Below are 68,016 nucleotides of genomic sequence, written 5' to 3'. Positions count from 1 at the left end.
CCGGGCATGGCGGTGGATACCTGTAGTCCCAGCTACTTGGGGGGCTGAGGCAGGAGAATCACCTGAACCCAGGAGGCGGAGGTTGCAGGGAGCCAAGATCACGCCACTGCACTCCAGCCTGGGCAATGGAGCGAGACTCCGTCTCAAAACAAACAAACAAACAAAATGGGACATGTGTACCCTCTTGTAGGACTGTAATTAGGAGTCAGTGACTAGGTGTCTAATGTAGACAGAAACTGGGCGCGGTGGCTCACTCCTATAATCCCAGCACTTTGGGAGGCCGAGGCTGGTGGATCACTTGAGACCAGGAGTTCAAGACCAGCCTGGCCAACATGGTGAAACCCTGTCTCTACTAAAAATACAAAAATTAACTGGGCGTGGTGGTGCACACTTGTAATCCCAGCTACTCGGTGGCTGAGGCACAAGGATTGCTTGATCCTGGGAGGTGGAGGTTGCAGTGAGTAGAGATTATGCCACTCCAGCCTGCACGGCAGAGTGAGACTCTGCCTCAAAAATAAAAATAAGGCCAGGCGCGGTGGCTCACGCCTGTAATCCCAGCACTGTGGGAGGCCGAGGCGGGCGGATCACAAGGTCAAGAGATTGAGACCATCCTGGTCAACATGGTGAAACCCTGTCTCAAAAAATAAAAATAAAAATTAGCTGGGCATGGTGGCAGGTGCCTGTAATCCCAGCTGCTCAGGAGGCTGAGGCAGGAGAATTGCTTGAACCTGAAAGGCAACGATTGCAGTGAGCCAAGGTCCCGCCACTGCACTCCAGCCTGGGCAACTTGACCAAAACTCCATCTCAAAAAAAAAAAAAAATCATCCCTTAAAAGACAAGGTCACCTGGAGGCCCAGGTGCCCTGCCTTCCCGGGGGCCATCCTCAACCCTGGCTCCACAGGGGGCCAGCACCCCTCCCACCTTCCCTCCCACTCCAGGGACATGGGTGGCTTTGCCATCTGGTGCAAGAAAGCGAAGGCCCCAAGGCCGGTGCCCAAGCCCCGAGGTCTCAGCCGGGACATGCAGAGCCTCTCTCTGGATGCACCCAGCCCGCCCAGGTGAGCCCTCAGGCACCACAGTGGGGGTGGCTGTGGCCCGAGGATGAGGTCTGACCTGGGTCGTCCCACCTTCAGCAAGGGCGGCCTCCTGGAGCGGACACTGTCAAGGCTGGGCCCTCGGGCATCCACTCTGCGGAGGAATGACTCCATCTATGAGGCCTCCAGCCTCTATGGCATCTCAGGTGAGCACAGAGTGGGGAAACGGAGGCACGGGGGTGGAGGGTGTGACTGGCTTGAGATTACACGGCCAGGAAGGGTCGATTCTGTAAAGACTGATAGCCGGGCTGTGTGGGGCGGGCCTCTCTGGGCAGAGTGGGCAGCTCCCTCCAGCGCACCTCCTCTCCGGGCATGTTTTTCAGCTATGGACGGGGTTCCCTTCACACTCCACCCCCGATTCGAGGGCAAGAGCTGCAGCCCCCTGGTGAGTCGGGTCTCCAGGAGCCAGGGTCTGTGCCTGCCATCACCACCCCGGGTGCCAGGGCATTCCTGTATCCAGCGCCTCAGCACTGAGGGCCATGTCCTGGGTTGAGGCTGGAGTGTGTCATCTCCAGGTGGCAGCTGGAAGGTCCTCAGTCTCAGAATGGGGAGGGATCCATCCGGAGAAGCAGGGGGACCCCAGTAGCTAGAGGCTGTGGCAGGAAGGGGGAGGGATGCTGGGCGAGCACCTGTGATCCCACCACTTTGGGAGGCCAAGGCAGGTGGATCACTTGAGGCCAGGAGTTTAAGATGAGCGTGGCCAACATGGTGAAACCCAGTCTCTACTAAAAATACAAAAATTAGCCGGGTGCGGTGGCTCATGCCTGTAATTCCAGCACTTTGGGAGGCGAGGTGGGCGGAACGACTGAGGTCGGGAGTTCAAGACCAGCCTGACCAACATGGAGGAATCCCATCCCTACTAAAAATATAAAAATAGCCGGGCATGGTGATACATGCCTGTAATCCCAGCTACTCGGGAAACTGAGGCAGGAGAATTACTTGAACCCGGGAGGCAGAGGTTGCAGGGAGCCGAGATCACACCATTGCACTCCAGCCTGGGCGACAAGAGTATTCGGCAGTTGGGGGGCCGGGGGGGACAGGACTCCTTGAATAGGAGGGAAAGAGGGTTTCAGGTTGGGATCGGGCCCAAGACTGACCCCCCTCTGCCCGCCAGACCTTCTCTGCATTTGGGGACCTGACCATCAAGTCTCTGGCGGACATTGAGGAGGAGGTGGGTGCAGGGCTAGGGAGGAGGTGCTGGAGGAGCTGGGACCCCCCATCCTGCCCCAGGCTGTCCCAGTCTTCCCCGTCTCCCCTTTCCCCCAGACACACCCATCTCTCCAGGACCGAAGACCACTTGAGTCCCTAAGTACCTCCCCCCCCATTCCTCAGTCACCCCCCATTTGGCCTTCCCTTCACTCTGGCCCCTGCTCACTCTTGCTCTCTCCTTCCCCAAGTATAACTACGGCTTCGTGGTGGAGAAGACCGCAGCTGCCCGACTGCCCCCCAGCGTCTCCTAGTCCCTCACCTGTCCGCAGAAAGCCCCTTTCCGCCACCCCCCTAGCCTGGAGGCCACCCCGCCTCATTACATCTTGGGAACCTCCGCCGTGCAAGGCATTTGCCATCTTCAGCCACTGGGCGGGGCTGCAGCCCTGGAGGAGGGGGCGGGTGGAGGCTTCGTGGTGATGGGGTCTCCACCCCCAGGCCCTGCCGGCGGGGCTGGAGCTGGACGGAAGCCAGTGCCTTTAAGTCATTCGTGTCAAAATCCTTTGGGGTCCGGAGGCCGCGCGGGGGTCCTGCCAATAAACACTACTGGTTCTTGCCCTCTGGAGTCCTGATCCTGCCGGGGGTCCACACCAGGCCGGTGGAACTGAGACTGCGGCTCTTGCATCGGGCAAGTGGGTGGAATCATGGTGGGGAGACGGTGCTGCTGGGTCTCGGTTTTTTTTGGTTTTTAGTTTAGTTTTTTTTTTTTCCCTGAAACGGTGTCTTCCTCTGTGGCCCAGGGTGGGGTACAGTGGCATGATCTTGGCTCACTGCAACCTCCGCCTCCAGGGTTCAGGTGATTCTCCTGCCTCGGCCTCCCGAGTGATTGGGATTACAGGCGCCCGCCACCACACTGGGCTAATTTTTTGTATTTTTCTATCGACAGAGTTTCACTGTGTTGGCCACCTCAGGTGATCTGCCTGCCTCGGCCTCCCAAAGTGCTGGGATTACAGGTGCCCGCCACCACATCTGGCTAATTTCGTATATATTTTTTTAGTAGAGATGGGGTTTTTGCCACATTGGTCAGGCTGGTCTTGAACCCCTGACCTCAGGTGATCCACCCTCCTTGGCCTCCCAAAGTGCTGGGATTACAGGCGTGAACCACTGTGCTTGGCTTGGGTCTCTCATTCTACAGAGCGGGAAACTGAGGCTCAGGGAGTGAGTAAGTCCAGATTCTAGATCATACAGAAGACCTCGTCGTCCTGGCCCTCCATCCTTGCGCATAATAATAAAACAAGCACTGCTCCAGTTGCAGTGGCCACACCCGCAACACACGACGCACCATTATTACCTCATTCAGTCTTCCCGCCAACCACTGGGAAACCCAGGTTTTGTCGCCATTTTCCAGATAGAAAAACTAAGATAGGAATCAAATCCAGAAATTTCTGTCTTTTTTTTTTTTTTTTTTTAATGGAGTCTCCCTCTGTCACCCACGATGGGTGCAGTGGCACAATCTCGGCTCACTGCAACCTCCACCTCCCAGATTCAAGCAGTTCTCCTGCCTCAGCCTCCCCTCCTGCCCCTTGCTGTCCAGTAGCTGGGACTACAGGCTTGGACCACCATAGCCAGCTATTTTTTTTTTTTTTTTTTTTTTTTTTTACTTTTAGTAGAGACGGGGTTTTACCATGTTGGCCAGGCTGGTCTCAAACTCCTGACCTCAGGCAATCTGCCCACCTTGGGCTCCCAAAGTGCTGGCATCATACGTGTGAGCCACTGTGCCCATCCCAGGCCACACCATTTTCATCCACCAATTCATACAACCTTGTTTTAGGTACTTTTTAAAAAGACACCTTATTTAATACCTATGGTGGATTCATTCACCTTGAACTCAGAGCCAACGTCACTGAAACTCATGTCTGCATGAAGCTTCTCTAAAACAGATTTTCTTCCTGAGGTGTATCACAGACTTTTTTTTTTTTTTTTTAGACAGAGTCTCACTCTGTGGCCCAGGCTGGAGTGCAGTGGCGCGATCTCGGCTCACGGCCACCTCTGCTTCTCCATCCCGGTTCAAGCCATTCTCCTGCCTCAGGTTCCGGAGTAGCTGGGATTACAGGCATGTGCCACCACGCCCAGCTAATTTTTGTATTTTTAGTAGAGACGGGGCTTCACCATGTTGGCCAGGCTGGTCTTGAGCTCCTGACCTCATGATCCGCCCGCCTCAGCCTCCCAAAGTGCTGGGATTACAGCTGAGAGCCAACCCTTTTTTTCTTTTTTTAATTATTTTATTTTTGGCGTGATTATAGCTCACTGCAGCCTTGACCTCCCAGGCTCAGGTGGATCCTCCAATCTCAGCCTCCTGAGTAGCTGAGACTACAGGCTACAATGGGCTAATTTAAACATTTTGTTAGTACTGATGGGGTCTCCCTGTATTGCCCAGGCTGGCCTTGAACTCCTGGCCTCGGGCCATCATCCTGCCTCAGCCTCCCAATGTGCTGGGATTACAGGCTTGAGCCACTGAGCGCAGCCATCATGGCCTTTGGCACTCAGGAACCCTGAACAGCATTTTGGTATCTGGGGCCATTTCAATAGCCAACAAAAACCACAAGAACGTGGCCGGGCACAGTGGCTCATGCTTGTAATTCTAGCACTTTGGGAGGCCAAAGCAGGTAGATCACCTGAGATCAGGAGTTCGAGACCAGCCTGACCAACATAGTAAAACCTCGTCTCTACCAAAAATACAGAATTAGCTAGGCGTGGTGGCGCGTGCCTGTAATCCTAGCTACTTGGGAGGCTGAAGCAGGGGAATTGCTTGAACCCAGGAGGTGGAGGTTGCAGTGAGCCGAGATCGTGCCATTGCACTCCAGCCTGGGCAACAAGAGTGAAACTCCGTTTAAAAAAAAAAAAAAAAATTCACCACCCTAAGCTCACGCCTTCTTTCTCCCGTGAGTGCACGCCCGTCGACGTGTACGGTGGCTGTTCTGCCGCTGTTTTTCCTCCTGGCTCTCGCAGCGTCGCAGTGGCCCATATTCTGCTGCAGCTGTCAACACCCACCCGATCTCTGCGGCTTAGAGAAGCTGGCCGGGCGTGGTGGCTCACGCCTGTAATCCCAGCAGTTTGGGAGGCCAAGGCGAGCAGATCACCTGAGGTCAGGTGTTAGAGATAGCCTGGCCAACATAGTGAAACCCCGTGTCACTAAAAATACTGGGCATGGTGGCACATGCCTATAATCTCAGCTGCTTGGGAGGCTGAGGCAGGAGAATCACTTGAACCGGGAGGTCAAGGTTGCAGTGAGCCAAGATGGCACCATTACACTCCAGCCTGGGCGACGAGTGCAATTCCTTCTTGGCGGGGGGAAGAGGGTCAGGCTTGGTGGCTCACACCTGTAATCCCAGCACTTTGGGAGGCCAAGGCGGGCGGATCACAAGGTCGAGAGATTGAGACCAGCCTGGCCAACATGGTGAAACCCCGTCTCTACTAAAAATACAAAAAAATTAGCCAGGCATGGTGGTGCATGCCTGTCGTCCCAGCTACTCAGGAGGCTGAGGCAGGAGAATTGCTTGAAACTGGAAAATGGAAGTTGCAGTGAGCCGGGATCGCACCATTGCACTCCAGCCTGGCGATACAGCGAGACTCCGTCTCAAAAAAAACAGAAAAGAAAAAAAGAAAACCTAAGGCTGTCACAGTTGGAGTCTCTCATCTGTAACCCTGACACTTTGGGGGCTGAGGCACGAGGATCACTTGAGGCCAGGAGATCGAGGCAGCAGTCTGCTGTGATTGCACCACTGCACTCCAGCCTGGGCCCAGAGTGAGGCCGTCTCTAAATAATTAAATAAGTCAGCTCCTGGGTGCAGAGCAGAGCCCCATCTCTAAGTAAATGAATAAATAAATAAATAGCAAAGCTAAGGCTTATTTCCCAGCAACAATAGACTTTGTTAGTTGTAGTGGTGCAGAATCCCGCCTAAGGGAAGGCCGTTATTTCATCTCACAGTGAGCGCAGTGTCGTCTAAAGAAACATCCTAGCTTTTAAATAAAGTTGGCCACCATGGTGGCTCCTGCCTGGAATGCCAGCACTGCCAGAGGCTGAGGTGAGAGGATCACTTGAGACCCTGGGAGTTTGAGACCAGCCTGGGCAACACAGCAAGGCCCTGTCTATACAGATTAAAAATTAGCCGGGCAAGGTGATGCATGCCTGTAGTCCCTGCTGCTCGAGAGGTTGAGGGGTGCAGTGGCTCCCACCTGTAGTTGCCTGAGTCTAGGAGGTAAGGACTGCAATTGTAGAGAACCAGAGTAGCCCACTCTCTCTGGGGGAGTCAGCAGCAAGGCTGCTGTGAACTTCGGGTGAACTCCAGAGAAGCCGACCCTTACTAGGGGAATGTGTATGTCTCGGAGAAGAGCAGAGAGGCCTAGAAAAAGATAACCAGCTCTCACTGACCTCGCTGCAAGATAGTTATTGGCTGAAGCATGTTAACTAAAGTGTGAGAATTTTAACCACAGGCTGTTCTAAGTAAGTGCACCCTCCCTCTGCAGTGTGCCTTGTAAACATATAAAATAAAGTACTCCGAGGCAGGTCGGGGCCGAAGAGACTGACATCATCAGCTTTTCGGACCGCCTGGCCCAGCTTTATATATGTCTGTCTGTATGTCTTTCTTTATGCCCCACTGTTTCCTCTTAGGTCTTTGAACCCTTGTGCAGCGTGGGACGCAGCGCACGCTGGAGCAGTGAGCTGTGACTGCATAACTGCACTCCAGCAAGACCCTGTCTCAAAAAAAGAAAAAAAAGAAAACCTAGGTCTGGATGCAGCAGTGGCTCACACCTGTAATCCCAGCACTTTGGGAGGCCAAGCTGGGAGGACCTCTTGAGCTCAGGAGATCAAGGATCGCCTGGGCAGCAGTGGAACACCATCTCTGTGAAAAACACACACACATATAATTCTGATTTTTTTTTTTTTTTTTTTTTTTTTTTTTTTTTTTGGAGACAGAGTTTCACTCCTGTTGCCCGGGCTGGAGTGCAGTGGTGTGATCTCGGCTCACCACAACCTCCGCCTCCTGGGTTCAAGTGATTCTCCTGCCTCAGCCTCCGGAGTAGCTGGGATTACAGGCGTGCACCACCATGCTTGGCTAATTTTTGTATTTTTAGTAGAGACGGGTTTCCCCATGTTGGTCAGGCTGGTCTCGAACTCCTAACCTCAGGTGATCCTCCTGCCTCAGCCTCCCAAAGTGCTGGGATTACAGGTGTGAGCCACGGCGCCTGGCCGCCTGATGATTGTTAAAAGTAAAGAAGACTTTATTCAAGACGACTACATGCCAGATTGAGCTCAACTCTGAATCCACAAAGTTGTTGACAAGTGGGGATTTACAGCCACGGAGCAGGGCGAGTGGGGTCAGTGGCTAGAAAATTAGAAAGGCTTGGGGAGTCATCTTAAACCCACTTAATAGGATCCTTGCTGCAGGCAGGCCAGGGCGATCAGATATCAAGAAACTGACTTAGCAGGATTCTTGCTAAGACTGGGTGAATCAGATCAAAGACAGGATGGGAGCCAAGGTCAAGGTCCAATAAAGGAGCGATTTCAGAGGACTCTGACTCAGGTTTGTCAAGAAGAGAGTCTTTGTCAGGGAGGAGACCTGGCCTGGCCTTGGGAATCTGAGAGGAGGGACAGTGAGCTCACCTGGAAGGGGAGGTGAGCGGGGATGATGCAAAATGTACCCCCTCTCCCCAAACTTTTCAGCTGCCTTGGAAAAACTAGGTCTCTGGTGCTAAGGCACCTGCCTGCCTTTCCCGGCTCCCAGCGCATGGGGCGTCTGCCAGGTCCCGCCCAGGCTCCTCTGGCGCCGGCCAGGGAATCCGATCCAGCCAGAAAGTAAATGACATTTATCCTCTCTGCCATCCTTCCCCGCTGCCCCGAAAGCAGCCCCAGATCTCATTTCAGGGCGTCTGTGTGTGACCGGGGGCCTGAGGATGATCCATCCTGGCCTTGGATCCGACTAGACCAATTGTCACTGATGACAGGGCCACTCACCCTGCAAAATCCCAGCCCTCTGAGCCCAGGCAGGCTTGGGGACTGCATCACACACGGGTTGGAGGGGCCCGATGGAGCTCTCCCCACCTGCTCCTGACTTGGGTCTCATCGATCCTAAAGTTTCTAGGCTGAGCTTACACTGTCTTGGGCTACAGAGGAGGAGTGAGCTGAGGCCCCCAGGAACCACAGCACTTGGTCCAGGATGCGGACCTATGCTTCTCTCCTTTTATTTTTTCTTTGAGATGGGGTCTCATTCTGTGGCCCAGGCTGGAGCACAGTGGTGCGATCTCAGCTCAGTGCCACCTCTGCCTCTTGGGTTCAAGCAATTCTCCTGCCTCAGCCTCCCGAGTAGCGGTGGTTCCAGACACCTGCCACCACACCTGGCTAATTTTGTATTTTTAGTAGAGATGGGGTTTCTCCATGTTGGTCAGGCTGGTCTCGAACTCCTGACCTCAGGTGATCCACTTGCCTCGGCCTTCCAAAGTGCTGGGATTGTAGGCGTGAGCCACTATGCCGGCCTTGTTTTATGTTTGTGTGTGTGGGAGGGAGCATGATGGCATGCCCATCTAATCCCAGCTTCTTTGGAAGCCGAGGTAAGAGAATTGCTTTAGCTAGGGAGTCCCATCTCTATGAAATAAAAAATACAAAAATTAGCCAGGTGTAGTGGCGTGCACCTATAGTCCCGGCTACTCTGGATGCTGAGTTAGGAGGATCGCTTGAGCCCAGGAAGTCGAGGCTGCAGTGAGCTATGATCACAACACATCATTCCAGTCTGGGTGAAAGCCAAACCCCTCTTTTTAAAAATGTTGAAGTGAAAATCACATTAACATAGAATTAACCATTTAAAAGTATACAATTCAGGCCAGGCGTGGTGGCTTATGACTGCAATCCCAGCACTTTGAGGGACCAAGGTGGGTGGATCACTTGAAGTTAGGAGTTCAAGACCAGCTTGGCCAACATGGTGAAATGCCATCTCTATTAAAAAGGTAAAAAGTAGCCAGGCATGGTGGCCCGTGCCTATAATCCCAGCTACTCAGGAGGCTGAGGCAGGGGAATCTCTTGAATCTGAGAGGTGGAGGTTGCAGTGAGCCGAGATCATGCCACTGCACTCCTGCCTGGGCAACAGAAGAAGACTATTTCAAAAAAAACCACAAAAACCAAAAATTAACTGGGTGTGGTGGCCCAAGCCTGTAATCCCAGCTACTCGGAAGTCTGAGGCAGAATTGCTTGAACCCGGGAGGCGGAGGTTATCTGAGGTGAGATGATGCCTGGGTCACAGAGCAAGACTCCATCTCAAAACCAAACCAAAACCAAACGAAAAAAATGGGTGGAACACGGGTCCCAGACTGGGGCCTACCAGGGCCATGCCCTGGGCCTCACTCCTGCCCTCCCCACACCCCACCCAAGTCTCACCCATGGGCCTGGGCTTCGTCACCCAGCACAATTGAATATTGATTAACACACAGATAGTGACTATCAGAGTTTATTTGTGGGTTATGCGAGACAGGAGACCTTTGGAGACCCCTCTGTCATTTCCTGGAGCCCCAGAAACTACGCATGTCTATACCCCAAGCAGCAGCAGCATGAGAACGATTAATACCCTTGAGGACCTATCGTGTCAGGGCCCCCCCAGAATGGCTCACATGAAGTCACGTGTCTTGTGGGAACCCTTGGAGGCGGGGCCCCTTCTTGTCTCCATATTACAGATGAGGAAACTGAGGCACAAAGCGGCTAAGCCCTCAGCCATGAGTCCACAGCCAGGAACCTGGGTCCAGCCCTCCAGCCACGCGCCTGGCCCTGGGCTGCTCTGAGCTTGGCACAGGGGGGTTTGAAATGGTCCCAACCTGAGGGGTGCAGCGGGGATTTGCAGAGTCTGAGACTTTCACATCAGCAGCTTGGAGATTACGGGGTTCAGGTGAGAATCCTGGCTCTGGCGCTCAGTCCTGGCCGTGGGCCCCCTGGTGAGTCACTGCCTCTCTTGGGGCCTCGGTTTCCTCATCTGTAAAATGGATGGAGACACTTAGAGAATCCTGCCTAAGCCCCCTGCTCCCCTTCTGCCAATAAGAGAGTCCCGTTCATCTGGGCAGCCACGTTCCCAGCCGCCCCTGCGGCAAGGTGTGGTCATTTCGCCCTGTTCTTGCCAGTGCGATATAAAAAGAAGGGTTACAGCTGGGTGCCGTGTGGTGGCTACCGCCTGTAATCCCAGCACTTTGGGAGGCCGAGGCAGGCAGATCGCCTGAGGTCAAGAGTTTGAGACCAGCCTGACCAAGATGGAGAAACCCCATCTCCACTAAAAATACAAAATTAGCCAGGCATGGTGGCACATGTCTGTAATCCCAACTACTCAGGAGGCTGAGGCAGAAGAATCTCTTGAACCCAGGAGGTGGAGACTGTGGTGAGCTGAGATCTCGCCATTGCACTCCAGCCTGGGCAACAGGAGCAAAACTCCGTCTCAAAGGAAAAAAAAAAAAAGTTTCAAGGCTTCCTGGGAAGACTTCTTCCAGGAGACCTCCAGCCAGCACTGGCCTCTGGCTTTCCCTCATAAGGAGGAGGTGAAGGCTGGAGCTCTGGCAACTATTTTGTGCCAGGAGGCAACCTTGAGGACAAAAGCCAAGGATGCAATGAGATGAGAGAAAAATCAAGTCCTTCTGCTACTGCAGCTGAACCTTAACCTATCTCTATGGTATCCTTTTCTTACACCAGGTCTCTATTCTTCATCCCTGGGCTCATACCAGTGTGGAGTCCTTCCCCTTGCTCCCCATGCTCCCCAGCCTGTGGCTCAGCATTCGATGCATCTCGTGGGTGACTCCGTCCCAGTGCCCCAGTCCGGCCGACAGTGTCCGGTGCATTCGGGGTGCAGGCAGGCCACTCTCCCAGCCTCCCCCCAGGGCTGCAGGTGCTGTGGCAGTGGCCATGGACCCAAGGGGATCCCCAGGTTCTGGATGGGTTGAATAGGGGGTCCGACGATGGGTACCCTGCTGAGGCTGAGCTCTGGGGCTGGCCTTGGAGACTTCGGCAGGGCGGGTGAGGTCATCTTCAAAGGATGGCGGGGACAACTCGTGGAGCCCTCGGCGGGTGGCCCGGGCGGCCCGGAGGAGAGTGTGGGTCAGCATGGCCACCAGAACCAGAGCGCCCGAGCTGAGGATGGAAGCGGCTGCTGCGCCTGTCTCGATCTCGAAAAGTAGCAAGGCATAGATGGACAGTGCTAGGGAAGGAAACGACTCTCATTTATTCAGTCAACAAACATCTCCCCTCCAAGCCCTCAGGGAACTCCTGCACACAGGGGGAAAATCACAAAAAAACCCTGCCACGTGATGGGCACATAGAATAAGCATCTAATCTTCCTACACCCACACGTGGCACATCATGATCACATCCATTTTACAGAGGAGAAAGCTGGGGCCCAGAGAAGTTAGGGGACTCCTCAAAGCCACGCAACCAGGAAGAGACAGAGGCGGAATTTTTTTTTTTTTTTTCTGAGACGAAGTTTCATTCTTGTTGCCCAGACTGGAGTGCAATGGCACAATCTCAGCTCACTGCAGCCTCCACCTCCTGGTTCAAGCGATTTTCCTGCCTCAGCCTCCCAAGTAGCTGGGATTACAGGCATGTGCCACCACACCTGGCTAATTTTGTATTTTTAGTAGAGATGGGGTTTCTCCATGTTGGTCAGGCTGGTCTCGAACTCCCAACCTCAGGTGATCCACCTGCCTCAGCCTCCCAAAATGCTGGGATTATAGGTGTGAGCCACCACACCCAGCAGAGGTGGGGTTCTAACCCAGGCTGGTCCACTCCAGGGTCTGTGCTCTGAAGCTCAGGGCTGCCTCCAAAGGTGACAACAGAAAGATACTCATTTCAGCGCTGTGGGCAGGGGCTGCCCTGAGGAGGAGCTATCTGAGCTGAGACCATGAGGAAGAAGAAGGAGCTCCTGGGAGAGTGGGGGAGGATGACGGCTGCAGGGACATAGTGCAGAGCTCCTAAGGTGGAAACACCCAGGAGTGTCCAAGGCTCAGAGAAAAGCAAAATGTGTTCTGACCGGGTGCGGTAAATCCCAGCACTTTGGGAGGCCAAGGCGGGAGGATCACTTGAGGTCAGGAGTTCGAAACAAGCCTGGCCCACACGATAAAACCCCGTCTCTAGGCCGGGCGCGGTGGCTCACGCCTGTAACTTTGGGAGGCCGAGGCGGGTGAATCACGAGGTCAAGAGATCGAGACCATCCTGGTCAACACGGTGAAACCCCGTCTCTACTAAAAAAAACTACAAAAAATTAGCTGGGCATGGTGGCACGTGCCTGTAATCCCAGCTACTCAGGAGGCTGAGGCAGGAGAATTGCCTGAACCCAGGAGGCGGAGGTTGCGGTGAGCCGAGATCGCGCCATTGCACTCCAGCCTGGGTAACAAGAGCGAAACTCCGTCTCAAAAAAAAAAAACAAAAAAACAAAAAAAAAACCCGTCTCTACAAAAAATATAAAAATTAGCTGGGCATGGTGGTGGGTGCCTGTAATCCCAGCTCCTTGGGAGCTGAGGCAGGAGAATTGCTTGAGTCTGGGAGATGGAGGCTGCAGTCAGCTAAGATGACACCACTGCAATCCAGCCTGGGTGACAGAGTAAGACTCAGTCTGAAAGAAAGAAGAAAGAAAGAAAAAGAAAGAAAGAAAGAAAGAGAAGAAAGAAAGAGAGAGAAAAGGAAAATGGGTTTTGTAGCTGGAGCAGAGCTGGGAGAGGTGGGGGACAGATGAGGAGTTAAGGAAGGAGTGGGTGTTGGGGACCAGATGGGGTGGGGGCCGCAGAAATGAGTGGGTTTTCTTCTTTTTTTTTTTTTTGAGACAGCGTCTCGCTGTCACCCAGGTTGGAAGGCAGTGACTTGGCTACGGCTCACTGCAGCCTCGACCTCCCCAGGCTCAGGTGATTTTCCCACCTCAGCCTCCCAAGTAGGTGGGACTATAGGTGCATGCCACCATGCCTGGCTAATTTTTTTTTTTGAGACAGAATCTTGCTCTGTCACCGAGGCTGGAGTACAGTGGCGTGATCTCGGCTCACTGCAACATCCACCTCCTGGGTTCAAGCGATTCTTGTGTCTCAGCTTCCCAAGTAGCTGGGATTACAGGCATGGACCAACACATCTGGTTAATTTTTGTATTTTTAGTGGAGACAGGGTCTCACCATGTTGGCCAGACTGGTCTCGAACTTCTGATCTCAAGTGATCTGCCCACCTCAGCCTCCCACAATGCTGGGATTATAGGCGTGAGTCACTGTGCCCGGCCTAATTTTTGTATTTTTAGTAGAGTTTGCATTTGGCCTTGTTGCCTAGGCTGGTCTCGAACTCCTGAGCTCAAGTGATCCCCCAGCTTTGGCCTCCCAAAAGGGCTGGGATTACAGCGGTGAACCACTGCTCCCCACTGCGTTTTCTTCTAAGAGCAATGAGTAACCAAGGGGTATGTTGGAGCTGGGGAGGAACAGGACCTGCTCTCTCTATATATATTTTTTGAGACGGAGTCTTGCTCTGTCACTCAGGCTGCAATGGCACGATGGCTCACTGCAACCTCTGCCTCCCAGGTTCAAGTGATACGGCTGCCTCAGCCTCCTGAGTAGCTGAGACTACAGGCATGTGCCACCATGCCTGGCTAATTTTTTGTATTTTCAGTAGAGACGGGGTTTCACCATGTTGGTCAGGCTGCTCTTGATCTCCTGACCTCGTGATCTGCCCGCCTCAGCCTCCCAAAGTGCTGGGACTACAGGCATGAGCCACTGGCCCGGCTTTTTTTTTTTTTTTTTTAAGATGGAGTCTCGCTCTGTTGCCCAGGCTGGAGTGGTGTGATCTCAGCTCACTGCCACCTCCGTCTCCTGGGTTCAAGCAATTCTCCCACCTTAGCCTCCTGAGTAGCTGGGACTACAGGTGCCTACCACCATGCCCGGCTGATTTTTTATATTTTCAGTAGAGACGGGGTTTCATCCTGTTAGTCAGTCTGGTCTTGATCTCCTGACCTCGTGATCCGCCCACGTCAGCCTCCCAAAGTGTTGGAATTACAGGCATGAGCCACTGCGCCTGGCTACCTGCTCTATCTTTTAAGAAGCCTTCCCCTTGGTGGGATACCCCATATGAGGGAATAGGCTGCAGGCATGAAAGGGATGAAGCACTGTTCCATGCCACAATGTGGACGATGTGAGTGACAGATGGCAGATCAAGTGGCCACAGAGCGTGAGATGCTATTGACCTGAAATGTCCAGGACAGGCAAATCTAGTCTGGGCACCGTGGCTCACGGTTGTCATCCCAGCACTTTGGGAGGCCGAGGTGAGTGGACTGAGACCAGCCTCACCATGTTGGTCAGGTGTTCGAGACCAACATGGTGAAACCTCATCTCTACTAAAAATGCAAAAATTATCTGGGCAGGGTGGCATGCACCTGTAATCCCAGCTACTTGGGAGGCCAAGGCAGGAGAATTGCTTGAACCCAGGAGGTGGAGGCTGCAGTAAGCCCAGATTGCGCCACTGCACTCCAGCTCCAGCCTGGGTGACAGAGCAAGACTCCATCTCAAAAAAAAAAAAAAAAAAAAAAAAGGCAAATCCATAGAGACAGTAGATTAGCAACTGCCAGGGATGAGGAAGGGGGAAAGAGGAGTGATTGCTAATGGGGACAGGGTTTCCTGTTGGGTGACAAAAATATTCTGGAACCAGATATTAGCGATGGTTAGCTAAAACCGTGAATGTTCTAACTCCCACTGAATTGTACACTTTAAAGTGGTTAAAGGCTGGGCATAGTGATTCACACCTGTAATCCCAGAACTTTCGGAAGCCGAGGTGAGAGGATTGCTTGAGGTCAGGAGTTGGACACCGGCTCAGGTAACATACAGAGACCAGTCCTACAAAAAATAATAAACAATCTGGGAATGGTAGTGCTTGCCTGTAGTCCCAGCTAGCTGTGGGGCTGAGGCAGGAGGACTGCTTGAGCCCAGGACAAAGAAAGCTGCAGTGAGCTGTGATCACACCACTGCACTCCAGCCTGGGTGACAGCGACACCCTGTCTCAAAAAATAAAAACAAAATACACTGGTTAAAATGCTAATGTTTTTATTATGTGTATTTTGCCACAGTTAAAACTGCAACCTAACTAGTCACGGCGGTGCATGCGTGTAGCCCCAGCTACTTGGGAGACTGAGGCAGGAGGATAGCTTGAGCCAGGAGTTCAAGTCCAGCCTGTGCCACACGGCGAGACCCTGTCTCTGCTAAAAATACAAAAATGAGCCGGGCGTGGTGGTGCACGTCTGTAATCCCAGCTACTTGGGAGGCTAAGGCAGGAGCATCGCTTGAACCTGGGAGGTGGAGGTTGCAGTGAGCTGAGATCACTCCACTGCACCCCAGCCTAGGCGACAGAGCAAGACTCTCTGAGGGTGGGGAGAGGGGGAAAGGGACTTTGAGCACCTGAACTAGCTAGCCTTCTATCAGCCTCTCCAGCATACAATTTGGCCCCGTTAGCAGCTTCTACCCACTAGATGTCAGTAGCGTCCCACCCTCAACTCCATGGCGCCCACCAAAAAGGTCTCTAGGCAGTGAAAAAAAGCCTTCTGAGGCCAGAATCACTCTCCATTGAGAATCCCTGGTCTGGCCCCTATCTCTACATTGGCGAATGGACCTGAGATCACAGGCCCACTTTGACATCAGTGATGTCCTCATTGGACCAGGCTCAGCCAATCAGAGCATTTATTACGTCTCCTGATGTTAGTGATTGGTGGAGGAATATTACATGGCCCAAGCTCAGCCTATCAGAGTCAGTCTTGGGACATTAGCCTGGGCTATTGGGACAGAGCAATTTTCCTGTAGCGTCTGGGGTGTTGGTATTAGCAGGAGAGGGGCCCAGAACAGATGGGGGACTTTTTTTTTTTTTTGACACTTTCCAGGCTGTGTTTTTGTTTGTTTGTTTTGAAACAGAGTCTCGCTCTGTTGCCCAGGCTGGAGTGCAGTGGCGTAGCGTGATCTCGCTCAGGTCACTGTAACCTCCGCCTCCCGGGTTCAAGTGATTCTCCCGCCTCAGCCTCCCAAGTAGCTGAGACTACAGGTGCCCGCCACCATGCCTGGCTCATTTTTGTATTTTTAGTAGAGACAAGGTTTCATCATACTGGCCTGGCTGTTCTCGAACTCCTGACCTTGTGATCCGCCTGCTTCGGCCTCCCAAAGTGCTGGGATTACGCGCGGGAGCCACCGCGCCTGGCCCTTTCCAGGCTGTTTTTATGCGTTCTCTGGCTCCGTACTATTGTTTTGGAAGATAACCACACTACAAGATGTCTGACATGTGAAAGCAAGGCCAAGGACTTTTCTTCCTTTTTTTTTTCTTCTTTTTTTGCTGGAAACATTTTGAAAGAGATTTTGTAATTATTCTTTTAGTTCTAGCTAGCAATGAATGGATGATTAGTTGGACGTGCTTGGGAATTCTTGCTGAATGAGGTCACCTAGCCTCAAAAACAATCTAAATAGGAGGTGAATGAATTCTCAATTTTACGCTTAGTGAGGCTGACATAATATTACCTTTTTTTTTTCTTTTGTAATTGTTCTTGTATTTTAGAATGAGGATATTCCCTAAGTCTTGAATATTTCTGTTGGCCTGTGCAAAGACCCAAGCTCCAGGCATCATGTCAGAAGGGCCTACATACAGGCATCTTTCCCAGAGAGAAGCCCACTTAGGGAACAGCAGATGAAGCGGTGAAGTGAGAAGCATTTCTTTTTCTTTTATTATTATTATTATTGAGACAGAGTCTCTCTCTGTCACCCAGGCTGGAGTGCAGTGGCGTGATCTCGGCTCACTGCTCTGCCTCCTGGGTTCAAGTGATTCTCCTGCCTCAGCCTCTTGAGTAGCTGGGACTATAGGTGTGTAGCACCACACCTGGCTAATTTCTTTTTTCTTTTCCCTCCCTCCCTCCCTCCCTTCCTTTCTTCTTCTTCTTCTTTTTTTTTTTTTTTTTTTGATGGCATCTCACTCGGTCGTCGCCCAGCCTGGAGTGCAGTGGTGGGATCTCGGCTCACTGCAACCTCTGCCTCCTGGGTTCAAGCGATTCTCCTGCCTCAGCCTCCGGAGAAGCTGGGATTACAGGGGTTCAACACAATGTCTGGCTAATTTTTGTATTTTTAGTAGAGATGGGATTTCACCATGTTGCCCAGGCTGGTCTTGAACTCCTGACCTTAAGTGATCCATCCGCCTCGACCTCCCAAAGTGCTGGGGTTACACCACACCTGGCTGAGAGGCATTTCTCATAACCAATTTTAGTACCTGGATCCAGCCACACCTAAGGCCAACTTCCCCCGATAATTTCTGATGCATGAGTCATCTATCCCCTCTTCTTCTTCTTCTTTTTTTTTTTTTAAGCTCTACATCTGGAGCCTTTCATTAAATCAAACAACAAAAGTTATGCAGCATTTCCTGCACTTCATATATATAAATTTCCACAGTGAATTTTAGGCTCACATCTCATTAAAAATATTTTAAATCTATCTATTTTTTAGATGAGGTTTCACTCTGTTGCCCAGGCTGGAGTACAGTGGTGCGATCTCAGCTCGCTGAAACCTCCATCTCTCAGGTTCAAGCAATTCTCCTGTCTCAGTCCACCACCATGCCCAGCTATTTTTTTTTTTTTTTTATCTTTTTTTTTTTTTTTTTTTTTTTTTTTTGTATTTTTAGTGGAGAAGGGGTTTCAGCATGTTGGCCAGGCCGGTCTTGAACTCCTAACCTCAAGTGATTCACCCACTTTGGCCTTCCAAAGTGCTGGGATTACAGGTGTGAGTCACTGCACCCGGCCTAAATATCTTTTTAGACTTCTATTTTTCTATGGTGGACTCTGAAAAAAATAGTAATAGCAAATCCTGCTTTTTAATCAGCAGGATATTTTTTCTTCCTGTAAAATGGATCATTTACAGGGCTGGCAGGGACTTATGTATGATTCAGCGTTGAGTCTGCAGCATCATCAACACATCTGTTTCAAGATTAAAACCAAATATAAGGCATTAGGAGTCCTGTGAAAGACACTTAATGATTTGATTTCTTTCCCAGCCCCGATGAATGAAAGAAAGCTGATTGAAGAACAGTTATTACAAATCAGGAAGGAAAGACAGTGTGGTGTGTTCTGGCATCTGGGTAATTTTTTTTTTTCTTAAGCCATTTTTGGGCTGGAAATTGATTTTTATTTTCCCTTGAGACAGAGTCTCATTCTGTCAGCCCGGCTGGAGTGCAGTGGTGCAATCTCGGCTCACTGCAACCTCCACCTCCTGGGTTCAAGCAATTTTCTGCCTCAGCCTCCCAAGGAGTTGGGATTACAGGTTCGTGCCATCATGCCCGGCCAAGTTTTGTATTTTTAGTAGAGACAGTGTTTCACCATTTTGGCCAGGCTGGTCTTGAACTCCTGACCTTGTGATCCACCCACCTCGGCCTCCCAAGGTGCTGGGATTACAGGCGTGAGCCACCGTGCTGGGCTGGAAAGTGATATTTATAATCCAAATACTCATTTCATTTCAACCTGTGAAATGCTATCTTCTTTTTTTTTAAAAAAACGGAGTTTCACCCTTGTTGCCCAGGCTGGAACGCAGTGGCTTGATCTTGGCTCACTGCAACATCTGCCTCCTGGGTTCAAGCAATTCCCCTGCCTTAGCCTCCTGAGTAGCCGGGATTACAGGCACCCACCACCAAGCCCAGCTAATTGTTTTGTATTTTTAGTAGACACATGGTTTCACCATGTTGGCCAGACTGGTCTGGATCTCTTGACCTCATGATCCGCCTGCCTTGGCCTCCCAAAGTGCTGGGATTACCGGCACGAGCCACTGCGCCCGGCTGAAATGCTTTCTTTAGATACCACCCAGGCCATGAAAATTTTTGTTCAAACCAAATGTACAAAACTGATGAATCGGGCACGGTGGCTCACACCTATAATCCCACCACTTTGGGAGGCCGAGGTGGGTGGATAACCTGCAGTCGGAAGTTCGAGAGCAGCCTGGCCAACATGGTGAAACACCATCTCTACTTAAAATACAAAAAATTGGCCAGGCATGGTGGCAGGCATCTGTAATCCCAGCTACCTGGGAGGCTGAGGCAGGAGAATCGCTTGAACCCAGGAGGCAGAGGTTGCGGTGAGTGGAGATCGCGCCACGGCACTCCAGTCTGGGTGACAGAGCAAGACTCCATCTCAAAAAATAAATAAATAAATACATGAATAAAATAATAAATAAATAAATAAATCTCAGAATCTCCTCAAGTGATTCTGTGAGGTAAAGACAGTTATTCCCAGTGTACTGCTGAGGAAATCAAGGCACAGAGAGATTTGTCCAAGGCATCAAAGCAAGGAAGCATCAGAGCCTGGAGCTGAACTCAAGCAGGCTGTCTGTGAAGCTGATCGCAGTTAGGGGACCATTACTGCTCTCTACCCCACCCAGGACCCTATGCCCCACGTTCTATTCCAGCACACACCTGCTAAGTAGACGGAGACCCCGCAGCAGAAAAGGCCAAGGGCCACGTGTCTGAGGAGGCGGCAGTCGTAGAGAAACCAGTCAGACCTGGGATGGAGGGGAACAGGAAGAAAAAGGACTCAGGAAGTGGAGCTGATGGGGGAGGTCAGTAAGGAGAGGGAGGGAGAGCTGTTTAAATGAGACAAGGACCCAGCTTTCAGGGACCAAAAATCTGGAGTACCTAACTATCATCCTTCTACTTGCCCACACATTTACATTCATTTACTTATCCACTCTCCATCCATCCATCCATCTACCCACCCATTTATCCACCCATTCATCCATCTGTCTACTCATCCATCCATCCATCCACCCACCCATCCATTCATCTGCCCATTCATCCATCCATCCTTCCATTCATCCATCAGCTCATCCATCCACCAGCGCATCCATCCATCCACCCACCCACCCACCCACCCATTTATCCATCCATCCATTTATCCACCCATTCATCCATCTGTCTACTCATCCATCTATCCACCCACCCATCCATTCATCTGCTCATTCACCCATCCATTCACTTATTCATCCATCCATCCACTTGTCCATCAGCCCAGTCACCCATCTACTTATTAGTCATCCATCCATCCACTTATTAGTTCATTCATACGTCAATTTATCCATCTCCATCCATCAGCCCCATCCATTCATTGAGCCACACAATCATTTAGACACCCACCGTCCACCCATTCGATATCTATCCATTTATCTATGCTCCACCCATCCCCCGTTCATTTTTCCAAGTCAGTGTCCACCATCCATTTTTCATCCATATTCATTGATTATGCAACCAGCACTCATATACACTCTTCCATCCATTTAACCGTGCGCTATTAATCCATCTATCCATTCATTCCAACACCCTCCACTATCCTATCTGTCCATCCCTCACCCACCCATCCACTGATCATCCATCTCCCATTCGCTATCCATCCATCCTCATCCCTTCCTTCCTTCCTTCCTTCTTCCCACCTACCTTCCTTCCTTCCTTCCCTCCCTCCCTCCCTCCTTCCTTCCTTCCTTCCTTCCTTCCTTCCTTCCACCATCCATTCTCTTCCCCTTATAATCCACCTATATACATGAGTCCACTTAAACACCCAGCACTTGGGAAGCAGCTACTACGTGCAGATACTTGCTGCACACCTGGCTTCCATTATTTTACAGACCACAGGCTTCCTTGAGAGATGAGGAAACAGTTTCACGTGCTATTATTGACGGTACAAACAGCGACTCCAAGAGATGACACTGATTGAGGAGGAAATGGAGACTCTGAGAGCTTCCATCCTTACTCGGCTCCCATTAGTATAATGAAAGTGGATGCCTTCCCGGTCTTCCTGCTGCCTTCCCTCCTGTCCCCTTTTCAGCACAGTGGCTAGAGGTGGTCATTTGAAACCTAAATCAGATCACCTTCCTCCTCACTCACAACTCTCCTAAGCAGGAGAAATCCCGAAGTCCTGTCCCATCTCTGTTTTCTTTTCTTCCTGACGCTCATCACGATCTGCCATTATTATTATTATTAGAGATGGGGTCTCACTATGTTGCCCAAACTGAAGCCCAGTGGTTATTCATAAGCACGATCATGGCTCACTGCAGCCTTGACTTCCTGGGTTCAAGGAATCCTGCCTCAGCCTCCCAAGTATATGGGACTACAGGCATGCACCACTACACCCAGCTAATTACACTTTCTTTTTCTTTTTTGGAGACAAAGTTTCAATCTTGTTGCCCAAGCTGGAGTGCAATGGTGCGATCTCAGCTCACCGAAATCTCCACCCCTCCACTCCCAGGTTCAAGAGATTCTCCTGCCTCAGCCTTCTGAGTAGCTGGAATTACAGGCATGCACCACCATGCCCGGGTTTTTTTAATTTTAATTTTAATTTTTAGTAGAGATGGGGTTTCTCCATGTTGGTCAGAGTGGTATTGAACTCCAGACTTCAGGTGGATTCGCCTGCCTCAGCCTCCCAACGTGCTGGGATTACAGGCGTGAGCCACTGTGCCCAGCCATTAAATTTTTTTCTTTTTGTAGAGATAAGGTCTTGCTATATTACCCAGGCTGGTCTCCAATTCCTGGCCTCCCAGCACTTTGGGAGGCCATGGAGAGTGGATCATTTGAGGTCAGGAGTTCAAGACCACCTGGCCAACATGAGTTGGGAGAATCGCTTGAACCTGAGAGGCAGAGGTTGCAGTGAGCCGATACAGCACCATTGCATTCCAGGCTGTCTCAAAAAAAAAAAAAAAAAAAAAAAAAAAGAAAGAAAAAAAGGTATTCCTGGCCTCAAGTGATCCTCCTGCCTCTGCCTCCCAAAGTGCTGGGAATGCAGGTGTGAACCACCACGCCTGGCCCCTGTTGTTTCCTTATTTTCTGTGACTCCATGAGAGCAGATCTGGGTGCACTTGTTCCCTGCTGTGTCTCTGATGCCCTGAGCCAGACACAGCCCCTGCAGGCAGGCACCCAACACACATTTGCTGACCCGGGACCACGTATTTATTTCATTGTCCCTTGGGTGGAAGCTGTGTGGTCTGGACGAATCTACCCCAATGGTGGAAGTTCTCATCTGCTCAATTTCACAGAATTCTGGACCAGTATTTGGGCTCCTCTCTCCCGGCATTACACTACCACGTGGGACAGCAGAGTCCTGGGCTCAAAGAGGGTTCCTCCTTCCACAACTACTGCCCCTGAGAGAGTCCCCTCAATGACCACATCCCTGAGTTCAGGTCCCTGAGAAAGGACCTCAATTCCAGGCCAGGACACAGGCTCCGGATGGCTCTACCCAGAACCAAGTTCAAGTCCAGCACTCCCCCGCCCCCCCCCCCACTTCCAAGCCAGACGGCCTGAGAGCTCAGCCTCCCCTGTTTGAGATTCAGGCAAACTGATCCTGGGCCCTCTGTGAGCCTCAGTTTCCTCATCTGCAAAACGGGGGACACATCAGTGGCTGCACCCGCTGCAAAATTTAACAAATATAGAATGGAGGGAGGGAGGGGGGGAGGAAAAGAGGAGGGCGGAGATGCATGGGGTGGCGGGGAGAGGGGGGAAGGGAAGTGGGGAGGGAAGCTGTCCCCCCAGCCTGAGGCCAAAAGAGGGGAAGAGGCTCATCCAGGCTCCCCTAGCCCCCAGCCGAGCCTCTAGGGCGGTGAGGCCGGTCCTCCTACCTCCTGGGGCCAGGCCCCCGCGCCAGCTCGGCGCCCAGGTGGCCACAGAGCGCGGCGAGCAGCAGGCAGGTGAACGCCAGCACGAGCACCAGCGCGGCCAGCGCGGCGGCCAGAGGCAGCAGCGCCCCGGCCGCGTCCTCGGGCAGCCCGGGGCCGGCGCCCAGCTCCCGGCCCAGCCCGTCGGCGCGCAGCCCCCGCAGCTCCGCGCGGCCCGCCTGGAGCTGGAACAGCAGCTGCGCGCTCAGCGCCGCCAGCACGGCCGCCGCGATGCCCAGCAGAGTCACCGCGGCCAGCACCCGGCCGCCGTACGAGCGGGCCATGGCGGGGCTCCTGCGGGCCCGGGGAGCAGGTGAGGGATCCAAGTGGTTTTAAGGGGCAGGGGAGTTGGGGGGAGTCCAAGGGCCCCCGGGGGGTCCCCGAGGGGCGGGGCCGCAGGGAGTGTATGCAAGTTCGGGGGCTGGGCTGGGGGTCGCCGGACGGACGTGGGCTCCGGGGTGCTGGTCGCAGCGGGGACACCGAGTCTCCGCGAAAACTTGGGACAAAGTCTTTTCTCTTCCCTCCCGGGGCCCCGCGGGCGCCCCCTCTGGATCAGCTGGGCCTGGCAGGCGGGGCCTGGCGCGGGGCTCGGGGCTCGGGGCGGGGCCCCACGAGGGGCTGGATCGTGGGAACCCCGTGGCTCTCTAAGTTCGGAAAGGGACACCACCCCGCCCCCTGCCGCCCTAAGTATCGATTTTATTGTTGTTAAAACAAGAAAGAGAAAGGGGCCGGGCGCGGTGGCTCACGCCTGTAATTCCAGCACTTTGGGAGGCTGAGGCTGACGGATCACTTGAGGTCGGGAGTTCGAGACCAGCCTGGCCAACCTGGTGAAACCGCGTCTCTACTGAAAAAGCAAACCAAAAAAGTCAAAAAAAATTATATTGGGAGGATTGATTGCTTGAACCCAGAGACGGAGGTTGCAGTGAGCTGAGATTGCGCCACCACACGCTCCAGCCTGGGTGACAGAGTGAGACTCCGTCTAGAAAAGCGAGCGAGAGAGAAAGGGCTAGGTGAGGTGGCTCGCACCTGTAATTCCAGCACTTTGGGAGGCTGAGGCAGGAGGATGGCTTGAGCCCAGGAGTTTGAGACCAGCCTGGGCAACATAGCCAGACCCCATCTCTACAAAAAATAAGGAAGTTAGCCTGGTATGGTGGGGTGCACCTGTGGACCCAGCTACTTTCGAGGCTGAGCCAGGAGGATGGCTTGAGCCCAGGAGGTCGAGGCTGCAGTGAGCTGAGATCATGCCACTGCACTACAGCCTGGGCGACAGAGCAAGGCTGTGTCTCAGAAAAGAAATAACAAAATTGAAAAATTCACTTTGTCATTTGATATCAACCCAGGGACTCTGTCATTGACTACTATTTCCCCTCCGCTTACCTCCTTCCCTCCAGGAGGCTAGGGAGAGTCCTGGTTCCCTTCCCCAAATTATTCCCACAGCACTTTAAACAAATTGAGAAACAGAAAATTAACCATTTTATTCAGTGGCATTTAGAGTTGTACAAGCATCACCTCTGTCTAGTTCTAGAACATTTTCATACCCCCAAAAGGAGACCCCGTCCCCATTAGCGGTCACTCCTCATCCCCTGTCCTCAAATAGCTGACAACCATTAATCTACTTCCTGTCTCTGTGGATTTCCCCGCTCTGGATATTTCATAGCAATGGACTTGTACAAGAGGTGGCATTCTGCTTCTGGTTTCTCTCACTCAGCATCATATACTCAAGGTTCATCGAGGTTGTAGCATGGATCAGTGCCTCATTCCTTTTTACAGCTGCATAATATTCCGCAGTGTGTCAGGAACACATTGTGTCCATCCATTCATCCATTGATGGGTATTTGGTTGTTGCTTCCTTTTGGCGAAGGTGAGTAATGCTGCTATCAACATTTGTGCACAGGTATCTTCTTGAGTCACTGCCGTTCATTCTTGTGGGGAGTGGACTCCTGGGAGTGGAGCTGCTGAGTCACATGATTACTCGAATTTAACTATTTGTGAAACCCTCAAACTTTTCCACAGCAGCTGCACCCGTTTTCCATTTCCACCAGCAATGTCTGAGGTTTTTAAAAATAATTTTCTCCACATCCTCGCCAACACGTGTTTCCTCCTGCCCTCCTCCTCCTCCTCCTCATTCTTCTTCTTCTTCTTTTGTCAGGGCCTTGCTCTGTCACCCGGGCTGGATTTCGAATTGCAGTGGTGTGATCATAGCTCATTACAGCCTCGACCTCCTCAGCTCATGTGATCTTCCTGCCTCAGCCTCCCAAGCAGCTGGGACTACAGGCAAGCATCACCACGCCTGGCTAAAATTATTATTTTTTTTTGAGGAGGAGTCTCACTCTGTTGCTAGGCTGGAGTGCAGTGGCCTGATGTTGGCTCACTGCAACCTCCACCTCCCGGGTTCAAGCAATTCCACTGCCTCTGCCTCCCTGGTAGCCAAGACTACAGGCACGTGCCACTGCGCCCGGTTAATTTTTTGTATTTTAGTAGAGATGGGGTTTCACCATGTTGGCCAGGATGGTCTCGATCTCCTGACCTTGTGATCTGCCTGCCTCAGCCTCCCAAAGTGCTGGGATTACAGGCGACCACGCCCAGCTGCTTTTTGTAGAGATGGGGTCTTGCTATGTTGGTCTGGTCTCAAACTCTTTATACCTAAGTGATTCTCTCACCTCAGCCTCCCACAGTGCTGGGATTACAGGAGTGAGCCACCACATCCAGCCTCCTCCCTCATAATAGGCATTTTTTTTTTTTTTTTTTTTTTTGAGACAGAGTCTCTCTGTTGCCCAGGCTGGAGTGCAGTAGTGAGATCTCAGCTCACTGCAACCTCCACCTCCCGGGTTCAAGCGATTCTTTCCCCAGCCTCTGGAGTAGCTGAGATTACAGGTACCCACCACCTAACTCAGCTAATTTTTGTATTTTTAGTGGAGATGGGGCTTCACTATGTTGGCCAGGCTGGTCTCAAACTTCTGACCAAAAGTGATCCTCCTGCCTCGGCCTCTGAAAGTGCTGGAATTACAGGTGCGAGCCACCACACCCAGCCAGTTAAAAAAATTTTTTTGTAGAGATGGGGTCTTGCTATGTTGGTCTCGTCTCAAACTTCTTATGCCCAAGTGATCCTCTCACCTCAGCCTCCCAAAGTGCTGGGGGTTACAGGGGCGAGCCACCTCACCCAGCCTCCTCCTCCCTGATAATGGTCATTCTGGTGCTTATAAAATAATAGCTTATTGTGGTTTTTATTTGCATCTCCCTAATAACTAATGATATTGAGCATCTTTTCGTGAGCTTTTTGGCAGTTCACATACCTTCTTTGGAGAAATGTCAGTTAAAGTCCTTTCTTCATTTTAATTTAATTAATTTTTCATAGAGATGGGGTCTTACTATGTTGTCCAAGCTAATCTGGAACTCGTAAGCTCAAGCGATCCACCCTCCTGGACCTTCCAAAGTTCTGGGATTACAGGCATGAGCTACTGCGCCGGGCCTGGAATTGATTATTTTTTTCAGGTTTGAAATTTTTGGGGTCCCTTGAGAACAGTTTGTGGGCCCTGCGCCCTCAGCCTTGTAGGTAAAATGGCCCTAAGGAAGAGTATGGGGTGACCCTTCACTTCCAGGGAGCCTCCTTTGCTGTGTGACTTTGGGCACATCCCTTAACCTCTCTGGGCCTCCTCATCTGTAGGAGGAACCTGTTCCTTCTTTCAATTCATTCATTCATTCATACATCAGACCTCAGTCCAACACTCACTCTTTCATCATCACCAGTATTAGGGTGAGTTTTCCACATTTTTCAGGTAAGGAAAAGTCCCAAGTTGAGGGGCTCAGCAATTCATTAGGATCAGGGCTCCAGTTTTGCTCTGGGTCCTGGGAATACAGAGATGTATGATACTTTCATTTATTCATTCAACAAACACCAGTGGAGATCCCGTCTGTGTGCTGGGCTCTGAGGACCAAGGGGTGACCAAGACAGGCCCAGCTCTCCCTTCTGGTGCTCACAGCCTGGTGAGGGAGGTGGAAACACACATGAAACCCCACCATAAGGGGGTTTCATGGCCAAAATTCATTACAGTGCTGTCTTAGGTTTTGCCATTATTTGTTGGGGGTTGGGGGAACACAGATACCAAGGTCTGGTCCTGCTGTTTGTATGTGAGATGACTCTCTAGTTTGGGGGTGTCTGGCTCCAACTTGGAAAGTTAACCCTGCAAGCAGGCTCCAAGGTGAGCTATCTACCTTGGCCTTTTGCTAAGTGCCCTTCTCATTCCAGCTCAGACAGGCAGGGAGTGGGGAGGCAGAGAGGGAAGGAGAAGGCTCCAAGCCTTCCAGCATACAGTCCAAGTCACACAGCCCGACAGGGACAGAGAGTGGACTCCCTCAACCTCACCGCCCAGATAGGGACAGCTGGTTACTGCATGTCGGCTGGAATAATAGTAACTAATAGTAACAATGTTGACAGGTTATATGTCCTGTGATTTGTTGGAAAAGGGCAACCTGGTATGAGATGGTATGAGATACAGATAATTTCAGTGATTTTTTTTCTTTTTCTTTCTTTCTTTTTTTCTTTTTTTTTTAAGAGACAGGGTTTCACCATCCTGGCCAGGCTGATCTCAAACTCCTGACCTCGTGATCCACCCACCTCAGCCTCCCAAAGTGCTGGGATTACAGGTGTGAGCCACTGTGCCCCGCCTCGACTTTTTTTTTTTTTTTTTTTTTTTTTTTTGGGACAGTGTCTCTGTCTCCCAGGCTGAAGTGCAGGGGTGCAGTCTTGGCTCATCGAAACCTCTCCCCCCTGGGTTCTAGCGATTCTCGTGATTCAGCCTCCTGAGTAGCTGGGACTACAGGCACGTGCCACCACGCCTAGTTAATTTTTTTTTTTTTTTTGTATTTTTCAGTAGAAACGGGGTTTGTCACATTGGCCAGGCTGGTCTCGAACTGCTGACCTCACGTGATCTGATTGCCTCAGCCTCCCAAAGTGCTGGGATTACAGGCGTGAGCCACCACGCCCAGCCTCAATGCACCCATTTCACAGATGCGCCTAGTGAAGTCCAGAGAGGGCTGTTGGAAGCATCAGAGGCTTCATGAAGCATCAGGCAGCACCAGGGTCCTGAGCCTCCATTTTCCAACCTGGAGGTTGGGAGTGGAGGTGGGCATGAAATGAGGCGGTCGTTGGGTATTCAGGCCCCTCTGGCTTCCCAGGCCCCCAGCCTCTTTCCTCCAGTCAGCCAGATTCCCGCTCACAGTAGTTATGTTTGCTAGTTTCCGCAGACACGCGTGGCCTCCTAGGAAACCCTTTCCGGAGACTGGGCACGAGAGGAGGGGTTTGCATGTCATTTGCATGTTAGGCCACGCCCCAAAGATGTGCCATCTCATTCTGCCCCTAGGGGGCGCCAGAGGCCAAACCAAGCAGTTCGTGTGCGGAGCGAGCACCTGCTCCGCCTTCTCCGCTGACCTGCCTGGGAGGACCTGGCTTTTAGGTTTAGATAAGGGAGGTGATCTCACAGTCAGAAAGCGAGGAGATAGTTCTAGATTGGAGTTTTTGATTTCTATATTCTGCTGTCTCCCCTGATGATGCCCCGGGTCCACGAGGGGGGACACGGGAGACCTGGGAGACTTGGCTCCCGCTGGCCGCCCGGACCCCAGCGCACGTGGTACCAAATATTGAAATGCATCCCGTGTAACATAGAAATCTGTTGTTAAAGGATTGCTGTGATTTTGCGTGTGAAATATGTGGGCAACTTGGCGTTTTCAGTACGTTTGTTCTATTTTCGTTTGCATTTTCTCATTTTTGGAGCCATTAACTACTCACCCTCAGCCAGGTCTCAGAAATGTTTATAGAGATCCTTGAAAAGCTCTCCCTACTTTATCGCCCTGGCCGGGGAGGCTCAGATGCGCACCTGGCCCCTGGGGGTGAGAGGATGTCTCAGGACTGAAAACCCCCTGCCACTGGCTCCATCCTAGCTCCCACCCTCCTCGGCATGGGGATCAGAACGAACTCCCCAGGTCCTGTCCCGCTTCTTCCTGGGGATCTCATCACAGCCCCTCTGCCCTGAGCACTCTTGGGGGTGGGCTCAGAACAGACATCACCCCTCCCCCTCCCCACTTTGCGTCCACCGCTCTTCATCATGGGAGCTCAGAACAGCCCCGCAACCTCGCGTGCCCCCAGAGGAGTGCTCAAAACCCAGGCAGTTTTCTACGTGCTCCCACACTGAGCTCCGTCCCGCCTTACTCCTGCGGAGATTTCGGACAATCCCTTCCCCCTCCCTTCGCCTCTGTTCCCAAGAGGCTCATTATGGAATCCCGTACTTTGCCCACCTGGGGCAGAGGAGGACTCAGAACAGCCTCCCCACTTCCATCCAACCCTGTCTCCCCGCAGTGGGGGGCAGGGTTTTCATAGACCCGCCTCCCCTCCAGCTGTCTTCCCTAACTACGGGGTCACAACGGCCCCGTTCGGCCCCGCCCTCCGCCCTGCCCCCTGTACCCTCCACCCTGGTCCCCTACCCCACATCCCACCCTCACTCCCTCCCAGCTTTCTACATCGGAGTGGAGGGGTTCATCACTAAATCCCAACTCCTCCACTCTGGTGGGTCATGACAGCTCCCCTCGGCCCTGCTCTCCGCCCTGGCCCCACCCCCCACCCCCATCCCGCTCTCTTACGGAGGAGGGCAGGGGAGGAGAGTTTGTTTTTTGGGGACAGGCTCTCCCTCTGTCGCTCAGGCTGAAGTGCAGTGTGTAGTGGTGCGATCACGGTTCACTGCAGCCTCCTGGACTCAGATCCATCCTCCCACCTCAGTCTCCGGAGTAGCTAAGCCACAGGCGCGTGTCACCACGCCCGGCTAATTTTGAATTTTTGTAGACTCGGGGTCACTCTCTGTTGTGAGGCTGATCTCGAACTCCTGGGCTCAAGCGATGCTCCCGCCTGGGCCTCCCCAAGTGCTGGGATTACAGGCGTGCGGGGGTGGGGCGGGGGTGGAGGTTCATCACCAAACTCCACTCCTCTCCCCTCTCCTCCGCCCTCGGGGGTCAGAACAGCCCCCTGGCCCCGCCCTCCTCCCCGCCCCCTCCCCCGGGGTCGCGCCCGCCTCGCTCCGCCTTTTCCACGCGGTACTTGCGGCGGCGCAGGCATTCGGTGAGGCTCCGAGGCTCCTGGTCCTCCAGGTCCTCGGGCAGCAGGAAGTTTCGGTCCAGCACCTCGGCCGCCTCCTGCCAGTTGGCGAAGCAGGCGGTGCCCAGGCGCTGGATCTCGTCGGCCCCGTCGCGGGTGAGCACGTCCCCGTCCGGCTTGAGCACCACGACCGCCGGCAGGCGCTCCACGGAGAACTGGCGCCCGAGGTCCCTGCGGGGCGGGCAGGTCAGTCTCGGCGGTTCCACATCCCTGATCCTGAACCCGAGAGTCCCACGTCCAGCCTTCCAGTCCTTAGGCAGCGCCTTCTGTGTGCACTGTCTCTTGCCGGGCACCGAGTGGGTGCAGGCGAGGACCGGGACAGGGCCAGACGCTGTGGTCCCCGCGCTATGCCTCCATCACCCCAGGCATGCTGCAACCTCGGGGCATTTGCACGGGCTGTGCCCTGCGCCTGGAAAGCTCTCCTCAGACTTTCTCAGGTTAAGACCTTGTCGTGTGGCCGGGCGTGGTGGCTCACGCCTGTCATCCCAGCACTTTGGGAGGCCGAGGCGGGTGGATCACGAGGTCAGGAGATCGAGACCATCCTGGCCAACATAGTGAAAGCCCGTCTCTACTGAAAACGCAACAATTAGCTGGGTGTGGTGGCACGTGCCTGCAATCCCAGCTACTCGGGAGGCTGAGGCACGAGAATGGCTTGAACCCAGGAGGTGAAGGTTGCAGTGAGCCGAGATCCTGCCACTGCACTCCAGCCTGGGTGATAGAGTGAAACTCTACTTCAAAAACAAAAACAAAACAAAAACCAACCCTGTAGTATGCAGACCTCAAATTACAAGGCACCAGGGTAACCCTGCCTCTACCAAAAAAAAAAAAAAAAAAAAAAAAAAAAAAGAAAAAGAAAAAGAAAAAGGCAGGGTATAGTGGTGCACCCTCCTGTAGTCCCAGGTACTCAGGAGGCTGAGGCAGAAGGACTGCTTGAGCCCAGGAGTTTGAGGCTGCAGTGAGCTATGATTTCACCACTACGCTCCAGCCTGATGACAGAGCCAGATCCTGTCTCAAAAATAAAATGAAATAACATCCCAAGGCAGTGTCTTTCTCCGAAGTGCCTTTCAGCATCCAACATCATGTATGGTTTTAAAAATGTCTCCTTCTTTGGTCAGCACTTTGGGAGGCTGAGGCGGGCTGATCAACTGAGGTCAGGAGTTCGAGACCAGCCTGGCCAACATGGTGAAACCCCATCTCTACTAAAAATACAAAGAAATTAGCCAGGCCTGGTGGCGAGAGCCTGTAATGCCAGTCACTGGGGAGGCTGGGGCAGGAGAATCGTTTGAACCCAGGAGGGGGAGGTTGCAGTGAGCCAAGATTGTGCTCCAGCCTGGAAGACAGAGGGGAAAAAAAAAAAAAGGCCAGGCGAGGTGGCTCGTGCCTGTAATCCCAGCACTTTGGGAGGCTGAGGCAGGTGGATTACGAGGTCAGGAGATTGAGTCCATCCTGGCTAACATGGTGAAACCCCATGTCTCTACTAAAAATACAAAAAATTTAGCCAGGTATGGTGGCATGCCCCTGTCTGTAGTCCCAGCTACTCTGGAGGCTGAGGCAGGAGAATTGCTTGAACCTGGGAGGCAGAGGTTGCAGTGAGCCAAGATTGTGCCACTGCACCCCAGCCTGGGCAACAGAGCAAGACTCCGCCTTAAAAAAAAAAGAGAGAGAGAGAGAGAGAGATTAAGCAGGTAAGCAGGGTAAGGGGTTGCTGGCTAGAGAGCATCTCTCCAACGAGGTAGTCTCTGAGCTGAGATCTATGGGATGATGGGGGCTGGAGAACTGGGGGAAGGTGTCCCAGGCAATACGCATAGGAGATGCAAAGGCCCTGAGGTGGGATGGTCATTGGAGTACAGCCCTGATCACGCAGGCCATGCGGGGTCATGGTAAGGAGTTTCAATTTTGTTCTTTTTTTCTTTTTCTTTCTTTCTTTCTTTTTTTTTTTTTTAGACAGGGTCTCGCTACGTTGCCCAGGCTGGAGTGCAGTGGCTATTCACGGGCTCGATCCCACTACCAATCAGCCTAGGAGTTGTGACCTGCTCCATTTCCTACCTGGGCCGGTTCACCCCTCCTTAGGCAACCTGGTGGTCCCCCGCTCCCGGGAGGTCACCATATTGATGCCGAACTTAGTGCAGACACCTGATTGGCATAGCGCACTACAGCCCAGAACTCCTGGGCTCAAGCAATCCTCCCACCTCAGCCTCCCGAGTAGCTGGGACTACAGGCACGCGCCACCGCGTCTGGCTCTTTTTTTCTTTTTCTTTGAGACAGCATCTTGCTCTGTCACCCAGGCTGGAGTGCAGCAGTGCGATCATAGCTCACCGTGGCCTCGACCTCCCAGGCTAAGGCAATCGTCTGGCCTCAGCCTTCTAAGTAGGTGAACTACAGGCTCGCATCACCACACTTGGGTAATTTTTAAACTGTTTTTCAGAGTCTGGGTCTCACTATGTTGCCTGAGCTGGTCCCAAACTCCTGAGCTCATGACCCTCCTGCCTCAGCCTCCCAAAGGGCTGGGATTACAGGCACAAGCCACAGTGCCCAGCCTCAATTTTGTTCAAAGTCTTAAGGGAAGCCAATGGGAAGCTCTCCACATCCCTAAGAGACCCTGGACCAAACCTCCCGTCTAGGCCCTAATCCTACACACTCCCACCCTCTCATCCTGGAGTAGAGGCTGCTGCCAGACTAGACCTATCACCCAGAGTTCTGGGTTTTTTTTTCCCCCGGTCTTAAACTCCTGAGCTCAAGGGATCCTCCCATCTCAGCCTCCCAAGTAGCAGGGATTACAGGTGCCGGGCTCAACCCACAGTTCTTTACTTTTGTTTTATAATTAATTATATATATTATTTATTTACTTAAATTGTGTGTGTGTGTGTGTGTGTGTGTGTGTGTGTGTGTGTGTGTATTTTGAGACGGAGTCTTGCTCTGTCACCCAGGCTGGAGTGCCGTGGCACAATCTCGACTCACTGCAACCTCCACCTCCTGGGTCCAAACGATTCTCCTGCCTCAGCCTCCGGAGTAGCTGGGATTATAGATGTCTGCCACCATGCCCGGCTAATTCTTGTATTTTTAGTAGAGATGGGGTTTCACCATGTTGGCCAGGCTGATCTTGAACTCCTGACCTCACATGATCTGCCCGCCTCAGCCTCTCAAAGTGCTGGGATTACAGGGGTGAGTCACCATGCCCGGCCTTGCTATTACATAGTTGAGTCTCTCTTTTGCACCTGTTCCTCTCACTCAGCTATAAGCTCCCTGGGGTGGCATGGAAGCCAGCACATGGAAGTGGGCACCCCCTAGTCCCCAGTATATGGACTGGCACACAGGGGCTGCTCATTCACTCCAGTCAGAATGGATGCTTCACTTTCAGTGAACATGCCCCCTCCTCCAGGAAGCCCTCCCCGCCCCTCCTCACCTCCTCAGATCATCCTCAAAGGGCAGGAAAAGCCACTTCTTTGGCATGTCCTTGAGGAACAGGTCCTGCTGCTCCTCCGTGGGGTCCTGGGACACGTACACCAGGGCCAGCTGCGCCGCCCGCAGCACATAGAACTCATCTGTGAGCCTCACGAAGAAGTCCTTGAGAATGGGCATGAAGGCCTGGCACTGCGGACAAGCCCCGGCGCCGAAGAACAGCAGCACCAACCGGTTCTCCAGCCTGCGACTGACCTCGGCCTCTGTGTCCAGCTCGTCCTGGTCGCTGTTGTTTCGGATCAGGACACGGCCAGAGAACAGGGAAGCCATGGTAACCCGGGCTGGGTGCTGGGGACGGCGCGCCGTGCGTTCCCGGTCTGCTGACTGGCTCCTCTCCCAGAAATAGAACTCTTTAGGAAGCCAGCTTAGGACCTCACTAATCTGCCTAAACCTTAACCTGAGGGGCCTCTAAGGGCGGGGGGCAGGGCTCCCTGTGTTGCCCTTCTCAAGAGAGTTGCAAACGCATTAAGAAAAACAGGTAACAGATGGGTATGGTGGCTCACACCTGTAATCCCAGCACTTTGGGAGGCAGAAGCAGGCAGATCGCTTGAGCCTGGGGAAGTTGGAGACCAGCCTAAGCAACATGAGACTGCCTCTACAGAATATACAAAAATTAGTCAGGTAGGGTGGTGTGCACCTGTAGTCCCAGCTACTTGGGAGCCTGAGGTAGAAGGATTGCTTGTGCCCGGGAAGTTGAGGGTGCAGTGAGCTGAGATCATGCCACTGCACTCCAGCCTGGGCATCAGAGAGAGACCCTGTCTCCAAAAATAAAAAAAGAAGAAAGCTGGGTGAGGTGGCTCACGCCTGTAATCCCAGCACTTTGGGAGGCTGAGGGGGGCGGATCACCTGAGGTCAGGAGTTTGAGACCAGCCTGACCAATATGGTGAAACCCCCGTCTTCAAAAAGAAAAAAAAGAAAGAAAGAAAAAAAAGAATCCCTACTGCAATGGGCATTTAAATTTGTCTGGGAGAAATTTTTCCCTCCTGAGGAGCGCTTGTGTTCTACTTAGAGTGAAACCCCCACGCTATGATCTTGTGGAATTTTATTTCAATATTGCTTATTTTCTTTTTTTTGAGACGGAGTTTCACTCATGTTACCCAGGCTGGAGTGCAATGGCGCGATCTCGGCTCACCGCAACCTCCGCCTCCTGGGTTCAAGCAATTCTCCTGCCTCAGCCTCCTGAGTAGCTGGGATTACAGGCACGCGCCACCATGCCCAGCTAATTTTTTGTATTTTTAGTAGAGACGGGGTTTCACCATGTTGACCAGGATGGTCTCGATCTCTTGACCTCGTGATCCACCTGCCTCGGCCTCCCAAAGTGCTGGGATTACAGGCTTGAGCCACCGCGCCTGGCCTGCTTATTTTCTTTTGTTCTTCCTGAAAGTTCCAAAAACATTCTTTGCTGTGGCAGTCCCTGCGATCACCCAGGGGAGGGCCCATTGGGAGTCTGGGCACAGTGGGTAAGATAAATGTTTATTGGCCAGGTGTGGTGGCCCCTGCTTGTAATCCCAGCACTTTGGGAGGCTGAGGCGAGTGGATCACCTGAAGTCAGGAGTTCAAGACCAGCCTGACCAACACGGTGAAACCCCATCTCTACGAAAAATACAAAATTAGGCCACAAGGTGAAACCCAGTCCCTACTAAAATTAGGCTGGGCGTGGTGGCTCATGCCTGTAATCCCAGCACTTTGGGAGGCCGAGGCGGGTGGATCACCTGAGGTCAGGAGTTTGAGACCAGCCTGGCCAATACGGCAAAACTCCATCTCTACTAAAAATATAAAAATTAGCCAGGTGTGGTGACACATGCCTCTAATCTGAGCTACTAGGGAGCAGAGGCAGGAGGACTGCTTGAACCTGGGAGGCAGAGGTTGCAGTGAGCCGAGACTGTGTGACTATACTCCAGCCTGGACAACAGAGAGAGACTCTGTCTCAAAAAAAAGAAAAAAAGTTTAGCCAGGCACGGTGGCAGGTGCTTGTAATCCCAGCTACTTGGGAGGCTGGGGCAGGAGAATCACTTGAACCCGGGAAGTGGAGGTTGCAGTGAGCCCAGATCACTCTATTGCACTCCAGCCTGGGCAATTAGAACAAAACTCTGTCTCAAACAAACAAAAAAAAGTAAATGTTTATTGGCCAGGTGTGGTAGCTCCTGCCTGTAATTCCAGCACTTTGTTTTGTTTGTTTTTTTTTCTTTTGAGATGGAGTTTGTGCTCTTGTCGCCCAGGCTGGAGTGCAGTGACTCAATCTTGGTTCACTGGAAACTCTGCCTTCCATGGTCAAGCAATTCTCCTGCCTCAGCCTCCCGAGTAGCTGGGATTACAGGTGTGCTCCACCATGACTGTCTCATTTTTGTATTTTTAGTAGAGACGGGGTTTCGCCATGTTGGTCAGGCTGGTCTCAAACTCCTGGCTTCAGGTGATCTGCCCATCTCAGCCTCCCAAAGTGCTGGGATTACAGGGGTGAGCCACCGCACCTGGCCTGTCCTCAGTTTCTTTACCTGTCAAATGAGGTGATCACAGCAGTGCTACCTAACCAGGTAAGAGTGCAGCTGTAGGCCGAGTGCGGTGGCTCAATCCTGTAATCCCAGCACTTTGGGAGGCTGAGGCGGGTGGATCACGAGGTCAAGAGATTGAGACCATCCTGGTCAACAAGGTGAAACCCCGTCTCTACTAAAAATACAAAAATTAGCTGGGCATGGTGGTGCGTGCCTGTAATCCCAGCTACTCAGGAGGCTGAGGCAGGAGAATTGCTTGAACCCAGGAGGCGGAGGTTGCGGGGAGCCGAGATCGCGCCATTGCACTCCAGCCTGGGTAACAAGAGCGAAACTCCGTCTCAAAAAAAAAAAAAAAAAAAAAAGAGTGCAGCTATAGTTATTGGTCATTGCTGACTCTTCCAGGCCCAGAAAGCGACAGGCCAGTGGCTGGCTCTGGGCCTGTCCTCTGGATCTTCCTCGTGGTCCCCCATTCCAGCCACCCAGCTGCCAGGGACCAATGGCAGCGTAGTGGGTGAGCGCCTGCCCAGCCCTGTCTTCCAAATGCATTGGAAGCAGGCCCTGGGCAGCCTCCCAAGGAGAACGCTGGAAAGGTCGGCCAAGCAGGGCAGAAAACAAGCAGTGGTGGAGTCGGCAGTGGGGCAGAGGAGGGGGAACTGGAAGAGAAGAACTGCAAAGGAGAAGCCCGCACAGTGGGCACAGCGCACCCAAGAGGGGCCCAAGAGTCTGCAGAAACAGAAAGGTTCCCGGCCTCAGACCCCTAGTCCCTGCCTGCCTCCTGCCTGAGCTTCTGGGAGACTGAAGACACCGCTTGCAGCTTAAGGTCAGCCAGAGAACAGGGTGGGGGGTGCCCCCACGGCAGCGCTGGCCCACGCTGGGGGGAGCATCTAGGACCCTGGGGTGCAAGTAAAGGGCCTGTGGGTGCTTCTAGGAAGGATGGGGACCTGGCGTGTGGATTTTGTCCTCCCTGGGATCTTGGGGTGTGACGTTCAGGCTTAACCGACTAGGCTTCGGGACATGGATTAAGAATTAGCTGTGTCCTTAAATTATACGTTTAAGACCGCGGCGGGACTTACAACTAGAAACTTCTGAGGCTCCAAGTTTTGAGTTGAGCACTCCCCGGGGCTCTGAAATGTGTTTTTAAGACCGAAAGAGGCTTTGGGGCTTGGATTTAGGACAAACTGGGGCAAGAATCCAGCCCAGCGGACAGTGGGTGTGGACTGGGATATTTTTGATCCCCGGGGGTAGGTATCCTGCACGCCATCTAGGGCTCGGGTCCTGCGGTCTTGAGAGCCACGCCCCACAGCTGCAAGACGCACGCGTTTTCTTAGAGGAGGCGGGGCAAGGCTTGGTCGTCATGGGGACAGCGGCCGTCCCCGGCGCGCCGTTCTAGTCCCCACATCTCGTTGGCCGTTGCCTCTCTGGCCCAGTTGCCTCTCTATGGTCGTGGCTTCTGGAAGAGGGTCTTCCTCGGCTCTGCGGGCTGAGCCGGAGTGCAATCCAGGAGGTGGTGACGCGGCCGAAGCCTGAGGGCTGGGCCCGTGGCCAGGATAGTATTTGAGCCCAGGAACGTGGTCCAGGCCCGGGACTGGGGTGGGGCTTGAACGGACGCGGGCGGGGTCTAGTTCCGGAAGGGCGGGGTGTGTGTGGGTGGGGGACCATAGATTTAGCCTAGGGGTGGAGCCTGGCTAAGAGGGGCGGGACTCTGAGGGAGAGGTCTTCTGCCTGTGCGTGGGGCTAGGAGCCAAACTGAGGGCGGGGCTCAGTGACCAGAGAGAAGGCCACTGGCTAGAGACAGGACCAGGAGGAAAGGGGACAGAACGTGAAGGGGAATTCGGGAATTGAGGTTAGAGGCTAGCTGAAGGCACGTGGCGAGGCCCGGCAGTGACCGACGAGTGGACAAGCTGACTCTGGGGGCGGTGCCTGTTGTAAGATTGGCAGGGAAGGATGGGCTCGAAAATATGTGATAGAGCCGAGCCATGGTTCGGGGGCGGAGCCTGGCCGGAACCTGGGCAATTCAAGGCCTGGGGGCGGGGTCTGGTTCTAGTTAGGGGGCGTTAACTAGAACTGGAAAGGGGGCGGTGCCTGACCTGAGGACCTGACCAATCCCAGGCCTGGGGGCGGAGTCTGACTCAGCGCGCTTCCCGGACTCGCGGGGGAAGGAGCCGAGTCCTGGGGGCGGGGCTTACCGTAGGGATGGGGCGGGGCCGGCGGTGGGGCGGAGCCTGAGAGGCCCGCGGCCTCAGCGCTGTCTGCCTCTCCAGGATGTGGGCTCCGGGTGCAGGCACGGCCTCGGTGGTCTCGCTGGCCCTGTTGTGGCTGCTGGGGTTGCCGTGGACCTGGAGCGCGGCAGCGGCTCTCGGCGTGTACGTCGGCAGCGGCGGCTGGCGCTTCCTGCGCATCGTCTGCAAGACGGCTAGGCGAGACCTCTTGTGAGTGTTGAGGGTATCCGGCCAGGGCCAGGGCTGGGGGCGGGGCTGAGGGCTCTAGGGCGTACCGTGGGGGGGGCTGGATTGCAGGGACAGCTTGGAGGGTCCGGAGAGTTGGGGGTGCTTTGTAGTTTGGGGGCGGGGCGGGGACGCGGCCTGAGAGAGTGACCAGTTGCGGGGCCCTGAGCGGACTGCAGGGGACACTTTAAGGGTTTCTCGGGGGAGACGAGTAGCCTCCAGGGTCTTAGGGTGTTGCAGGCTGCTTAGATCTCAGGGTGTTTGGGGGCAACTTGGGGGTCTTTGGGCAGCTGGTGGAAGTTCCAGGGAGCTGGGGCTGATTGGAAAGCTGTGGCGGTGTGGGTGTCTCTTTGGAGCCTTGATGACTGTGAGAGACTTCGGGGGCTCTCCAGTGGGTCACCGGGGCTCACAGGGATGACCCAATAGATAGTCTGTGGGGACTGCCAAGACATTTTGGATCTATCTAGGGCTTTCTCTGAGGGATGAGCGAGCTGTTTAGGAAATCTATAAAGGACTTACAGGGTCTCTGAAGGTGTGTCGTTCCTCGGGACCGTTTACAGCTGGGGCACTGTTTGAGAGTTTCGCGTGTGTGTGGGACTTTGGGTTTGGGAGTTGTTCAGAGCGTGTAGGGAGGCTGCTGTGTATTCCAGGACTTGATTGGAGGTCTCTTCTGGAGACTGGGACACTGGGTTCAGGCTAGGGGGGCAGATTGTGGTGTCCTGGGCAAGTATGCTTGGAGGGTTTCTGCAGTGCCTCTGAGGGGCTTAATCAAATGAGCCGTTGAGGGTCCTTCTGGGGTGAAGCAGGCATTGCTGGAAGTTCCTATCAGAGCAGATCTCAGGAACAGCCCCACATGGGAGCAGGTGAGCACCGGCTGAGTGGGGGCAGGGCTCAGCACCGTCATCGCTCCCTGTAAGATGGACTTGCAAGAGGGACAGACCCATTGTAAGAGGGCGCAGAGGGTGTGGAGATGGGAAGGATCCCCCTGTAAGTTGACTGGTTCTGAACTTTCCTTTTTTTTGAGATGGAGTCTTGCTCTGTTGCCAGGCTGTAGTGCAGTGGTACTAGGCTCACTGCAACCTCTGCCTCCTGGGTTCAAACGATTCTCCTGCCTCAGCCTCCCGAGTAGCTGGGACTACAGGTGTGCACCACCACGCCCAGCTAATTTTTGTGTTTTTAGTAGAGACGAGTTTCACCATGTTGGCCAGGCTGGTCTTGATCTCTTGACCTTGTGATCCATCTGCTTTGGCCTCCCAAAGCGCTGAGATTACAGGTCTGAGCCACTGCGCCCGCCCAGTTCTGCACTTTCTAAAACTCACCCCTTCTTCTCTACGCCATGGCCCTGGGCCTTGGCCCCTCGGTTGTTTTGATGTGCAAATCTGCCTGTGCCCTCTGCTCTCACATTTTCCAGTGGCCAGCCCATCCTCTGCAGAAGGAAGACTCAGCTCCTAGCTGGGCGCCGAAGGTCCTACCATCTGTTCCCTACCCGCTCACCACTGCCCCCCTCCATATATTCACCTGGTCCCCAGAAAGACTTGCTGTAATGTCGAGCTGAAGCTGCCCAGAACATACTGGGCCCCTTTTAGCTGGGGCAGGCTCTCCCTCTGAGAGTCTTTGCTGAATTTTCCTGCTCAGCACCCTCTCATAGCTCCTTGCTGCCCTCAGAATTGAGGTCCTTGACGATGTCTCAGCCTCCGCCTGCTTCCTTCTAGTCACCCTTCCAGCTGCACTTGCCTCTTGGCTATTCCCTGTTTGTTTATTTGAGACAGAGACTCGCTCTGTGGCCTGGGCTGGAGTGCAGTGGCACGATCTCGGCTCACTGCAACCTCCACCTCCTGGGTTCAGCGATTCTCCTGCCTCAGCCTCCCAAGTAGCTGGAACTACAGGCACATGCCACCGTGCCCGGCTAATTTTTGTGTTTTTAATAGAGATGGGGTTTCACTATGTTGATCAAGCTAGTCTCAAACTCCTGACCTCAGGTGATCCATCCACCTCAGCCTCCCAAAGTGCTGGGATTACAGGCATGAGCCACCGTGCCTGGCCCCTTTTTTTCTTTGAAACAGGGTCTCCCCTCTGTTGCCCAAGCTGCACCAGCCTCCAACTCCCTGGCTTAAGCAATTCTCTCACCTTGGCCTCCTTAACAAGCCGGGACTACAAGCACTGGCCACCGCTCCTGGATACTTACAAGATTGTTTTCTATAGAGATGGGGTCTTGGTATGTTACCCAGTCTGGTCTGGAACTCCTGGCGTTAAGCAGTCCTCCTACCCCAGCCTCCTGAGTAGCTGGGGCGACAGGTGCACACCACCATACCGGGCAGATTTTTGTATTTTTTTTTGCAGCGTCGTGGTTTTGTCATGTTGCCCAGGCTAGTCTCGAACTCCTGGCCTCAGTGATCCTCCCGCTTCAGCCTCTCAAAGTGCTGGGATTACTGCGCCCAGCTTGGACCGCTTTCATCCATGTTGTCTACTTGAGGACTTTCAGACACCCAGATGGGGTGGTTGGAGTTGCCAACTCATGTGAGGTTATGAGTCACCACAGAGATTTCACCCCTTCCTCCTAACAGCAAACGCTCTGAGATACCAACCTTCCTTTCAGTTCCTGGGGTGTGTATGTTAAGGAAAGATCTTGGCTGGGCACAGTGGCTCATGCCTGTAATTCCAGCACTTTGGGAGGCCAAGGCAGGCAGATCACGAGGTCAGGAGTTCGAGACCCGTTTGGCCAACACGGTGAAACCCCGTCTCTACTAAAAATTCAAAAATTAGCCAGGCGTAGTGGCGGGTGCCTGTAATCCCAGCTACTCGGGAGGCTGAGGCAGAAGAGTTGCTTGAACCTGGGAGGCGGAGGTTGCAGTGAGTTGAGATCGTGCCATTGTACTTTATCTAGCCTGAGCAACAGAGTGAGACTCTGCCTTGGAGAAAAAAAAAAGAAAAAAAGGAAGATCTTATTTTGATTTCCAGTTCACCTTTATGTTGAATGGGCATCATTTGAGTTTTTATCAGATTCAAACCTGCCTTGTCTGACACCTAAGCTGTCCCCATCCTGGGACTACAATGACATTTTGGCCTCTGACTGGTCCTTATTTTCTGATCATTTTGTTTCTACTTCAATAAAGATTTGACTTGGCCAGGCCCAGTGGCTCACGCCTGTAATCCCAGTACTTTGGGGGGCCAAGGTGGGCGGATCACCTGAGGTTTTGAGACCAGACTGGCCAACATGGAAACCTCGTCTCTATTAAAAATACAAAAATTAGCTGGGTGTGGTGGCACGTGCCTGTAACCCTAGCTACTTGGGAGGCTGAGGCAAGAGAATCGCTGGGACCCGGGAGGCAGAGGTTGCAATGAGCCAAGATTGCGCCACTGCATTCCAGCCTGGGCAACAAGATCAAAACTCTGTTTCAAAAAAACAAAACAAAACAAAAAAATAGTTAACTCATTTTAACCCTGCATTTTTAGTGTTGTGTTTTTCTTTTCTTTCCTTGCTTTGGGATTAGAAGTTTTTGTGTTTTTGATAAGGTCTCACTCTGTCACCCAGGCTGGAGTGCAGTGGTATGATCATAGCTCACTGCAGCCTCAACTTCCCAGGCTCCAGTGATCCTCCCACATCGGCCTCCCAAGTAGCTGGGACAGCAGGTGCATGCCACCATACCAGGCAGATTTTGTTTATTTTTTGTAGAGGAGAGGTCTCGCTATGTTGCCCAGGCTGGTCTTGAACTCCTGGGCTCAAGGAATCCTCCTGCCTCAGCCTCCCAAAGTGGTAGGATGACAGGTGTGAACCACCACATCTGGGCTGTTTTCTTGCCTTTTAGTCTTGGGCCTCTTTCTAGGTGGTGGGCGCCATAGGGGCACAGAAGGAGACTGCGTTGGTCCTGGCACCGTGGCCCTGTGCCCCTCAGGACTGGCATATAGCAGTAGCGCAGGACATGTTTGTTAGGCGGAAGGCTGTCGTTCCTTCTTGGGTTCACCCGGGCCCATCCCTCCCTCTTCAGCTCTGCTCCCAGGAGCCCCTGGGGTGTCCATGCCTGGTTCTGTCTCCCCTGGGGACAGGGCAGGAGATGGGTCCACTCTAAGTCCCTGACATGGCTGGACATACTTGCCTGTGGGAGGCAGCCTTGCAGATGGCCCCAGGGACCCCTGTCTCCTGCTCTTCCCGCTCTTGCATGGTCCCCTTCCTTTGAGTGTGGGCCGGACCTAGTGAATATTCTTTCTTTCTTTTTTTTTTTTTTTTTGAGAAGGAGTTTTGCTCTGTTGCCCAGGCTGGCGTACAGTGGTGTAATCTAGGCTGACTGTAACCTCCGCCTCCTGGGATCATGTGATTCTCCTGCCTCAGCCTCCCGAGTAGCTGGGATTACCGGTACGCCCCACGATGACCGGCTAATTTTTGTATTTTTAGTAGAGAGGGAGTTTCACCATGTTGGTCAGACTGGCCTTGAACTTCTGACCTTGTGATCTGCCCCCTTCGGCCTCTCAAAATGCTGGGATTATAGGCGTGAGCCACTGCGCACAGCCTTTTTTCTTTCTCTCTCTCTTTTTTTTTTTTTTTGAGACAAAGTCTTGCTTTTGTTGCCCAGGCTGGAGTGCAGCGGCACGATCCCGGCTCATCACAACCTTCACCTCCCTGGTTCAAGCGATTCTCCTGCCTCAGCCTCCCAAGTAACTGGGATTACAGGTGTGCGCCACCATGCCTGGCTAATTTTTGTATTTTTAGTAGAGACAGGGGTTTCACCACATTGGTCAAGCTGGTCTTGAACTCCTGACCTTGTGTTTCATCCGCCTTGGCCTCCCAAAGTGCTGGGATTACAGGCATGAGTCACCGCACCTGGCCTTTTTTTTTGAAATGGAGTCTCTCTCTGCTGCCTAGACTGGAGTGCAGTGGCACGATCTTGGCTCACTACAAAATCCACTTTCCGGGTTCAAGCGATTTTCCTGCCTCAGCCTCCTGAGTAGTTGGGATTACAGGTGCCTGCCACCATGCCCAGCTAATTTTTTTGTATTTTTAGTAGAGACAAGTTTTTGCCATGTTGGCCAATCTGGTCTCGAACTCCTGACGTTAGGTGATCCGCCGGCCTCAGCCTCCCAAAGTGCTGGGATTACAGGCTGAACCACCACGCCCTAGTGACTCCCTTCTAGTGAATAGAATACATCAGAAGTGATGGAGGCTGGGTGTGGAGGCTCATGTATGTAATTCCAGCACTTTGGGAGCCCAAGGTGGGAGGAATTCCTGAGGCCAGGAGTTTAAGACCAGTATGGGCAACTTGGTGAGACACCATCTCTACACACAAAAAATTAGCTGGAGGAGTGGTGCTCTCCTGAGGTCTCAGCTACTCAGGAGGCTGAGGTGGGAGGATTGCTTGAGTCCAGGAGGTCAAGGCTTCAGCGAGCTATGATTGCCCTGTGTAGTCCAGCCTAAGCGAGGGAGCAAGACTCTGTCTCAAGAAATGAAGGGATATTGACAAATCCTGTTTTACATATGAGAGAACCCAGGCACAGAGAAGAGAGATCCTTTGCCCAGGAACACACAGCAGGGGAGGGATACGACTCCAGAGTGTGTGCTCTTAGCCACTGTGCCACACTGGTGTGGTGGGGGTGCTAAATTTAGACCCTGGCTTCAGAAAATATTTCAGCACCCTGCCCTGGCTCTCCTAACGTGCCCTGTACTTCCTGCATGAAATCTGATCGTATTCATCCTTGTTGATTTCTTCCACCCCCGGAGTCCTGGGCCCAGAGCCGGACAGTGGGCTCATTGTCCCTGGGGTTGGGGTGGCTTGAGCAGCCTCCAGGCAGGGCTGCCCAGGCATGTGGCTGGAACCAAGCACCGGAATCCACTGCCTGCCCGTGTGGGCGTCCTTGAGAGAGAATGAGTGAGACCAAGAGAGCGGGAGGCTGGGGACGAATCCTTGCGTTCCCGCATCTAGCCCTGGTGTTTGCCCGAGAGTGACCAGCTGTGGCCTCAGTTCCTGTTTCTTGTTCTGTTGCCTCTGGACGGGGAGCCTGCTGCCATGGGCTGCACCCCCAATAATGGCCCTGTCCCCATGGCTGGAACATTTGAACCCCGTCATGGTGTTCTCAGGATGCTCTGTCACAGGAAGCCCTCAGAGCAGAATTGGGTGTATAACAGGTGCTCGGGGCTGGGCGCGGTGGCTCACACCTGTAATCCCAGCACTTTGGGAGGCTGAGGCGGGTGGATCATCTGAGGTCAGGAGTTCGAGACCAGCCTGGCCAACATGGTGAAACCTCATCTCTACTAAAAATGCAAGAAAACAATTAGGTGGCTGTGGTGGCGGGCACCTGTGATTCCAGCTACCACTTGGGAGGCTAAGGCAGGAGAATGGCTTGAACCTGGGAGGAGGAGGTTGCGGTGAGCTGAGTTTGTGCCACTGCACTCCAGGCTGGGCGACAGAGTGAGGCCCTGTCTCTAAAAAATAAAATATAAAAAGATTCTCAGCTGAGCACAGTGACTCACACCTGTAATCCCAGTACTTTGGGAGGCCGAGGCAGGTGGATCACCTGAGGCTAGAAGTTCAAGACCAGCCTGGCCAACAAAATGAGATCTTCTCTACAAAAACAAAACAAAACAAAACAAACCCCTTTACTGGGAGTTTTGGAGACCCAGGGAGGCACAAAGGCCAGTCAGTGTCTTTGTACTGGATTTGCTGTCTTTACCATGAAATCACTGAATTTTCCCACATGCTTTGAGCCCCATTAGTCATCAGCCTGCCCGGGGGGGGGGCCGATTCTTGCACAGGCTGCCCAGTCTTCTGTGGTGAAATCAAGCCATTGTGTAGCTCATCCCTTCCCTGCTGTAGGGCGTCTGGTGTTTTTCTGATCTTCTGCACTTTGGAAGCTACAGTGAATAGGGCTGTTATTTCCCACATGCGACTTCCATATGCCGACTTTTTATTTTTTAAATTTTTGAGACATATTTCATATTTTTAGTGTTTCTTTCTTTCTTTCTTTTTTTAAATGGAGTCTTGTGAGACTTAGCAATTCTCCAAAAAAAAAAAAAAAAATGGAGTCTTGCTCTGTGGCTCAGCTGGAGTGCAGTGGTGCAATCTTGGCTCACTGTAACCTCTGCCTCGGATTCAAGCGATTCTTGTGCCTTTCCCTTCTGAATAGCTGGGATTACAGGCACCCACCGCCATGCACAACTAATTTTTGTATTTTTGGTAGAGACAGGGTTTTGCCTTGTTGGCCAGGCTGGTCCGGAACTCCTGTCTTCAAATGATCCGCCACCTCGGCCTCCAAAAATGCTGGGATTACAGGGGTGAGCCTCCGTGCCTGGCCTGATCTGCTCTCGGGGAGCTACAATGAACAGCACCCCACGTGATTTTAAGATGCCAATTTTTAAATTTTTTTAACTTAAAAAAATTTTTTTTTTTGAGACGGAGTCTCACTCTGTTGCCCAGGCTGGAGTGCAGTGGCGCGATCTCGTCTGACCGCAACCTCCACCTCCCGGACGGAGTGTTTCTCCTACCTCTCCCAAGTAGCTGGGATTACAGGCACACACCACCATGTCTGGTTAATTTTCGCAGTTTTAGTAAAAAAAGGGTTTCACCACGTTGGCCAGGCTGGTCTCTTAACTCCTGACCTCAAGTGATCCGCCCACCTCTGCCTTCCAAAGTGCTCAGATTACAGACATGAGCCTGGCCTATTTTTTAAAAAATTTTTGAGACATCTATTTCTATTGTCATTTTTTCTTGAAGTTTTACTCTGTCACCAAGGCTCAATTGCAGTGACACTACCATGGCTAACTGCAACCTCCACCACCCGGTCCCAAGGAATCTTCCTGCCTCAGCCTCCCAAGTAGCTGGGACTACATATGCCGCCATGCCATGGCCAGCTAATTTTTTGTTTTGTTTTGTTTTTGCAGATATAGGGTCTCAGTTTGTTGCCCAGGCTGGTCTTGAACTCCTGAGCTCAAGGGATCCTCCCCCCTTGACCTTTCAAAGTCCTGGGATTACAGGTGTGAGCCACTGTCCACCCAATTTTGTAAACATTTTAATTTTAGGCTCCAGGGTGCATGTGCTGGTTTGTTGCGTGGTTATATTGCATGATGCTGAGCTTTGCGCTTGGAATCATCTTATCGTCTAGGTAGTTCACAGAACATCCAATAGGTCGTTTTCAGCTGCCCCTTATGGAGGTCCCAGTGTCTGCTGTTCCCATGTTTGTGTCCGTGTGTTCTCAGTGTTCAGGTCCCAGTTATAACTGAAAACATGGTATTTGGATGTCCGTTCCTGCCTTAATTTGCTTAGGCTCATGGCCTCCAGCTGCGTCCGTGTTGCTCTAAAGCACAGGATTTAGTTTTCGTTTGTTTGTTTGAGACAGTCTCGCTCTGTCACCCAGGCTGGAGTGCAGTGGCGCAATCTCAGCTCAATGCAACCTCCGCCTCCCGAGTTCAAACGATTCTCCTGCCTCAGCCTCCCGAGTAGCTGGGATTACAGGCACCCACCACCACGCCTGGCCTCCATTTACATTTTTTAAAAATGACTTAAAAAAATTTTTGCGACAGGGTCTCACTCCCGTAATCTAGGCTGGAGTGCAGTGACACCATCTTGGGTCACTGCAGCCTTGACTTCCTGGGCTCAAGCGATCCTCCTGCTTCAGCCTCCCGAGTAGTTGGGACTACAGGCACATGCTGCTACGCTGGCTAGTTATTGTATTTTTAGTAGAGACGAGGTTTCACCGCGTTGCAGGCTGGTCTCGAGCTGCTGGGCTCAAACAATCCTCTCACCTTGGCCTCCCAAAGTGCTGGGATTACAGGCGTGAGCCAGCATACCTGTCTGGCTGATTGACTCTTTAATCTTTTTTTGAGACAGAGTCTCCCTTTGTCACCATGCTAGAGTGCAGTGGTGAGATCTTGACTCACTGCAACCTGCACCTCACTACAACCTCCACCTCCTGGGTTCAAGTGATTCTAATGCCTCAGCGTTCCCAGTAGCTGGGACTACAGACAGGCGCCGCCACGCCTGGTTAATTTTTGTATTTTAGTAGAGATGGGGTTTCACCATATTGGCCAGGCTGGTCTTGATCTCTTGACCTCATGATCCGCCCGCCTCGGCCTCTCAAAGTGCTGAGATTACAGGTGTGAGCCATGGAGCCCAGCCTGTTTGACATTTGTTGAAGGTCTCCTTTTAAGCAGGGAACTCTCCAATTGGAAATGTTAATTCATCAGCAGCCTGTGAGCCACCCAGAGAGCAGCAGGGCAGGTCCCCACAGGGAGACCTGGTGGGCCAGAACCTGCCCAGGGTTCTGAGATGGGGCTGGGGCCAGGGTGGCTGCTCTCTCCTGGGTCTGCAGGATTCGAGCCTGATCTGAGAGCCCCAGACACTTCCCTTCCCTACAGATTATTTGTAGCAAGCTCTCTGTGCTCCAGGAGGGCAGGGTCTTGGGCTGTCTCCTCGTCTGCTGTCTCTCTGGGGCTAGAATGTAACAGATGCAAGCCCTTGTCTGCCCAGAGCAGGGAGAGACAGGTCAAGGACAAGGTGGTAAATGAGGACATTGAATATGGCATTTGAAGTCTAGAAGTGCGTGGAGAAAACAATATAATAACAGGGACAAGCAAAGGGAATGTAGGAAGTGGATCAGTGACAGATGGAGGTCCAAGAATGGCCACCTGAGGCCCGGTGCAGTGGCTCACACCTGTAACCCCAGCACTTTGGGAGGCCGAGGTGGGTGGATCACCTGAGGTCAAGAGTTCGAGACCAGCCTGGCCAACATGGCAAAACCCCGTCTCTACTAAAAATACAAAAATTAGCCAGACATGGTGGCGCATGCCTGTAATCCCAACTACTTGGGAGGCTGAGGCAGGAGAATCGCTTGAACCTGGGAGGTGGAGGTTGCAGTGAGTCATGATCATGCCATTGCACTCCAGCCTGGGCAAAAGAGCGAGACTCCATCTCAAAAACAAAAAGAATAGCCACATGGGAAGCTGACACTTGAGCCAGCCCCTAGGGGAGGAGTCATGCGAATGTTGGGGAAGAGTGTTTCCGGCCGAGTGCACAGACTGTGCAAAGGCCCCGAGGCAGGAACAGAACATGCCGGGTGTGTTCAAGGAACAGTGAAACGTTGGGTGTGGCTAGAGCGAGCCAGGGAGAGGGAGATGGAGAGAGGGGAGGACGGAGAGGAAGATGAAGCTGGAGGAAAAGGAAGATGGAGGGGAGATGGGGAGATGAAGAGGGAGAGATGACTGGGCGTGGTGGCTCGTTCTGTAGTCCCAGCACTTTAGGAAGACGAGGCAGGTGGATCACTGAGCTCGGGAGTTTGACACTAGCCTGGGCAACAAAGTGAGACCTCATTTCTACTAAAAATACAAAAATTAGCCAGATGTGGCGGCATACACCTGGAGTCTCAGGTACTTGGGAGGCTGAGGCAGGAGAATCACTTGTATCTGGGAGGCGGAGGTTGCAGTGAGATGACATCGCGCCACTGTACTCCAACCTGGGCGACAGAGCAAGACTCTGTCTCAAAAAAAAAAAAAAAAGAAAAGAAAAAAAAAAGGTGGGGGAGAGAATGGAGTGGGAGGAGGGTCTGTCTCTATCACCGCAGGGTCTCAGCTAGTGTGGGCCTGGCTCTCAGTAGGTGCTCACCATTTCAGGAATCAGAGTTCATGCCTCTGCAGCTGGGCACTAGGGAGGGCAGGTGCACTGGGTGCTGGACTCAGGTGCATGAAATCAACATTGGTCCAGCCTCTGTTGACTGAGCACATGTTCCAGCAGGCGCACAGATGCTAGAGACACACAGACGCATAGATCTCCTGGGTGTCATTGAATGATGGAGGGAATGAATGAATGATGAAGGAAGAAATGAATGAGTGAATAAGTGAGTGATAGAGGGAATGAATGAGGGAATGAGTGAAGGAGGGAATGAATGAGTGAGGGAATGAGTGAAGAGTGAACGAATGAGGGAATGAGTGAAGGAGGGAATAAATGAACAAAGGAGGGAATGAATGAGTGACTGGAGTGAATGAATGAGGGAATGAGTGAAGGAGGGAATGAATGAGTGAGGGAATGAGTGAATGAGGGGGAAGTAGACCCATGATCCAGGGGCTCTGTGCAAGGCTTTGAGGGGAAGAGTGAAGGGGGACAGGGAGGGCTCCCAGGATGGACAAGAGAACCCCCTGAGACCAGCGTGCCCCGCTGACCACACCTGGCCCCATTTAGGGAGAGCTGTGATGGGGGCACAGTAAGCATACATGGGACATGTGGTGCCTGGAAGGCTTCCTGAGGGAGGCGATGAGGATGCTGGGGGTGCTCAGTGAGTGGGGAGGTGTGGGGGGGCTTTGCTCAGCTCAGTGAGCTTGTGGTCATTGGGGATAGGGAGGCATTGTCACTAGGAGCTCAGCCACCTGATCATATCCCCAAAGCAGCCAGAGGTGCCTTCCAGGAGCTTCCAGGATAAATGGTTTGACCCATGCAGGATGTCTCATGAAAACCCTGGCCCTCTCCCCCAGAGGCTCACCTCCAGCAAACCCCACCACCCTCCCATCTCCACAGTTTTCATTGTGAACCCCTCCTGGGGCCCGTGAGCCTGCCTCAGACCTCATGCCCCTTTCCTCTCGCCTTCCCCTGATTCCCCCGCACTGACCTCCACTCTGGTCCTCATCTGTGCCCCATTCCCAAGCCTGTTCCCACCCCAGGGCCTTTGCACTGGCCGCCGTCTGGAGGTACCCACAGCCGCCCCCTTTTGCCTCACCAGGCCCTGCTCAGATACCACCTGCCTCTCTCAAGGGCGTCCCCTGCCTCTGCCCCTGGTCCACAGGACCGACCACATCACCCCTTGCAGTCTTGTCACCATCCAGCACTGTCTGGTATTCAGTCATGTACATGGAAGGGGTCTCTCTCCCCAGAGGACTGTGAACCCCAGAGGGTGGGGCCTGGTGGTCTGGGTGCTCTGTCCCCAGAGCTGCAAACAGTGCCTAAAACACAACAGGCACTGGTATGCACCGGCTGCCTGAATGAATGAAGGAGGGAATGAATGAATGAAAGAGGGAGTAACTGATAAATGGAGGGAAAGAAAAAAGGAGGGAGTGAATGATAGAGGGAATAAATGCATGTGGGAGGGAATAAATGAACAAAGGAGGGAATGAATGAGTGAAGGAGACAATGAATAAGGATGGAATGAGGCCGGATGTGGTGGCTCACGCCTGTAATCCCAGCACTTTGAGGCCGAGGCGGGAGGACGACCTGAGCCCGGGAGATCGAGACTAGCCTGGCCAACATGGTGAAACCCCATCTCTACAAAAAATACAGAAATGTTGCTGGGGGTGGTGGTGTACTCCTGTAGTCTCAGTGACTAGGGAGGCTGAGGTGAGAGGATCACTTGAGCCTGGGAGGTCTGCAGTGAGCCACGATCATGTACCCGAGTCTGGGTGACAGAGTGAGATCCTGTCTCAAAAAAACAGAAACTGAATGAGTGAAGGAGGGAAGGAATGAATGAGGGAGGGAAAGAGTGAGTGAAGTAGGGAATGAGTGAGTGAAGATGGAATGAATTATGGATTGAATGATGACTGAAGGAGGGAATGAATGAAGGAGAGAAAGAATGAGGGAGGGAATGAAAGAGGGAAAGAATGAAGGAGAGAATGAATGAATGACAGAATGAGCGAACGCTGGTGCTGAGGTCCACTGTGAATATGTTTAGGGGTGCGAGGAACCATTGCAGGGATTTGGGGAGCCTTGGGAGAGGCAGGGGAGATCCAAAGGATGGATTCGATGATGATGGTTTTGATGTGGAAGCTGGAGGGAGGTGGTGACTGGACCAGGCTGAATCAGGGGCAGGTGTGGTCGAGCCCCTGCCCTGTGTTGGTCAGGGCTGGGCACGTGTGGGTACTGTAGCAAACACACCACACATGCCAGTGGCTCAGCCCAACACAAGGTAACTGGTTCCCAGAGCTGGGGTGCAGGGCGGAGGCAGGGAGCCAGGAAGGGGTGAAGACCACTCATTTTCCCAACTTCTAAATAAATAAATTCTGAATTTCCAGGTTCTGTGATCTAAAGCAGTTTTTTCCTTTTTTCTTTCTTTCTTTCTTTTTTTTTTTTTTTGAGATGGAGTCTTGCTTTTTTGCCCAGACTGGAGTGAAGTGGTGAGATCTTGGCTCACTGCAACCTCTGCCTCCTGGGTTTAAGCAATTCTCCTGCCTCAGCCTCCAAAGTAGCTGGAATTATAGGCACCCACCACGACGCCTGACTAATTTTTGTATTTTTAGTAGAGATGAGGTTTCGCCATGTTGGCCAGGCTGGTCTCAAACTCCTGACTCAGGTGATTCACCCACCTGGCCTCCCAAAGTGCTAGAATTACAGGCATGAGCCACCGTGCCTGGCCTAAAGCATTTCTTGTTTGTTAGCTTTTAAAGTTCATTCTCGGCTGGACGTCATGGCTCATGCCTGTAATCCCAGCACTTTGGGAAGCGGGGACGGGTGGATCACCTGAGGTTGGGAGTTTGAGACCAGCCTGACCAAGATGATGAAACCCCATCTTTACTAAAAATACAAAAATTAGCCGGGCATGGTGGCATGCGCCTGTAGTCCTAGCTACTTGGAAGATGAGACAAGAGTATTGCTTGAACCCAGAAGGTGGAGGTTGCAATGAACTGAGATCACGCCACTGCACAGCTGCCTGGGCCACAGAGTGAGACTCCATCTCAAAAAAAAGAAAAAAAAAAGTTTATTATCATTCATCTAATAGCAAGGGGTGCCTGCTCACCTCCATATAGTCATTCAGGAGCCCCGCTCCTTTCAATGGGGGCTCTGGTGCCTCTGCCCTTTATATCCACTAACGAGTGGGGAAGCGGAACATCGAACCTTCTAGCAGGGCTTAGCATTCGTTCCTACACCCCCAATCTACTCGTGCATCTCCTAGCCCTACTTGGGTCAGGGGCATCCCCTCCCCAGTTGGGGCCACACATGCTGACAGATGGATTCAGCCATCTGTCCCTGGTGCCACCGAGTGACCTGGGGGCAGAGCAGCTGCCTAGCTCGGGGCTGGACCCTGGGGGTCCTGGTTGGGGTGGTCTCAGCATGAAGAATCCAGGCTGAAGGCAGTGGGGGATGATGTCAGGTGCTCCGGACGTCTCAGGGGACAGAAAGGAGGATGGGATCAGATCCCAGCTCCACCAGGGCCACCAAGCCAGCTGGGGTGTGGGGGGGAGGACAGGGTGACTGATTTATTTATCATGCTTTGAAAATCTACCTACTTCCTGGCTGGTTGGTAAATGGCCCTTGCCCTTGGTCCCCTGAGAGATCTAGCTACCGAAAGGTTCACCACAGACCTCATCAAAGCCCTGGCTGCCCTGGGATCCTCCAGGGGGGAGGCTGAGGCTCCCGAAAGCCAGGCCGGGCAGGGCTTCCTTGACGCTGTCCCCTCCGTCCTCCCTCCCAGCGGTCTCTCTGTGCTGATCCGCGTGCGCCTGGAGCTGCGGCGGCACCAGCGCGCCGGCCACACCATCCCGCGCATCTTTCAGGCGGTGGTGAAGCGGCAGCCCGAGCGCCTGGCGCTGGTGGACGCTGGGACCGGCGAGTGCTGGACCTTTGCGCAGCTGGATGCCTACTCCAATGCGGTGGCCAACCTCTTCCTCCAGCTGGGCTTCGTGCCGGGTGACGTGGTGGCCATCTTCCTGGAGGGCCGGCCCGAGTTCGTGGGGCTGTGGCTGGGCCTCGCCAAGGCGGGCGTGGAGGCCGCACTGCTCAACGTGAACCTGCGGCGCGAACCCCTGGCCTTCTGTCTGGGCACCTCGGGCGCCAAGGCCCTCATCTTTGGCATTGAAATGGCAGTGGGTGAGGCCAGGCGCGGGCATCAGGTGGGCGGGGACCTGAGGCATCCCTCGGGCGGGCGGAGAGATGCGGCGCCCCAGGCCTCGGAAGGCCGCCCTGGTTGTGGCCATGAGGTGCACGGTCTGGGTATGCCCCGAGCAGGGAGTTGGTGCATCCCAGGCCTCGGGAGAGGGCCTGTCTGGAGGTGACTATAACCCATGTATTGGGGACCACAGCGGTGGCCGAAGTGAACAGGTATCTGGGGAAAAGTTTGATCAAGTTCTGCACCGGAGCCTTGGCGCCCAAGGGCGTCATGCCAGACACCCACCTCCTGGACCTGCTGCTGAAGGAGGCCTCCACTGCCCCTTTGGCACAGATCCCCAGCAAGGGCATGGACGGTGAGTCAAGGGTGGGACCCTTCCATGCCTGCCCTATCCCCCGTTCCCTACCCGCCAGGCCCCGCCCCCAACTCCCAGGCCGTGCCCACCCCAACTCCTAGGCCACGCCCCAAATCCCAGGCCCCACCCCCAACACCTGCGTCTCCTGCAGATCGTCTTTTCTACATCTACACGTCGGGGACCACGGGGCTGCCCAAGGCTGCCATCGTCGTGCACAGCAGGTGAGGGGCCCACGGGCATAGTGCCTTCAGCAGCTGAGGGTGACCCAGGCTGTCTTGCCATCCCAGCCTGCCCCTCAGCTCCTGTGGGGTCAGTGGCATTTCCACCTTACCCTGGGGACAGAGAGGTCAGCCCATGTTTCCTGAGCACTTACTCTGTGTCCAGAGCAGGGCTAAGCCCTCCACGTGCACACTCATTGGAACCCTAAGGGCTTGGGGCTGGACGAGGGCATCACACCCATTTTCACACCCACGGCCCATCTTGGGACCCGGTTGCCCTGTGCCCACTACTCTGGGGCACCTCTCATTCCCCCACCTGTTCACGACATCCAGCCCATCAGCAAAACCCATCTTCTCCATCTGTCCACTGTTTTCCATGCCCTCCACCTGGACCTGTGCCAGCTCCTCCTCGGGCTCGTCCTGCTCCCCCAACTCTCCCCTCCACCCGAGACGGCTCCTGCCAGCAGCCACAGGAGGGCTGAAAATCCTAAATCAGACCTCCCCTGCCCCAGACCTCCCTGCACTTACCTTGACCCTCAGAATAAAACCCTCTTTCGGGCCAGGTGCGGTGGCTCACGCCCGTAATCCCAGCACTTTGGGAGGCTGAGGCAGGCAAATCACTTGACTTCAGAAGTTTGGGACCAGCCTGGCCAATATGGCAAAATCCCGTCTCTACTAAAAATACAAACAATAGCCGGGTGTGGTGGTGCATGCCTGTAATTCCAGCTACTCAGGAGGCTGAGGCAGAACCCAGAGGTGGAGGTTGCAGTGAGCCGAGATGGCGGCACTGCACTCCAGCCTGGGTGAAACAGTAAGACTCCTTCTCAAAAACAAACAAACAAACCAACAAAACCATCTCTCAGTTCGTGTGGCCTCTGCCACTACCCTGATGTCATTTTCCTCCCCCCACCCCTCGCTCACTCCTCCTCAGCTCCTCAAACCCTCAAACCCACACATTCCTTCTAGCCTCGGGGCCCTTGCATGCTCTGTGCGTGGGCATTCTCCCGTAGCTCGCCCCTACAGCTCTTTCTTGCTAGGTCTCAGATCATGCTTCACCTCCCCAGACAGGATTCCCCAACCCCCCGGGACTGCGTCACCATCAGCGCCTCCCTGCCCCTTGACCCTACTATACCCCCGTGACGCCTACCACCACCACCAATTGTTCGTTGCGTGTTTTCTTCCTGCCAACCTGTGAACCCAGAGTTGTGCTGGCTCCGCCTGGGTCCACACCCAGCATGCTTCTTCATGCCCATGCCCTGGGGGATTTTGGTCCTAGCCCCTGCCCTCCCGGCTCCACCTCCCCCCCACAGGTACTACCGCATCGCAGCCTTCGGCCACCACGCCTACTGCATGCAGGCGGCTGACGTGCTGTATGACTGCCTGCCCCTGTACCACTCAGCAGGTACTACGGGGCAGCCTGAGTAGGGAATGGTGGTGGGTGGGGGCGGGGGACCCCTCACCGAGGCCACCCTCTGCAGGAAACATCATAGGTGTGGGACAGTGTCTCATCTATGGGCTGACAGTCGTCCTCCGCAAGAAATTCTCGGCCAGCAGCTTCTGGGACGACTGCGTCAAGTACAACTGCACGGTCAGGCCCCGCCCCTCCCAGCCAGGCCCCACCTCCTCCCAGTCAGGCTCCACCTCCTCCTGGTGAGGCCCCGCCCCTTCCAGCAAGGCCCCACCTCCTCCTGGTCAGGCCCCCGCTCTCTCCCAGCCTGGCCCTGCCCCCGACCAGGTCCTACTCCCTTATGTGCGCCCTCTGGTCCACCTGCTGGCGCAATCATCTCTGGGAGTTGGGGGAAGGAATGGCTGTCCAGGATGGGGACAGAGACGGCAGTGTTTCCTGAGTGCTTGCTCTGTGTCCAGACCAGGGCCAAACCTTCCGCCTGTAAATTCAATGCAGCCCTTATAACTGCTTGGTGGATGGACAAGGGCATCACACCCATTTTGCAGATGAGGAAACTGAGGCTTATAATGTGACGATGATTGGGCCCAGGGTGCCTAAGCTCCTTAAGGCAATGCCTTCCCTATGCCTCCTGCCCCGTGGGTCTTCCCTGTCGTTGACTGTAGGGAATTGAGACCAGTGGGTACGAGGCTGGGGCTTCCAGGTGAGGAATGTGTAAGGTGGAGGTGGACTCATCTGCCGTCTCGGAGAAGAGAGCAGGTGGAGGTTAAGAGCAGGGATTCTCCTTTCCCCTCCATGGTGAGAGGAAACCAGGCTGAGGGTTTCCATGCTGTAAGGGGGGATACAGGAAATACAGGTGGGAGGTACAGGAAACAGGTGCGGAGCCCGGAGGAAGTAGCAAGGCTGGCTGGGTAAGGATTGGGGGAGACATCGTGCCACTGCACTCCAGCCTGGGTGACACAGCAAGACTCCCTCTCAAAAAATAAGGGACTGTGGCAAGTTGGCAGATGCAGATTGGACAGATGCTGCCCAGAGAGGTTCGGCCACCTGTGCAGGTCACACAGCTGAGCAGGGATGGGGGGCTTTGGGCTGAGCATCCTGGGATACACCACCAGGTCCACAGCTGTGCTTGGCTCCACTTTTGAGGAGTTTTCGTTCTGCTTGGAAGGTCTTGGGAAAGTTACTAATCTGCATGTTGAAAAACAAAAGTACTTTTAATTTTATTCATTTATTATTTTTGAGACAGAGTTTTGCTGTTGTTGCCTACTGCAACTTCCGCCACCCGGGTTCAAGCCATTCTCCTGCCTCAGTTTCCCAAGTAGCTGGGATTACAGGCGGGCACCACCACGCCTCGTTAGTTCTGTATCTTTACTAGAGACGGAGTTTCTCCATGTTGGTCAGGCTGGTTTCGAACTCCCGACCTCAGGTGATCCATCTGCCTTGGCCTCCCAAAGTGCAGGGATTACAGGCGTGAGTCACCACCCCTGGCCTATTTATTATTATTTTTTCTTGAGACAAGATCTCACTCTGTCGCCCAGGCTGGAGTACAATGGCGTTATCATGGCTGACTGCAGCTTCAGCCTCCTGGGCTCAAACGATTCTCCAGCGTCTGCCTCCCAAGTGTCTGGGACTACAGGTGTGCGCCACCATGCCACCATTTTTGTATTTTTTTTGTAGAGATGGGGTTTCACCATGTTGCCCAGGCCAGTCTCAAACTCCTGGGTTCAAGCGATCCACCCACCTTGGTCTCCCAAAGTGCTGGGATTACAGGCATGAGCCACTGCACCCGGTCCAAACATATCTTTTTTAAAAAAAATTATAGGGGGTAGCAAATACACATAAATGTGAACAGAAAAGTATAGACAGTTCTGGTGCATCCCTCAGCTGGACCAGGGGCGATTAGATATCCTGCCCTTCCCTCAGCTCCTCTCCACATCCTTCACTAGGCAGTGGCGTAAAGCATCCCTGAGACAGCTTCATGTTTCCTGTGTAGCTGTTTCAGTATAACCTTTGAAGGATGAGGACTTGTTTCAAATTCAAGTGAAATTCATGTACATTAGCCATATTAAAGTGAATAATTGGGCCAGGCTCGATGGCTCACGCCTATAATCCCAGCACTTTGGGAGGCCAAGGCGGGCAGATCACTTGAGGTCAGGAGTTTGAGACCAGCCTGGCCAACATGGTGAAACCCCATCTCTACTAAAAATACAAAAAACTAGCTTGGCATGGTGGCGGGCGCCTGTAATCCCAGCTACTCGGGAGGCTGAAGTGGGAGAATCGCCTAAACCCGGGAGGCGGCGGTTGCAGTGAGCTGAGATTGTGCCACTGCGCTCCAGCTTGGGCGACAGAGTGAGATGCTATCTCAAAAATAAATAAATAAATAAGTGAATAATTTGGTGGCATTCACAATGTACAATCACCATGTCTATCTAGATCCAGAACATTCTCATTCTCCCCAGAGGAAATTCCATCCCTACATACGCCGCCTTTCCCCACCCGCAGCCCCTGGCAACCACTCTGTCGCTATGATTTGCCTGTTCTGAACATATCAGATCAATGGAGTCAGAAACTGTAGCCTTTTGTGTCTAGTAAGGATTGTTTTTAAGTGACAGTGATTTCTCAGTGTCGTCAGCAATCTGGGCAGTGGCTCAATCCTGTCTCACAATGTCAAAAATGTGTTTTTTCTTATTTCCATAATTAAAAAAAAATACACAGCCAGCATTATGTTTGGTTGATGTGTCTTATAAGAATTCTTGGCTGAGCGTGATCGCTCACGCCTGTAATCCCAGCACTTTGGAAGGCCAAGGCAGGAGGATCACTTGAGCCCAGGAATTGGAGACTGGCCTGGGCAACATAGCGAAACCCTCATCTCTACAAAAAACTTAAAAACTACCTGGATGTGGTGGTTTCTGCCTGTAGTCCCAGCTGCTTGGGAGGCTGACGTGGGAGGACTGCTTGAGCGTTTCCTCTCTGGGCCTCAGTGCCTTCACTCCAAACTCAGCTCAGAGTGTGGCGGTGGTGTCTGCTCAGCACTTTGGTTTAATCATCAGCCATTTAGTCAGTGCATCCTCAGGAAGCCCACCCAGAGATGAGAACGCAAAGGCACCGTGGGATGCCTGGCAGGTGACCCCAGGAAGCCCTTGCTGGGCTGGAGAATGTGTGGCAGGGAGGGAGGGTGTCCTGCTTCTCCAGGGCACAGCTGGGGCACAGGGAATGCCTCTCAGTGATGTTTGAGCTGAGACTGAAGAGTCCTAGCAGATGCATCTGGGGGAAGACTGCTTCAGGCAAAAGGCGTAGCATGTGCAGACTCCCTGAGGGGCAGAGTTTTCCGGGGAGATGGAGAGGCGGGCGCGAGGGCGGCAGGGCCAGATCCAGCTGTGCGCCACTGGGAGGCCCTGAGCACATCTGCAGCTGTTAGGATCCATCCGGTGGGTAATCCCTGCCATGCAACTGTTGTATTCCCACTCTGGGGCCAGGATGCCTGGGTTCAGATCATTCTGCCACTTCCCAGCTCTGTGATCTCGTTCCAGTTCCTTACCATCTATGAGCCTTGGTTTCTCCCTCTGTAAAGTTGGGTGTGAAGCCCGCCTGGAGATGAGAACGCAAAGGCACCGTGGGGCACCTGGCGAATGACCCCAGGAAGCCCTTGCGGGGCTGGAGAATGTGTGGCAGGGAAGGAGGATGTCCTGTAGGGGGAGCCAATGAGCAGGCGGCTCCGTGAGCGCCTGGGGCTCAGTGCAGATGCAGAGCAGACGAGTGTGTGCACCCGGGAGTGGTCCGCCAAGGGGTGAGGCTCTGGCCAGCCCAGGCTCAGCCAGGGGGCTCTGCAGGACGCTGTAGGCTCCAGGCCGAGGGCTGCCCTGCGGGGTGTCAGCTCTCCTGCTAGTCCTGCCCTGTGTGCCTGCTGAGGCTCAGACTCGGATGTGGTATCTCCAGGAAGCTGCCTGCGGGACTGGAAGGACCATGAAGGGACTTGGGGGTGGGTGGGTAGAAGACACTGTCTGCATCTGCCTGGATACAAGTTGCATCCGTCTAGGCACAAGTAGATCACGCCTGAAATCTCACACTTTGGGAGGCTGAGGCAGGGGGATTGCTTGAGGCCAGGAGTTCAAGACCAGCCTGGGCAACAGAGCGAGATCCCCCATCTCTACAAAAATCTGTAGTCCCCGCTACTTGGGAGGCTGAGTCTGGAAGATCACTTGAACCCAGGAGTTTGAGGCTGCAGTGAGCCATGATCACGCCACTGCACTCCAGCCTGGGTGACACAGGGAGACGCCAACTGAAAAATAATAATAATAATTAAAGCTGCATCCTAGGCCCTTTGCAAGAGACTGATCAAGTCCCAGGAGTCCACGTGGACCCCACGAGAGCTATCATCATCCTTAGGCTATTTCGCTCATAGGATTAGCTCCCTGGATGGGGCGGTGTCGGGGACTCTCCACCGCCTGCCGGGCCCATCGCCCACTTCTCCAACCCCCTTAGGTGGTTCAGTACATTGGGGAGATCTGCCGCTACCTGTTGAAGCAGCCGGTGCGCGAGGCGGAGAGGCGACACCGCGTGCGCCTGGCTGTGGGGAACGGGCTGCGTCCCGCCATCTGGGAGGAGTTCACGCAGCGCTTCGGCGTGCGCCAGATCGGGGAGTTCTATGGCGCCACGGAGTGCAACTGCAGCATTGCCAACATGGATGGCAAGGTGCGCGCCTGGAGGGCCCTGGGCAGGTCTCGGAGTTCAGGGAAGGCCACTGCCTCCTCTTCCCCGGGACCCTGGGATCCACAAAACAGCGTGGACTGGCGGAAGGCTCCGCCAAGGGCGCGCGCAGGGTGGGGCGTAAGGCGAATTCCTGGGACCCCAGGTACACCACCAGCGGGTCAATGCAGGGTATGCAGGGACAATCCTCCAGCCTGCACAGTGTGACTGTGGTCTTTCAGTCAGGAGAGTTGCAGGCCAGGTGTGGCTGTGCGCCCTGGCAGGAGCCTCAGCCTTTCTGAGCCGCAGTTTCTGCGTGTGGTGATCAGCAAAGATAATAGGGCTCTGGGTACAGTGCTGTTATTCTTTGTTGTCGTTGTTTGAGACAGAATCCTGCTGTTGCCCAGGCTGGAGTGTGCATGATCATAGCTCACTGCAGCCTTCAGCTCCTGAGCTCAAGCAATCCTCCTGCCTCAGCCTCCCAAGTTGCAGCAGAGACGTTCATGGTTAGCAACTACTTACTCTATTAATGAGCGCCATTCTGCACTGGCGTGAATCTCCCTCTCCTTTCCCAAGCCTCTTCCATCCAAGGCCAAGAACAGATCATAATAATGAGCATAAAGCAAGTGTCGGCTGGCCTTGGTGGCTCACACCTGTAATCCTAACAAATGGGGAGGCTGAGGCAGGAGGATCACCTGAGCCCAGGAGTTTGGGACCAGCATAGGCAATGTAGTGAGACCCCCTTCTCTACAAAATATAGAAAATTAGCCAGGCATGGTGGTGGGTGTCTGTAGTCACTGCTACTAAGGAGGCTGAGGCGGGAGGATCACTTGAGCTTACGAGATCGAGGCTGCAGTGAGTTATGATTGTACCACTGGATTCCAGTCTGGGCGACAGAGCGAGACTGTCTCTCTAAAAAGGAAATAAAGCAGCAAGTGCCACGGGAGCTGGGTCCCCAGTGCCAAGGACGCTGCTTCCTCATTGTGCTTGGTGTTGGATGGCCATCCCCCCCGCCCCGGGCACCTTTGCTCACTGTAGCTCAGATTGCTGCATAGGAAACACAGCAGGCCAGGCACGATGGCTCACACCTGTGATCCCAACACTTCGGGAAGCCGAGACAGGCAGATCACTTGAGGTCACGAGTTCGAGGCCAGTCTGGCCAAGATGGCAAAACCCTGCCTCTACTAAAAATACCAAAAAATTTAGCTGGGCTCGGTGGCGTGTGCCCTTAATCCCAGACTCAGGAGGCTGGGGCATGAGAACCACTTAAACCTGGGAGGCAGAGGTTACAGTGAGCCGAGATTGCGCCACTGCACTCCAGCCTAGGTGACAAAAAAGAAACACACTAGACAGGGTGTGGTGGCTCAAACATGTTGGCCATGCATTTCCGTTCACAGAACCATGCCAAGCAGGGCGGCAGGCAGCAGGGGAATCTCTGCAGGGTCTCACGTAGTGTAGGGTCACCAAGGCATCCACTTTCTACCAGCATGGAGGGTTTTGTGGGCCAGGAAGTGGTCGCCAGCTGCAGTCTTCCCTTGACAGCATGCAGGCTGGGAAGGTGGCAGGAGGGGCCCTGAGTTGGAGGCGACACTTACTACCCTGCTTCTGCAGATCAGCCAAGGTCACAGAGCTTAGCGCCACACTGGAGGTGCTATTCCAAGCCCTGGGGCAAGGCAGGCAAAGTGTTAGTGCAAAGGACCCCGCGTACCCCCGGCTCCTTCCAACTCAGTTCGCCCCACCCCAGGTTGGCTCCTGTGGTTTCAACAGCCGCATCCTGCCCCACGTGTACCCCATCCAGTTGGTGAAGGTCAATGAGGACACGATGGAGCTGCTGCGGGATGCTCAGGGCCTCTGCATCCCCTGCCAGGCCGGTGAGTGGGTCCCCCATGTGGTCCCCTCCTGAAGCTGGGATCCCCACGCTCTGCCTGCCCAGCGCAGCCTGAGTGTGGCCTCCTTCGCAGGGGAGCCTGGCCTCCTTGTGGGTCAGATCAACCAGCAGGACCCGCTGCGCCGCTTCGACGGCTATGTCAGCAAGAGCGCGACCAGCAAGAAGATCGCCCACAGCGTCTTCAGCAAGGGCGACAGCGTCTATCTCTCAGGTGTGCAGCCTGCTAGGCTCTGGTGACTGGCTGTGAGGATGGGGATCCGCCACCCATCTACCCCTCTCCCCTCTGCCAGGTGACGTGCTGGTGATGGACGAGCTGGGCTACATGTACTTCCGGGACCGTAGCGGGGATACCTTCCGCTGGCGAGGGGAGAACGTCTCCACCACCGAGGTGGAGGGTGTCCTGAGCCGCTTGCTGGGCCAGACAGACGTGGCCGTCTATGGGGTGGCTGTTCCAGGCAAGCTGGGATTGCAGGGGGTGGTCCTGAGGCATGGTCCTGAGGGCGCTCAGCCAAAAAGGGCTTGGAGGTACAGGTGCCCTTGGGCAGTGCACAACCTAGACAACTGCTCATGGCAGCCCAGGAAGCAGCACTGGATCTGGAGTCAGTTCACCTGGGTGATGTTGAGCCTCAGTTTTGTCACCCAGAACATAGGATCAAGAAAGCCCTGTCTAAGAGCTTCAACGAGCCAAGCAGGAGCTCTGTAAAATGTGTGCTGCTTCCATAAACGGCATCCCAGGTGGGGAGAGACTGGAGATCAGAGACCAAGGGCTACTGCCTGACAGTGTATTGAGCCCTGCTGGTGGGGAGGGGACGGGTGGGGTGTCCTCACTGAGCCTCTGCTTCCAGGAGTGGAGGGTAAGGCAGGGATGGCAGCCATCGCGGATCCCCAGAGCCTGCTGGACCCCAATGCGATGTACCAGGAGCTGCAGAAGGTGCTGGCGCCCTATGCCCGGCCCATGTTCCTGCGCCTCCTGCCCCAGGTGGACACCACAGGTGCAGGTCCCCCCACCCCTAACCTCTCTCTTCATCAGCGTGTCTGCTGATTCGTTTCTTGGTCCATTTCTTGTTGCTATAAAAGAATACTTGGCTGGGCGCGGTGGCTCACGCCTGTAATCCCAGCACTTCGGGAGGCCGAGGTGGGTGGATCACCTGAGGTCAGGAGTTCGAGACTAGCCTGGTCAACATGGTGAAATCGCATCTCAAACTGGTCTTAAACTCCTGGGCACAAGAGACCCTCGTACCTCGGCCTCCCAAAGTGCTGAGATTATAGGCATGAGCCATTATTGTGCCCGGCCCCCATAAAACTTTATTTATAAAAACAGGTGGAGGGCCAAATTTGGCCCACAGGATGGAAATTGCTAAACTGTGATCCACTGTGTAACAGACACAGCCCTGCCTGTCGCGTGGTCACACATGACCAGGCGGGGTGCACACTGTTTCTTGCTCTGGTGAGGAGTGGTCAGGGAGGCCTCCCTGGAGGAGGGTGCATGAAGCCAGGATCTGACAGAGAAGGGGGAATCAACCAGGCAAAATGGAGAACATTTCCGCCCAGGGACAGCCTGTGTGGAAGCCCAGAGGTGCAGGAGGGATGTTCCCCAAGGCCACCTGCTCAGCCCTTATCTGCCCCCACCTCCACTACAGGCACCTTCAAGATCCAGAAGACGAGGCTGCAGCAAGAGGGCTTTGACCCGCGCCAGACCTCGGACCGGCTCTTCTTCCTGGACCTGAAGCAGGGCCACTACCTGCCCTTGAATGAGGCGGTCTACACTCGCATCTGCTCGGGCACCTTCTCCCTCTGAAGTTCCTCCCCTGCTGGCCAGAAACTCCAGGCCTGGTGGGAGAGGCCAGCTTGAGCCAGACAGCCCTGCACAGGGGTGGCGGCCTCCTGCGCAGCCACCTGGCCGAGCTGTACCTGGTGGGGCCCGTCCTGGACTGAAACTGGAACCTCGGATGAAGCCGTGCCTCTCTGCTGCATTGGCACTCCTGCGTCTGTCCCCTCTTCCTGCCTTTCCGCCTCTGGCTCCTTCCATCCCTGTCCCTGTCTGGCCTTAACTCTTCCCTCTTTTTCTTTTTTTTGAGACAGTCTCGCTCTGTCGCCTGGGCTGAAGTGCAATGGTGGGATCTTGCGCCGCAGCCTCCTGAGTAGCTGGGATTACACCCGCCACCACGACCAGCTCATTTTTGTGGTGTGCCACCGCGCCCGGCTTTCCTCTTTTTCCTCTCCTCTCTCCCTCCTCTTCTCTCCTGCTAAGAGTGGAATGTGTGTGTCGGGAGCTGGGGCTCGGACCGCCGGACCCTGGCCTCGGACTGGGGCCTCCCACCTCCCTCCTGGCTGTGCCTTACGGAGCCCCGCCCAGGCCTCCTGCAGCTGTTGGGTTCCACTTGCTGCAGCCCCACGTGACTTCCAAGCAGGCCCTCCACCCTCCCTGCTGAATGGAGGAGCTGGGGGCCCCAGGGGCCAACTGGAAACGTCGCCCAGGCTAGGCCCATTGCCTTTTGCACTTCCCCGTTCCTGGCGCCTTTCCCCAGCCCCACCTTCCCCTCCCGATGCCCTGAAAGCTTCTGGAATTGACTGTGACTGCTTGAATGTCGCCACTGCCAGCCCTGCCTCGATGTCCCCATTTAGCCATCTCCATGGAACTCCTGCCGGAGGGCCCTGAACCCTGCACTGCGTGGCTGCCCAGCTGGCTCCTTCCTGTCCCAGGAGGAGGCCTCTTGGGTGTCCTCATCTGCTGTGGCTACTGGAGAGTCCCACAGGAGAGGCAGCAGTGGGGTCAGGGGAGGTCTCCTGCCTGGGGTTGACCTCTCAAGCCTCAGGGGTTCTAGCCTGCTGAATATACCCCACCTGGGGCATGACGCTGTCCCCACTGATGGCTCTGACACTGTGTTGGTGGCGATGTCCCACACAATCCCACCAGGTCAGCCCAAATGTCTCTGTGTACCCACTAGTGGCTCATCACGGACACGCAGTCCAGCCTTTCTGGGGCTGGCCACCCAGGCCGCCTGTACGTCTGTCTTCCCTCCAGCAGCACCTCCTGGCCCCTGGAATGGTGGGGCCGTGGCGAGTGACCCCATGGCGTCTCATGGGGACTTTCCTGGGCACTGTGGTTTTATTTTCTAATTGGTTTAAGAAATAAACCTGAAGACTGTCTGCTGCCTGCTAGGAGCCCATTCATTGATTGTCCCCACGTGGCACAGAACCTTTGCAGGGTTTCAGAAAGCAGGACTCGGCTGGCCCTGGGCACAGTGGCTCATGTCTGTAATCCCAGCACTTTGTGAGGCTGAGGTGGGAGAGTCATTTGAGCCTAGGAGTTCGAGACTAGCCTGGCCAACATGGTGAAACTCCATCTCTACTAAAAATACAAAAAAAAAAAAAAAAAATTAGCTGAGTGTGGCACACCTGTAATCCCAGCTACTCAGGAGACTGAGGCAGAAGAATCGCTGGAACCCGGGAGGCAGAGGTTGCAGTGCACTCCAGTGTGGGTGACAGAGCAAGACTCTGGTCCAAAATAAATAAATAAGTAAATAAATGCAAAAAGGAGCCAGGCATGGTGGTGCATACCTGTAATCCCAGCTACTCGGGAGACTGAGGCAGGAGAACTGCTTGAGCCCAGGAGGTGGATGTTGCAGTGAGCTATCGTGATACAGCACTCCATTCTAGGTGACACAGCAAGACTCTGTCTCAAAAAAATAATTTAAAAAAAGGGCCGGGCGCGTTGGCTCACGCCTGTAATCCCAGCACTTTGAGAGTCCAAGGTGGGTGGATCACGAGGTCAGGAGTTCAAGACCAGCCCAGCTAAGATGGTGAAACCCAGGCTCTACTAAAAAAAAAAAAAAATAGAAAAATTAGCCGGGTGTTGAACCTGTAATCTCAGCTACTCCAGGAGGCTGGGGCAGCGAACTGCTTAAAAACCTGGGAGGTGGAGGCTGCAGTTAGCTGAGATCGCACCACTGCACTCCAGCCTGGGCAACAGAGTGAGACTCTGTCAAAAAAAAAAAAAAAAATGGCGGCGGGACCCACACAGTCTGGGGCTGGCCCATCTGCAAGACCAAAGGGGCCTTGGTGCAGGGGCACTCGGGTTGGCCCTCCTTCCTGGCCTGCCGGGGCGAGCGTTGGGGGGGGGGCGCCTCCTTGCAGCCTCTGGGCCTCACAGCCACAAGTTGGCCTCTGTGGTTGCATGGGAGGGATGGCCGATTTGCCCGGGGGTTCCTGTAGGTGTTCAGGATGGCCCAGATCAGAGGGTGTGTCCTGGCACCTGTGGCTGCCCCGGGAGTGTCCTGTGTACAGGCTGGCTGGTGTGAAAGTTGCTAGGACTGCTGCGGTGGCCGTCTGAGCTGGGATTCGAACCCAGGACTCGAAGCTCAGGAGTCTATAGTTTTCCTCCCAACCCCTGGGGAATATGTCCCAAGACCCCAAATAGATGCCTAAAACTGACTATAATACTGAGTCCTATAGGTTTATTTCTTTCTTTTTCCCTCCCTCCCTTCCCTCTCTCCCTTTCTTTCCTTTTTTTATTCTTTCTTTCTTTCTTTTTTTTTTTTTTTGAGATGGAGTTTCACTCTTGTTACCCAGGCTGGAGTGCAATGGCGCGATCTCGGCTCACCGCAACCTCCGCCTCCTGGGTTCAGGCAATTCTCCTGCCTCAGCCTCCTGAGTAGCTGGGATTACAGGCACGCGCCACCATGCCCAGCTAATTTTTTGTATTTTTAGTAGAGACGGGGTTTCACCATGTTGACCAGGATGGTCTCGATCTCTTGACCTCGTGATCCACCCGCCTCGGCCTCCCACGGTGCTGGGATTACAGGCTTGAGCCACTGCGCCCGGCCCTTTTTTTTTGTTTTGTTTTGAGACAGAGTCGCTATGTCACCCAGGCTGGAGTGCAAAGGCACATTTGGCTCACTGCAACCTCCGCCTCCTGGGTTCAAGTGATTCTCCTGCCTTAGCCTCCCAAATAGCTGGGATTACAGGCACACAGTACCATGCACAGTTAATTTTTGTATTTTTAGTAGAGACAGGTTTCACCATGTTGGCCAGGCTGGTCTCGAACTCCTGACCTCGTGATCTGCCTGCCTCAGCCTCCCAAAGTGCTGGGATTACAGACATGAGCCATCGTATGCGGCTCTTTTTTTTCTTTTCCTTCATCCCTCACTCCCTCCCTTCCTTCCTTTCTTTCTTTCATCCTTCCCTCGCTCTTTCTTTTTAATTTATTTTTGACACAGGGTCTTATTCTGTTGCCCAGGCTGGAGTACAGTGGCATGATCATAACTCAGTGCAGCCTCGACCTGCCAGGCTCAACAATCCTCCATCAGCTTCCCGCGTACCTGAGACTATAGGCGCCACCCATCATGCCCAGCTAATTTTTTGATTTGTTTGTAGAGATGAGGTCTCACTATATTGCCCAGGCTGGTCTCTAATTCCTGGGCTCAAGCAGTCCTCCCACCCTCGGCCTCTCAAAGTGCCGGGATTATGGGTGTGAGTCACCGTGCCCAGCTTACACAGGGTTTTCGAGCTCATAACCAGGAGGCTACCAAGTGACAAATGGGTGGGCGCTGGGGGAGTGGCGTCTCCAGCATGGATCCGCTGGACAAAGGGGTGATTCATGACCCTGGGCGGGACAGAGAGGGATGGAACAAGACAGTCTGAGATTTCATCATGCTCCACAGAACAGCGCACAGTTTAAAACTGATGAATTGCTTATTTCTGGAATTTTCCATTTACTATGTTTGAACTGTGGCAACTTCAGAAAGACAAAGTTTGAATAAGAGGAAACTACTGTGCTGTCAACTGACTCTCAGCTCTGCTGTCCCCTCCCTTGTCGTAACACGGGCCTCCTGTTGTCTCTACCTCAGGGAAAGCACACTCAGGGGGTGACTCTTGTGTGCAGATGAACAAGTACAATTTGTTTTTTTTTTTTTTTTGGACGGAGTCTTGCTCTGTCACCCAGGCTGGAGTGCAGTGAGTGGCACATCTAACTCACTGCAACCTCCACCTCCCGGGTTCAAGTGATTCTCCTGCCTCAGCCTCCCAAGTAGCTGGGATCAGAGGCACGTGCCACCACACCCAGATAATTTTTGTGTTTTTAGCAGAGACAGGGTTTCACTATGTTGGCCAGGCTGGTCTCAAACTCCTGACCTGAGGTGCTCCACCTGCCCTGGCCTCTCAAAGTGTTGGGATTACAGGCATGAGTCACGGAGCCTGGACTATTCCTTTCTTTTTGAATAGTCCTGGCAC

At 53.6% G+C, this 68,016-nt stretch overlaps 4 protein-coding genes across 6 annotated transcripts in view; 2 read left to right on the top strand and 2 right to left on the bottom strand.

The window, feature by feature from the left end:
* The window catches only part of MVB12A (multivesicular body subunit 12A), a 6,684-nt gene extending 3,827 nt beyond the window's left edge, over positions 1-2,857 (top strand). Inside the window, exons 5-9 of the mRNA XM_032267935.1 lie at positions 939-1,058; positions 1,134-1,240; positions 1,418-1,479; positions 2,209-2,265; positions 2,492-2,857. Of these exons, the coding sequence (XP_032123826.1) occupies positions 939-1,058; positions 1,134-1,240; positions 1,418-1,479; positions 2,209-2,265; positions 2,492-2,554 (409 nt within the window). The 3' untranslated portion in view covers positions 2,555-2,857. The remainder of the gene's footprint in view (positions 1-938; positions 1,059-1,133; positions 1,241-1,417; positions 1,480-2,208; positions 2,266-2,491) is intronic.
* Positions 2,858-9,723: 6,866 nt separating this feature from the next.
* TMEM221 (transmembrane protein 221) lies at positions 9,724-23,411 on the bottom strand. 2 transcript variants are annotated; one of them, XM_032267934.1, is made up of 4 exons: positions 22,881-23,411; positions 19,696-19,781; positions 11,231-11,461; positions 9,724-10,255 (listed from the first exon to the last, which is right to left on the bottom strand). In XM_032267934.1, exons 1-4 carry the CDS (start codon positions 23,198-23,200, stop codon positions 10,194-10,196), a joined length of 699 nt encoding a protein of 232 aa, XP_032123825.1. In that variant the 5' UTR covers positions 23,201-23,411; the 3' UTR covers positions 9,724-10,193. The 2 variants fall into 2 exon arrangements, with proteins under 2 accessions (XP_032123825.1, XP_032123824.1); XM_032267933.1 differs by lacking the exon at positions 9,724-10,255 and having other exon boundaries at positions 10,663-11,461.
* Positions 23,412-29,693: 6,282 nt separating this feature from the next.
* Positions 29,694-33,910, bottom strand: NXNL1 (nucleoredoxin like 1). The gene is made up of 2 exons (XM_032267932.1): positions 33,461-33,910; positions 29,694-30,228 (listed from the first exon to the last, which is right to left on the bottom strand). The coding sequence occupies exons 1-2, from the start codon at positions 33,784-33,786 to the stop codon at positions 29,916-29,918; spliced, it is 639 nt and encodes a 212-aa protein (XP_032123823.1). The 5' UTR covers positions 33,787-33,910; the 3' UTR covers positions 29,694-29,915.
* A 2,638-nt stretch (positions 33,911-36,548) lies between these two features.
* On the top strand, positions 36,549-63,871 carry SLC27A1 (solute carrier family 27 member 1). Of its 2 annotated transcripts, none has more exons than XM_032267860.1 (13): positions 36,549-36,825; positions 38,267-38,434; positions 52,820-53,214; positions 53,427-53,588; positions 53,740-53,809; positions 55,117-55,208; positions 55,285-55,394; positions 59,694-59,903; positions 61,642-61,768; positions 61,859-61,996; positions 62,076-62,240; positions 62,631-62,777; positions 63,426-63,871. In XM_032267860.1, the coding sequence occupies exons 2-13, from the start codon at positions 38,268-38,270 to the stop codon at positions 63,581-63,583; spliced, it is 1,941 nt and encodes a 646-aa protein (XP_032123751.1). In that variant the 5' UTR covers positions 36,549-36,825; position 38,267; the 3' UTR covers positions 63,584-63,871. The 2 variants fall into 2 exon arrangements, with proteins under 2 accessions (XP_032123751.1, XP_032123752.1); XM_032267861.1 differs by lacking the exon at positions 36,549-36,825 and adding an exon at positions 37,696-37,848.
* The last annotated feature ends 4,145 nt before the right edge of the window (positions 63,872-68,016 follow it).

Source organism: Sapajus apella, unplaced genomic scaffold (genome assembly GCF_009761245.1).
Source record: "Sapajus apella isolate SASKATOON/1434 unplaced genomic scaffold, GSC_monkey_1.0 scaffold173, whole genome shotgun sequence".
NCBI classification, from domain to species: Eukaryota; Metazoa; Chordata; class Mammalia; order Primates; family Cebidae; genus Sapajus; species Sapajus apella.
Note: the sequence above shows the minus strand (reverse complement) of the source record. Positions and strands in the feature narration are given on the sequence as shown.

Excerpts from the sequence above, each read along its gene's own strand:
- TMEM221 (XM_032267933.1), bottom strand. The coding sequence starts at position 23,200 with ATGGCCCGCTCGTACGGCGGCCGGGTGCTGGCCGCGGTGACTCTGCTG. Across the intron at positions 19,782-22,880 it reads CGGGGGCCTGGCCCCAGGAG|GTCTGACTGGTTTCTCTACG; the intron begins GTAGGAGGACCG and ends CCTCCATCCCAG. Across the intron at positions 11,462-19,695 it reads GGTCTCCGTCTACTTAGCAG|CACTGTCCATCTATGCCTTG; the intron begins GTGTGTGCTGGA and ends TTCCTTCCCTAG.
- NXNL1 (XM_032267932.1), bottom strand. The coding sequence starts at position 33,786 with ATGGCTTCCCTGTTCTCTGGCCGTGTCCTGATCCGAAACAACAGCGAC. Across the intron at positions 30,229-33,460 it reads TTTGAGGATGATCTGAGGAG|GGACCTCGGGCGCCAGTTCT; the intron begins GTGAGGAGGGGC and ends CCCGCCCCGCAG.
- SLC27A1 (XM_032267860.1), top strand. The coding sequence starts at position 38,268 with ATGTGGGCTCCGGGTGCAGGCACGGCCTCGGTGGTCTCGCTGGCCCTG. Across the intron at positions 61,769-61,858 it reads CTGCATCCCCTGCCAGGCCG|GGGAGCCTGGCCTCCTTGTG; the intron begins GTGAGTGGGTCC and ends CCTCCTTCGCAG. Across the intron at positions 61,997-62,075 it reads CGACAGCGTCTATCTCTCAG|GTGACGTGCTGGTGATGGAC; the intron begins GTGTGCAGCCTG and ends CCCCTCTGCCAG.